The sequence below is a fragment of the Vicia villosa genome, linkage group LG1 (assembly GCF_029867415.1).
Source record: "Vicia villosa cultivar HV-30 ecotype Madison, WI linkage group LG1, Vvil1.0, whole genome shotgun sequence".
Lineage (NCBI taxonomy): Eukaryota > Viridiplantae > Streptophyta > Magnoliopsida > Fabales > Fabaceae > Vicia > Vicia villosa.
The window spans coordinates 11873262-11945350 of NC_081180.1; the positions used below are offsets into that span (position 1 = coordinate 11873262).

At 34.6% G+C, this 72089-nt stretch overlaps 4 protein-coding genes across 4 annotated transcripts; 2 read left to right on the forward strand and 2 right to left on the reverse strand.

Moving 5' to 3' along the window:
* The first annotated feature begins 36278 nt into the window (after positions 1 to 36278).
* Positions 36279 to 42010, forward strand: LOC131628608 (VIN3-like protein 2). The gene is made up of 5 exons (XM_058899448.1): positions 36279 to 36461; positions 36550 to 36639; positions 38441 to 39113; positions 39790 to 40109; positions 40523 to 42010. Exons 2-5 carry the CDS (start codon positions 36615 to 36617, stop codon positions 41698 to 41700), a joined length of 2196 nt encoding a protein of 731 aa, XP_058755431.1. The 5' UTR covers positions 36279 to 36461; positions 36550 to 36614; the 3' UTR covers positions 41701 to 42010.
* A 990-nt stretch (positions 42011 to 43000) lies between these two features.
* On the forward strand, positions 43001 to 44027 carry LOC131628620 (ribulose bisphosphate carboxylase small subunit, chloroplastic 3-like). Its single transcript, XM_058899455.1, has 3 exons — positions 43001 to 43241; positions 43319 to 43450; positions 43655 to 44027. Exons 1-3 carry the CDS (start codon positions 43095 to 43097, stop codon positions 43886 to 43888), a joined length of 513 nt encoding a protein of 170 aa, XP_058755438.1. The 5' UTR covers positions 43001 to 43094; the 3' UTR covers positions 43889 to 44027.
* A 2039-nt stretch (positions 44028 to 46066) lies between these two features.
* Positions 46067 to 53258, reverse strand: LOC131648725 (uncharacterized). The gene is made up of 5 exons (XM_058918476.1): positions 53171 to 53258; positions 50201 to 50316; positions 46940 to 49342; positions 46270 to 46822; positions 46067 to 46155 (listed from the first exon to the last, which is right to left on the reverse strand). Exons 1-5 carry the CDS (start codon positions 53256 to 53258, stop codon positions 46067 to 46069), a joined length of 3249 nt encoding a protein of 1082 aa, XP_058774459.1.
* A 1942-nt stretch (positions 53259 to 55200) lies between these two features.
* On the reverse strand, positions 55201 to 60181 carry LOC131628630 (uncharacterized). The gene is made up of 2 exons (XM_058899462.1): positions 59467 to 60181; positions 55201 to 55663 (listed from the first exon to the last, which is right to left on the reverse strand). Exon 1 carries the CDS (start codon positions 60082 to 60084, stop codon positions 59491 to 59493), a length of 594 nt encoding a protein of 197 aa, XP_058755445.1. The 5' UTR covers positions 60085 to 60181; the 3' UTR covers positions 55201 to 55663; positions 59467 to 59490.
* Positions 60182 to 72089: the final 11908 nt, after the last annotated feature.

The following is a 72089-nucleotide window of genomic DNA, read 5'->3' on the forward strand; positions in this document are numbered from 1 at the left end:
TTTCCAAAGATTATAGGATTAAGTTATGGAAGGGGTAAAAAGGTATACCAAAAAGTACGGTTTCAAAGCGCCTGATGTGGGAAAACTGATAGAATTAGCATCTTCTGTACAAGATCCTTCTAATTTTAGGAAAAGTTATGGAAAGCTTTTGCCTATCCTGAACACTCATGTTGATGAAGGACTTCTCAAGACTCTGGTTCAGTTCTATGATCCCGTCTACCGGTGTTTTACCTTTCCAGACTACCAGTTGGTACCGACCTTGGAAGAATATGCCAATCTTTTGGGTATTCCTGTGTCTGACAAAATACCCTTCAATGGTTTGGAAGCCATTCCTAAGTCACACGTCATTGCAGCAAGTATCCACTTGAAGAAATCTGAAGTAGAGAGTAATTGGACTACCAAAGGAAACCTCCCGGGTTTAACTTCACACTTCCTAATAAAGAAAGCCTTTGATTTCATCGAAACTGGTAGCATGATAGCTTTTGAAGCTATACTAGCCTTGCTCATCTATGGGTTGGTTCTGTTTCCCAACGTCAACGATTTTGTTGATATCAACGCCATAAAGATCTTTCTGATTGGAAATCCTGTTCCGACTTTGCTTGGTGACATGTATTTCTCTGTTCATCATAGGAATCGCCAAGGCGGTGGAGTCATTGTATGTTGTGCACCATTGTTGTTCAAATGGATTGTTTCACACTTACCTGAGTCTCCTATTTTCACGGAAAACTGAGAAGGCTTACGTTGGCCTCGAAGACTTATGTCCCTTACTAATAATGATATTCGTTGGTATACCTTGGCTCGCTGTGGTACAGAAACCATTGAAAGTTGTGGAGAGTTCGCCAACGTACCCCTCATTGGTACACAAGGAGGAATTAACTACAATCCGGTCCTAGCCCGACGACAACTCGGGTATGCAAATTCAGCTAAACCCATTGGTCTCGCAGTGGAATGCTACTTTTACCGAGAAGGGGATGATCCTCAAAGGTTGAAAACAAGAATGGTGAGAGCTTGGTACGACGTCCGATGGAAAGAAAAAGGTGAGGCAAGAAATTGCATTGCCGTTGACACCTACACCTGCTGGGTAAAGAAAAGAGCAAAGGAGTTTCAAATGCCTTATGTTTATGAAGAACCCATGTTTCCTGCAGTATCTCAACTGCCCAACATTCCCACTATGGAAGAATACCAAGACACTTTAGCCAAGATGAGGATAGAGAAGGATGCTTGGGAAGATAAGTTTCGTAAGACTGATGTGGAAAATAGAAAGTTGAAGAAAAGAGTGAAAGATCACGAAGAAACTCTCTATTATCAAGATGGATGGCTCATGAGTAAAGATGAGAAGATCCGTCAGAAAGACGCTACAATCAAGAGGTACATCAAAGAAAGCAAGAAAAAGCTTGAAGGCTCAACAAGCAACGCTCCAACTCCTGACGATTGGAAGAATGTTGTTAACAAGCTGAAGACCGAAAAGGCCGAATTGAAAGCTCACTATGGGAAAGAAATCTTGAAGCTCAAGCTGCACAACGCGTTTGGTTCTTCGTCTGATGAAGATGCTTAGGATTGTTTAGCTTTTTACTTATCATTTGCTTTTGTAAGGAGCCATGCTCCAATGTTGTAACATTTCCCATTATTTCAATAAAAGAATAGTTTATGTTCAAATGTTTGCGAGAAAATAATCTTAAAATGTTTGGAAAAATCATAAACTTCTTTTTGCATACATCATTCTGCATATCGAGTATGTTGTATAAAGTCTCATCTTTTGGATCTTTCTCCATTAGATCGTCAAGCTGTCGCGTCTCAAAGTTTCCCGACCGCGTTCGCAATCAGATCACAGATACAATACTCGTTCAAGCAGAAGAAGAGTAATGGAACACTCTGAACAAGAGAATATTGAGCTCCGTGGTACAGTGACCACCCTTCAAGAAAAGTTGGAAAGTCTCACTACTCTGGTTGACTCCTTAATGGCCGCACAGAATCAGCCGCCGCCACCCAACAGTCAAGCAACAATGACATCTGAAGTCACTACTCCAGTCTCTACAGTTGCATTCAACATTCCATCTTTCTCCATGCCAGAAGGTTGGGGCACGCCTTTCAGCTTCGGTATAGGATTCCGCCATAATGTTTCTGGGATTCAAACATCCGCAACTGAAGCGCCTGCTGCTCAAAGTTCACAGTTCACTCCAAATCAGGGGGTAACGTTTTCTCAAATCACTATGGCACTCTCTCAACCCACTATGACAGTTCCGACCCCTACGGTTCATACTGTTCCTTATGATGGCAATGAGATTTATCATGATCAAGGTGATAGCACAAATCAGCGTAATCTTGTGGAAGATCTCCAAGAACAGTTCAACAAGATTCAGCTGGAAGTCAAAGCTATTCGTGGCAAAGATTTGCTTGGAAAGAATGCCCAGGAACTATGTTTGGTTCCCAGTGTACAAATACCTGCTAAATTCAAGGTCCCAGACTTTGAGAAGTACAAAGGTAGTTCTTGTCCACAAAGTCATCTTGTGATGTATGCTAGGAAGATGTCTACTTATGCAGATAATCATCAGTTGCTCATCCATTACTTTCAAGACAGTTTGACTGGTGCCGCACTGAAGTGGTACACAGGATTGGATAACACCAACATTCGGACTTTCAACGACCTAGGTGAGGCCTTTGTCCGACAATACAAATACAACTCGGATATGGCTCCAGACAGAGATCAGCTCCGATCCATGGCTCAGAAAGATCATGAAGCTTTCAAAGAATATGCCCAACGATGGAGAGAAACTGCTGCTCAAATTAATCCACCGTTAAAAGAGAAAGAGATGACAAAGATCTTCTTGAATACTCTTGGCCCGTTTTATTATGAACGCATGATTGCTAGTGCTCCAAGTGATTTCACCGAAATGGTAAACATGGGGATGCGTCTAGAAGAAGGAGTCCGAACCGGACGTCTAACTAAAGAAGGTGGATCTTCAAGCGGAACCAAAAAGTTTGGAAGTTGTTTCCCAAAGAAGAAAGAACAAAGTGTTGACATGGTATCCCAAGGAAAGCCAAAAGGAAATGTCAATCGTCAACAACAGGTAGCTGCTATCGCACCAGTCGTTAACACAGCACCAAATCCGGGATTTACCCCGCAGTTTCAACAACAACAGCCTCGACAACAGGCTCAACAGTTTAACAACAATCAGAATCGTGTACAAAGAGCTCCACAGTTTGATCCGATTCCAATGACCTACACAGAGTTGTATCCTGCTTTGATTGAAAGAGGTCTTGTTCAAACTAAAGCACCACCACCAGTACCTGAGAAACTCCCATGGTGGTACAAAGCTGAGGTCTCATGCCCTTATCATCAAGGAGCACCTGGCCATGATCTTGAGCATTGCATAGCTTTGAAATATGAAGTTCAGAGGTTGGTTAGATCTAATCTCCTCTCTTTCAGAAATTTGAATCCAAATGTGCAAGCAAATCCGCTGCCCAATCATGGAGGGCATGTTGTAAACATGGTGTATGGATGTCCTGGTCCATATCGAGTCTATAATATCAATTTCTCAAGAGCAGATTTGGTACAAATGCACGCTACTCTCTGTCAAGGGCAGGATTTTCGCCAGCATCACTACGGTTCCTGTAGCATATGTTGTGTAGATCCTCATGGATGTTCTATTGTGAGAAGAGATCTGCAAGTCTTGCTAGATAATGGTACTATTCAGATCTACAGAAATAGGAATGAAGATGAAGTTAACATGATAGGATGTTATCCACATGAGCTTTTAGTCTCAGACATCAACTCGGAAATGCCTAAAGTTAACGTCATCGTTCCTCATTTCAACATGCCTAAGCGCATAGAAGTTACTTACAACAAGCCAAAGGTTCCTATTGCTCCTTTGATCATTTGTCTACCTGGACCTGTTCCCTATGACTCTGACAAGGCAGTTCCATACAACTATAATGCAACAATGATAAAGAATGGACAAGAAGTTCCTTTACCTACTCTTTCATCTGTCGTGAATATCGCTGATGTGAGTCGAGTAACAAGAAGTGGACGTGTGTACACTCCACTACCTCCAAAGCAGCCTATTGCTCCTGCAACCAGGCAAAATCCTGTTGAAACACCAGTGGGGAATCCTGTGGAAATTCCTATCAGTAATACAAGCACTGATGTTGGTCAATCCAGTGGAACCAATGTCAATCCTGACTTTGATGAAATTTTGAAGCTTATCAAAAGAAGTGAATACAAGATTGTGGATCAGCTTATGCAGACTCCTTCAAAGATCTCAATACTTTCATTGCTGTTGAATTCAGAAGCCCATAGGGAAGCCCTGATGAGAGTATTAGATCAAGCTTTTATGGATCATGATGTGACTGTTGACCACTTTGATGGGATAATAGCCAACATAACAGCTTGCAACAATTTAAGCTTCTGTGACGAAGAACTCCCAGAGGAGGGCAGAAATCACAATCTTGCTTTGCACATTTCTATGAACTGTCAGTCAGACTCTTTGTCCAATGTGTTGGTAGACACCGGATCTTCCTTGAATGTGATGCCAAAAATGACTCTTGCTCGTTTATCTTACCAAGGAATGCCTATGAAGTTCAGTGGTGTAGTAGTCAAAGCATTTGATGGATCGCGAAAATCTGTTATCGGCAAAGTCAACCTTCCCATGACAATTGGTCCACATACATTTCAAATCACCTTCCAGGTCATGGACATTCAAGCTGCTTATAGCTGTCTGTTAGGACGACCATGGATCCACGAAGCAGGGGCAGTAACTTCTACGCTCCATCAAAAGTTAAAATTTGTAACAAATGGAAAATTGGTAACGATAAGTGGAGAACAAGCCTTAATGGTGAGTCATTTATCCAATTTCTCTTTCAATGGTGCTGATGATGTGGAAGGAACTCAGTTCCAAGGTCTCTCTTTAGAAGACGAATCTTCCAAAAAGAAAGCGTCAATCTCTTCTTACAAAGAGGCAGTAAAAGTAGTGAAAGATGGAACTACCACACTAGCTGGGGGCAAGTTGTGATCCCGACCAAGAATGAAACTAGAGCAGGTCTCGGATGTTCACCGATGTTCTCAAACTGCACCAAGAAGGATGAAACACTTCATCCGATCAAAGAAACGTTCCATAGTTGAGGGTTCCTTAACCCAATTCCTCAAGAGGTTAATGTCCTTATCGAAGAATGCATCGAAGAAGGTCTGCCCGATCCTGAAGAAGAATGGAAATGTTATCTCAATGACTCGGGATATATATCTCAGGAAGAACCGTATGAGAAACCCAAAGGCAAGGTCAAAACAAGTGCTAAAGAAATTCCGCCTATTCCTGCAGAGGTTTGGGACACCTTGGGACAACCAAGTGGAAAGTTTGATTATATGGTGAAATACACTGCACCTGAAAGTTCAAAGATTGAGATTGAAGACATCCAACCAACTGGATGGGGAGATTCCTTTGAATATAATAGTCAACCAGAAGAGGCCTACAAATGCTCTCAATTTTCACAGCAACCTGAAATTACTGGAGATTTCAGCTTCAACGCATCTACCAAGATTTATAATCCTGAAGATGGTTATTATCACATAAATGCCATTTTTGAAGATGAAGGGGAAGATGGCCCCGCAGTTGACTCGGTAAGTGTCTCTGACAATGAGTCTCTTCATCCTGAAGATTGGGAATTACATCCTGAAAATTCTGAAGATTGTGATTCATCATATGCTCTTCAAGAAGTAGAAGAAGACCGTTTCAACTATACAAAGAACAAGGGTGACAAACCAAGACCTTCAAATCCTGCTCGACCAGCGGTCAATGTCAATACTGAAGATAATTCTGAGGGGAATTTTCCTGAATACATAATACACAGAGGAGTTCGTTGCTACTGGAAAGCTGTCGACGTTCCAAATGTTGTTCGCCGCTCAAAGTAATCACCTCGCTGTTATTTTGACCTCCTGCCTTGCCCAAAGCAGAGAGATGTTTTATAGGGCTGTGCTTTTAAATGTTCCGCCCAAATAACTTTGTGTATGGGGCTTTGTTTTAAAAGTTTCCCTCTTTGTCCTGCCTAAGACAAATGAGTTTGTGTTTAGGGCTTTGTTTCAAAAATGAATCATAAATAAAGCATCATTTTGAATTCCCTACATTATGAGTTTTTATTTTTGCCTTTTTCTGGAAATGGTAATCCTAAAAAACCAAAAAAACTTTTTCAATAATCTGCATACACTCTTGCATTCATAAATTTTCTGAAATAAATATAAATCATATGTGCAGATTTACTATTGATAAACCCATTGAATGCAATAACCCTATGTCCTCTCCCAACTTTGAGTTTCCTGTGTTCCAAGCTGAAGAAGAGGAAGAAGAGGAGATCCCGGACGAGATCTCTCGATTACTTAAGCACGAGGAAAGAGCCATTCTGCCTCACAAAGAGCCTTTAGAAAAGATCAACTTGGGTTCTGAAGAAGACAAAAAAGAAGTGACCATTGGATTGCTGCTTGATGCTGATATCAAGAGTAAGTTGACAGACCTTCTCAAAGAATATGTTGACGTGTTTGCCTGGTCCTACCAAGACATGCCTGGGTTGGATACCAATATTGTTCAGCATTTCTTGCCATTGAAGCCAGAATGTCCTCCGGTTAAGCAGAAATTGCGAAGGACTCACCCTGATATGGCTAACAAGATCAAAACAGAAGTTCAAAAGCAACTCGACGCAGGTTTTCTTGTCACCTCCGAGTATCCTCAATGGTTGGCCAACATAGTGCCAGTTCCGAAGAAAGATGGCAAAGTCAGAATGTGTGTTGACTACCGTGACTTGAACAAGGCCAGTCCGAAAGATGACTTTCCATTACCGCATATCGACATGCTAGTTGATAACACTGCTAAGTTCAACGTCTTTTCTTTCATGGACGGGTTCTCTGGTTATAATCAGATCAAGATGGATCCCGAAGATATGGAGAAGACATCTTTCATCACCCCATGGGGTACCTTTTGCTACAAAGTGATGCCATTTGGATTAAAGAATGCAGGCGCAACTTACCAAAGGGCGATGACTACTCTCTTTCATGACATGATGCATAAAGAAATTGAAGTTTATGTGGACGACATGATAGCCAAGTCCAGCACAGAAGAAGAACATATTGAATACCTTCTAAAGTTGTTTCAACGACTGAGGAAATATCAGCTTCGCTTGAATCCTAACAAATGTACTTTTGGGGTTAGATCTGGAAAACTCTTGGGTTTCATTGTCAGCCAAAGAGGTATTGAAGTAGATCCCGACAAAGTCAGAGCAATTCAAGAGATGCTTGCACCAAAAACTAAAAAGCAAGTAAGAGGATTTCTCGGACGATTGAACTATATCTCCAGATTCATCTCTCAAATGACTGCTACTTGTGGGCCAATTTTCAAGCTTCTCCGCAAAGATCAAGGGGTTGTATGGACTGAAGATTGCCAGAAAGCGTTTGACAGTATCAAGGAATACCTGTTAGAACCACCAATATTGATTCCTCCAGTTGAAGGAAGACCACTAATCATGTACCTTACCGTGTTAGAAGAATCCATGGGTTGTATGCTTGGACAACAAGATGAAACCGGTAAGAAGGAGCATGCCATCTATTACCTGAGTAAGAAATTCACAGATTGTCATACCCCAATTTTTGACCTAAGATACCACCTCATATCATTTGCATATGCATCATTTGCATCTCTAACAAATTGCATAGTTTGTGTTTGCTACTTGTGACTCAGCAGGGTTTAATCAAGAAATCACTCATCAGTACAAGTAACAATCAATTAGGGTTTTGTTCTCCATTCATCTCAAAAGAATTATCTTCATCAACAGTCAACATTTGGTCCTCAAAGATTCATTTTAACCAGCTCAGGGACTTTGAATCAACCAGATTAGGGTTTTGACTGAAGACAGTATACTCCTGACTTTTGCTCAGGATTTGACCTAATGACTTGGGACATGACCTCAAGACCCCAAGTACATAATTTTGACCTAATCCATTGGCTCAGGACATCTCCTACACCAGGATTGATCAACAGTGAAATTTCAAATCATCAGATTAGGGTTTTGAACTATCAGGGACTGAAATCAGGGATCACATTTGGGAAACACTAAAAATCCCCAGGAAGTCACTCAAAGGTTTCAATCATCTTCAAATAATACCTATGGCAATATCCAATGGAAATTACATCTTAATTCAAGATCCACAGTCATCAATTTCATCAGGTCGACAATTAGGGTTTTTGACCTAATTCACCTGAACCATTGACTTTTTAATCAGAACATGGTGCCACAACTTAAACAATGGCTCAAGGTCCTCCAATACCTCAATATTATCCATTCATACCATTCATTTGGTGAGGATAGCCTGGTTCATTTGAAATCTCCAGAAACGCGATCCGTTTGAAAAAGTCAACTGTACAAGATCACCATTGACTTTTTGGAATTTTGGTCAACCATGACTTTTGAAGTTTCAAATCATCAATATATGATATATGAAGTCATTTGATCAAGAAAAATCAAGAAAATCAATCAAGAATCAAAAAGTCAAAGGTTTGACTTTCCATACTTAGAAAATTTTCTAAGTGTTTTTCAATGGTTTTTTCCAAACTTTGGAAGGGAATTTCTCAAAATTTCACCTACAAACTAAAAAAAACTTCCAACATGAAAGTTGTAGATTTTGATCCAATGAACAACTTTGTCACATATGATGATTTTCCAAAAGATCAACCATTTAAGAGATATGGAGCTTCAAAGTTGGTATCTTTTGAAAATTTCACTTAAAATCTCACTTTCTTCAAAGTTCATGGATCTTTTTCACCCATTTCCTTAAAGGTCTTGAAGAAACTTCCAACTAGGGTTTTGAAGTACATAACATAAGCTTTCCAAAATGTCCAAGAGCATGAAAAAATATGGAGTGTAGCCATGGTTTTGAATTTTGTCATTAGAGGTCATTATGCATGAAATTTCAAACCATTTTCACTAAGTTTCAATACTATATGGCCTATAACACAAGTGATGACACACCAATGCAATAATTGAGAGATATTTACTGGTTTAAGATCAGATAGGAAAGAGATAAGAAGCTTGGCAAAATAACCATGGTTAAGTCACTTTTAACCATTTGCATTAAATGTAAAGATTCCATTTTATCTCCAAATGCCAAATCACCATTCCTTGATCAACTTGCAAAGCTCTGAGTTCAGAACTCTTGGCCTATAAATAGAGGTCCAAACTCCATTCAAAATCACACCAAAACCTCACAAATTATAGGTTTTCTCTTTCTTTCTTAGAATGCAAGTTTCTTAAGTTTCAAGGAGGTAGAAATTCCAACCTCCAAATCCTTGAAGTTCTAGCCAAAGTGATGATTCCAACAACTTCTAAACAACAATTAGGAAGTGTTTGAACCACTCACACACCTCAAATTACCCCAAAACTCAGAATTGCATTTCAACCTCCATATGAACACATAATGAGCCTTATCATGCCAATTTTCATTCTAGCTCATTTCTGTCCAAGTTAAACATCCAAACACATTCCATATACCATATATGAACTATCCCAACCATCACCAACAATCTGAAACACCTCCATCATCAAATTCGATCCTCACTTGAGCCATACTGCAGATCGGGTACCATAGACTGATCAAGAGGTTTCCAGTTCATTCCAAGACTTCAAACATGTTCCCTAAGGTCCATTGAAGCTGTCCAGATTGAGCAACAACATCTGTAACACCTCCAGGCACGATTTCAATTTCCAGTTTTGCCATTTTTAAGGTGAGTGCTCATGAACTTCAAACTCATACATACATGCATCATAAATGAAATATTGATATACCATCTTGTTTCTGCACCTATGAGGATCATTAACCCTCAATCAATTGCATCATATCATGATCATACACGATTTCACAATGATTTGTCATATTAGGGTTCTTCGTGTTCATCAGAAAATTGATAGCCCTAGGGTAAAAATAAATGAAATTAAAGATCACCATCATGATCCTTGTGAAAAACCGAGCAAGATAGACCCTTTACTTGATCAATTTGGTCCAGTTTCAAAGATTTTTGAAAATCAAATTAGGGTGTGTTCTTGGCGCCATTTTTGTTCAGGAAATTCAAATATTTCATTTTAAAATATAATTAAATGGAGGCATACATATAACAAGCTGCGCGCGCAGCTCAGTTGGTCATTGTTTTGGTTGGCAAGCGTGGGTGCGTGGGTTCAAGCCCTAGTGAAGACAAAACCAAATTTTTTACAACTATTTTTCTTCATTTTCTTAACAACTTTATTAATTAATTTAACCAATCAAATCAATTCATTTTTGCTTCATTTTTTACACACTCTTTATTTAACACATATATTTTATGAATATAAAAAAAAATCACAAAAAAATATATTTATTTAATACATTTTTAATTAGGTTTAAAATGACATGTTTTTAAGTGTTTTTAAAATACCTTAAATATTGTTTTTCATTTGATTTTTCAAACTTAATCATTTGTAAATATTTTGTGATCAAACCCTAATCATTTAGGTGTTAATTAAGTATAATCTTTGTGTTTATCTTAATTAATTTGCATTTCTGTCAAAATTTCAAACTGTTTTAAAACAAACGATCACAGTTTTTCAAAACGATAAACCATTTCTTTTTGGGTTTTTCTTTTCAAAAGAAACTATTGATTAAATCTTTTTGGATTGATCAATTGATTTTAAAAATACCATGGGCCTCCATGTAGGTATAAGTCCCGAGCCCCTTTTGTACATACCCATTCCTTTTTCTTTGTACAATTTTCCTTTAAACATAAAACTTCTTTCAAAACAAAACTTTCAAACTGTTTTCAAAAGACGAAACCTTGCGTCTGTTAATAAAACAATCAACCATGTTTTATAAAATAAAACATGGGCCTCCACATAGGTATAAGTCCCATTCCCTTACATGAAATTAGGTATTTCATTGTACATACACCTTTTTGTACATACCTCGATCAATTTGATTTTTAACCTCGAACAACAAATCAAAAAATGAAGGTTTTCTTTAAATCTTCCCAAAAAATACCATGGGCCTCCATGTAGGTATAAGTCCCGAACCCTTTTGTAAATACTTGTTTACATAGCTTTTGAATAAACTCAAGTGGGCCTCTCCCCGAGTATAAGTCCCGAGCCCCCGTGTTTACAAATGGATCATGCTTACAGGTATATTTCCTTCATAAACTCCATTGTATACACACACCTTGTCATATATAACTATTCATACTTGTTCATATTTGTTCATGTACTTGTTCATATTTGTTCGTACTTGTTCATATTTGTGATTGTATTATATATATGCTTGTTCCACTTAGTACAACACTAGGTTCCCCATAGCCTCCTATTGGGCTTCGTGCAAAGAATATCCCTTAGTTTAGGTTAGGACATAGAGTATGGTTTCCCGGTGAAATCGCTCTAAGAGCTCAAACCAACTATACCACGCCTCCTCTTGGGCTTCGTACAAACGACTTGTCCCTCCCATAGCCTCCTCTTGGGCGTACAATGCAAGGACCCTCGATAGTCCCTCCCATAGCCTCCTCCTGGGCTTACAATGCAAGGACCCTCGGATAGCCTCCTCTTGGGCTTCGTACAAGGACCCACGGGCTTCTTATAAGCATCCCCATAATCCAAAACAAATACCCTAGGAGATTAGACATTTATCATCTCTATGATAGGAGTATCTCATCTATATCATCACAAACAATCAATCAGTCAAATTTCTCTTTTGCCACAAGGCTGGCTAATCAATCAAACCTTTTTGCCACCATACTGGCTGATTAATCAAAGTTTTTGTCACAAGGCTGACTTCATTGAAACTTTTGCCACAAGGCTAGCTGATTAATCAAAACTTTTTGTCACAAGGCTGACTTCATTGAAAGTTTTTGCCACAAGGCTGGCTAAAAAAACATCTTTATGATTCTGAGCACCATAAGTGGCATGGCCCAGGGCTTATAATGAAAATATTTTCAAACAAAATCAAACAGATGTATGTGATGATATAGATTAGATACATCGAACATTGAGATGACATTTGTCTCTTATCCTTTGCTTCCACTAGCATAAGTGGGAACTATGATTGCTCTGACTTTCTCAACATCCCTTTGAGAATACGTAGGCACAAGGTCGTATCCTTGGCGAGCAAAACTTCTCCCTCAAACCATTCAAACCTTAGCACCCGTAGACCCGAGCTACAAATGCTCTGATTCCCTCTAAGGGATATGTATGCAGAGGATCGCGATGATCTTTGCGAGCATAATTAAACAAACACCTTAGTTTCCCACCTATACCACAACAGAACCCCAATAGCATAGAATGAAAAACATAACAAAGAAACCTATAGAGTACTATAGATACGTTGGGTGCTAATACCTTCCCTTCGTATAACCAACCCTATTACCTAAAGATCTCTCCCCCACTTTTAAGGTTATTGCAGCTTTTTTTCTTTTTCTACTTTGGAAACAATAAAAAGTTTGGTCGAAACAAAAGAAAAATCTTTTTTTTTAGCACTCGAGCCCAAAGAAGGCATCAGGTGTCTCATCCCGAAAAAAGATACGATTTTTCCCGCGACAGTGTGTTCTTGCATTTTGTTTTGAAAAGAAATTGATTTTAAACCTTAAAACCCAATTCAACCCCCCTTCTTGTATTTCACGCGCCTTCAAAAGTGTAAGCTTAACAAGTGGAACAACGAAACCTTTGGTAATGTGCAGGACAATGTGAGACTGGCTGAGGAAAAGCTCCATAAAATCCAAAGTGACATTAGCTCTAATAGATACCATGACTTTCTTGGTGGGAGAATATAGTTGGCTCCTAATTAGGAAAAACAAGCTCAAAGTGCTCTAAAGGATGATGATGCAGCGGAAGAATATAGTCCTCTTAGGCGTATGATACCATATTTAATGAATATGCATGTATGAAGAAGAGAAGAGAAGAGAAGAGAGAATGAGAGAGCAAGATCTCCTTCCTTTTGAAATATTAAATTCATCATCACTTAGTGAAGCTAGTTTACACTCAAGGTAGTTACACACTCTACCTTGAAATTAGTAACATTCCATAACTAACTCTCAGCTACTTTTCTATTACTAATCTCTAATACTCACACATTCTACCTTGAAGTTAATAACATTCCATAAATACCATAACTAACTCTTAGTTATTTTTCTGTCACTAATCTCTAATACTGACTTTGATATGTACAAAATCTACTTGTAGTAAATGTGTTCGGGGACTATATTAAAAATAAATAAAAAGTATAGAATTGGGGGAATAGTACACCGACTTGTATCCAAAATATTTAATCTTATCTTAATGTTAATTTCATATTACTCTTCAATGTTAGTAAGTTGTTTGTGGTTATGAAAATTTGACATTTTAGCAACTTTGCACTTTTGTGTTAGTTAATTTTCAATAAAATTTTCTTATAAATAATAAAGACAATAAGAAAAGACAACAATCACCTTCAACTAGAACGGATTAAGATCCAACACATAGATACTTGTTCTTACAAGTTTTGTGGCTATTATGCAAAAAAATTGAGTATAGTGAGACTATAGACAATCTCAATAAACTAATGCCCACAATTAAACCATTAAACTTGTGAGTTTATACTATCAAGTAAAAGTATTTCTAATATGCAGAAATGGAAACAAATTACTTTAAAAGAAAATATAGAAAATATATCATGTTAAATTCAAACTAATAAAACACGAGAAAATGAAAAAGTCAATTCTACTTCGATGAATAATACTAGTAATATAGTCTCTAACACATTTTTTACTATATTCTTTTTTATGAATAAAATTCACATAAGTTCCTTCAAATTTATATGAGACCCACATGATTTAATAAAACTTATGTATAAGACCCACATAATTTATGTCATCATTATTGAGAACAAGAATGAACACCCAAAAATAAGAGTGAAACAAGGACCACCTAGATTATAATAATTCTTGCTGAATAATATCCACTAATAAAAGTTCTTTATAAGAAAAGTAAACCCAATAATAGCGATGATTAATTAAAATATCATTAATAATGATTCCTAATTTTACCAATAGCTATATACAAGATAGTCAACTCCATTCATTTCTTGAGAGAGATGCATAAATGTTATATGCTCCCACCGTTTTTTAATATTTATGGAATTTTACCATTTTACAAGAATCCACGAGATTCCCCAAGGATAGATATATGACACACCTAGTTTAAAGTAGGATACCTAGCTACTCATCCAATCCACACACTGTAGATTCATTTTATCATAATATTTGCTCATCACTTATATACATAATCCCTACGTGAATTTGTTCTAACACGACTACAATTCTAAAATTCTCAAACAATCCTACAAAATCAGTTGCTGAAGAAGCTCAAATTAATGCAATTTTAGATGGTCTTCATGAGAAATACAATCTATTCATTATGCAAATATACAGCAAGCCAAAATCTCTTAGAGTGTGTTTGGATGAAGCATTTTAATGAGGTAATGTAATGTTTTGAGGGAATTCAACATGATTTGCACAAAATTTATTGTTTGGATACAAAAATGAAGAATTGTTAAAATGATAGAAATTTATGGAGTATTTTATCTAAATTAAATTTAATCATTTTGAAATGACACCAAAAACCAAAGAATTTGAAATATCTTCATACTTCATAAAATGTATTTGTTACTATTATTTTTTCAAATTTTGCAAATTGGTCCTCATATTTTCTAAAATTACAAAATTGACCCTAAAATTTTTTAAAAATTACAAATTGGTCCTTAATAATTTTTAAAATTTACAATTTGGTCCTTCAAATTTTTAAAAATTACAATTTGGTCCCTACTTTTCATTTTTTTTAATTCGGTAAAAAAATTATATTTTATAAAAAATGACCCCAAAAATCTAAAAATGAATTACCTTAATACTCCATCCAAACAAAATAATTTAAAATGAATGGATTTCAATTGAATCATTTGAATTGCTTTGAATTTTAAATTTCTTTAAAATTTTCAATTACCTCATCCAAACACACTCTTACTCTTTATGATGTAAAAGCATTGTTGTATGTTCAAGAAGCTTGATTGGATACGTTTAGATACGAATTATACTTATCAATTGTATCTATGAATCTTTCCCTTTCAAATTCGAAACAAGTAGACTCTGCTAATAGGGATGGATACTCACACGCAAGAGGTCGAGGCAGGGGTCATGGTAGCTCATTTGACCCTGGAAACATACCTACATCTCAGCTATATGGCAAGTATGGTTATGTTATCCTTGATTGTTGGCATCGGTTTGATGAAGAATTTCTTTCAAATGGCTCTAGCCCTTAAGCGTCTTAAATGGAAATTAGTGACCAATGTGCTTTAACTTCTACAAAGCCTTAAAACAATACCTCAACTATGCGAGATGTCATATTGCTCTTGTAGCCATTCATTATTTATATAGCTTCACTCAAGAATTGTGTGCGCCTTCAGAGTTTGACTCTCAGGCGTGGTTCGCTAATTTAGGTGTTTTGCATCATCTCACTTTCTATTATGCGCATTTATAAATTAGTCATTCTTTAACTGGTTCAAATAAAGTATGTGTAGAAAATGGACAGACTCTAGATATACACTATATTGGTTCTTCTTATTTTTATTCCACAACTCTGCCACACACTACACTGACACTTAAGGATATTTTTCTTGTTCCTCAAATAACAAGAAATTTCCTACCCCCAAATGTGATGGAGTTTTTCATTATTCATATATGCAGGAGGCCACAATATTTATTTTAATTGGATTTTATTGTGTTTAATCTTTTATTTGTGTTAATTGTACGAAAGCATGAAAAAGATAAAGGCATTTTGTTTCATTTTGAGCACAACCACCCTAACCAAATAGTCAATTTACCCTGTGAGTGTGTGAGCATTTGTTAACCCTTTTGAGTCTTTTTGTCAATATCCATGTTGCATTTGAACTTGATTCTTGTCTATGAGTATTTAGTTCTCTCTTTTCCCATGGATTTTGATCTTTGTTTTCTTGAACCCCCAACCATGATTTTGGTTTGAATTTTTACCTTGCTTTAGAACGTAGGGAGGATTCAAATTTTGATGTTGGTTGAATTCAAGTTGGGGAGAAAAATGTTGTTTCCTCATTGGTTGGTTGCTATAAGGTTGAGAAAACAGAAAAGAAAAGAAAAAGTGTGAAAAAAAAGAAAAGAAAATGAAAGAAAAAAGAGAAAAGTTTTGAAAAAGGAAAAAGTATCAAATAATTGTGCTAAATAAGTATTGTGTTTGGTGTGAGAATGTAGAAAAAATTTGATTGAGATTTTGCTGTTTGAAACTTTGTGGATTGATCACTCCTTTAGGTTTAGGCAAGTTTTTTTTTCAATTAGCTTTAGAAATTTCCACTTGTTTGTTAATCAAGCCACATTACAACCTTGAAAAGCCCTTGTGATTCTTGCTTTTGTACTTTCAATATGATTTTTGGATGAATGCATAATTTAGTCTATTGTTTGCAATATTGTTGGATGAGTGTCAAAGTCCATCACTTTTGTATGTTCTTCATCTCTTGATAAATTTTTGCTAGGTGTGATTCATGATTGAGCTTATTTTGTTTTAGATAGTTTGGTATGATTTTTGTACTTAGGATTCGTTTTGTTTACATGTTGTCCTTGTAGGATTGTGGTAAGTGTTACTTTGTTTTTGAGTTTTTGTGTGACTGTACATTTGTTTTTGTTTTTTCAAAACTTGTTGATTCATGATTCTTTGATTGTTACTTTTGTTTCTTCAAGTTGTTTGACTTTGTTTGAGGACAAACAATGTTTTAAGTTGGGGAGAGTTGATAAGTGCAAAATTTTGGTGTTTTTGAGTGTGAATAATTGGCACTTATTGACTTGATTCTTTAGTTTTTCTTGCAATAAACCACAACTTGTTTGTAAATACGTTTATATCGTGTATAATCGTGTTTTTGTGTAAACATCATTTGTTTGATTGTTTTTGTCTTATTTTTTGTAGGTATTAAAGCAATGATATTATGTCATTGTTAAAAAGAGCATTGAATAAGCTTTCCAACGCTTCAAATCGTGTGTAAATCAGAGTTATGGTTCAAAATTCATGGCAAAAACAAGTGCTGAATTTTTTTTGGGACCACAGGTTTCGCACTTAGCGCCCACAGAGCGGGCTAAGCATGCACTGCGGATTTAAAATTTCTATAAATAGGTTAAAAGCAAATTTTTAGGTTATGGGTTGGGTATTTTTTTTAGGCCCAACTCCATCACCTCCATTCTTTTGATGTTAGAGCTTAGAAAACAACATTTGGAGGTTGTAATCAGATGATCTGGAGTCGATGCTTCTTTGCTCGTGATTAACACCGTGAAAGTTTGGTTTTCTTCACCATTCTTCTATTTGTAAGATTCATTTGTTAAGATTCATTTGCTGGAAAGCTAAGAGAAAGAGCTACAACTTTCATGTTGGAATCAAATGCATTTTCGGAGTGCATCATTTCGAGAATTTCGTGTGAAGTTTCAGCATTGGATATATTTTTGTTTTGGGTCATTTGCTATGGGTCTGGGTTATGTTTTCGACCCGGTTCGGATTTTTAGTGAAAAACTTATTTTGTTTTATAAGGGCTGACAGCCGCTACAGTAATTTTACCTACTATTCACGATTTTGTTTCCAAACTTTTGCTTTTGCTCTATACGCTTGAATGGAGAACTAAACATCCAGAGTCGATCTACTGTAATCGAATTCCAAAAGCTTTGAGGTTTTTATTTTATCAATTCAATTTCGTTTCTTTTTCAATTATATTCTATGAATTTGCATTTGCTTAATCTGTTATTTCGTGGAATATTTTGATTAATTTCGTATGATTGTATTCCTAACTGTTAATCGTTGTTTACGTCGCTTCGTCGTTAAATTGCGTTTCTATATCGTGTTTGCTTAATTTGCGATTGTATTAATCTGATTGCTTAATTCAGAATAGGAATCCAATCTGTTTAATATCTTTTGCGCTTGTCAATTGGTATTGATATCGAATAGAGATCGAAGCCGCTTAGGGAAATGGTAAGGTAGAAACCTATGATAAGCCGGAACCGAAAACAGTAGATTGGCTTAATTTTATAATCACTTTTTCAAAATAGCTTATTTCATTAATCGCTTTTGAAAATCACTTTTTTTATAAATCGAACCTGAACCAACCCCTCCCATCGATTTTGATTAGTTGATAATAAACAAGAATTCTTGAGAGACGATATTCGAGTTAAATTGTCGCTGTACAACGTTTTTGCAAAACTACTCGTATTTTATCCGCGCGCGACAGCGGATCAAATTGGCGCCGTTGCCGGAGATTCTTGTCGTTATTAACTGATATTAGAGTCATAGGTTTAGTGTTCTCGCGTTTAGGCCGTAGTTTCCTCACGGTTTTGGCCAATCCGCGTTTAGAGTCGAAAATTTCAGTTTTTGGAAAAATTATGTTCGATTGTAAAACGTTTTTGCCTACTGGAAGTAAAAAAATCGTGCAAGCAATACTCTCATACTCTAGAAGAGTAAGGGAATTGGACCCAAAATTTCCAAATTCCTCTTTTTTCTATTTTTAAATAATTGTTTATTGTTTTTTCAAAAAAATCCAAAAAAATCCCCAAAATTCTTATTTGTCTTAATTAGATGAAATTATGTGTTTTTATATTTTTATGAATTTAATTTAATCGTTTTCCTTCTTTCTATTTGTTTCTGCCTGTTTGGGACATAATTGGTATTTATGTATTTGTTGAAACCATGGCTGAACAAAGAACTTTGACGCAGTTGGCTGTCCCCAATGTGAACTATAATGGTTTATGTATTGACGATCCTGAGGCTGATGCATCTTTTGAATTGGAATATGGTTTAACATATTTGTTGCCTAGGTTTAATGGTTTTGCAGGTGAGGATCCGCATATGCATCTGAATGAATTTCAGGTTGTGTGCTCTGCACCTCCCGAACCTTCACTAGAGGATATTGTCAAACAAATGGCCGCAAATAATCTCCAGTATCAACAACAAATAGATTCTACTCTTCAGACTTTGCAAACACAAATTGGACAACTTGCCTCTTTGATGAATGCCATGCAGCAAGCTCAAGGATCAAACCAATAACCCTTGGAAGAGCAATCTGTTTTTCAAATAGAGTTGCTTTCTGAAACCGTTGATGATACTTGTACTGATTTGTTTGCAGATGATTTTGCATCATTGTCTGGTTTTGATGATGTTTACTCTTGTGATGTTTGTACTGACACTAAAATTTGCTCTATTTGTGCTGAAATTGAGCTTGCCTTGCAAGTTGATATTCTTTCTACAGATGAGGTTGCAAATGAAGTTGTTCATGTAGATGAAGCTCTCGATACCCCGGCTTCCCGGAACAAACCATCCATTGAACAACCACCTTCCCGAGAGCTGAAACTAATTCCTAAAAATCTTAAATATCCTTATTTAGAGATGAATGAAAAACTTCCGGTTATAATTTCTTCTAAACTTTATTTTGATCAAGAAAGTAAGTTTTTGCAGGTTTTGAAGAAGCATAAGAAAGGAATTGGATGGACCTTGGATGACATTTATGATATTAGTTCGTCCATGTGTGTGCATAGGATCTCACTTGAAGATGTAGCAAAAGTAGTGAGGCAGCCCCATAACCTTTGGTTCCTTGATGTTGTGAAAGATGAGAGCATCTTCACGTGCCTATTCGACACTTTTACTTTTAGAAGAACATTCGTTGATCCTGGAATAAAAGGCGAAGGAGCTAAACCACTTTTTAAGGACGATGAGCATTACCCAAAGCTACTCCATGAGAGCCCCACTTTGGAAGAAGAGAATGTAGAAGATCTCTCTTTGGGAAATGCTGCTTATGTGATCACTTATCCTCCTTGATTCCTCGAGTGTGTTCTTTCCTTTCTCTCACTCTTATTTTATATTTATGTTCTTTCATTGAGGACAATGTATGTATTAAGTGTGGGGGGGGGGGGGGGGGGGGGGGGGGGGGGGGGGAAATCATTTATTTGTTTTGTTTTCTTTCAATTTTTTGTTTTTGTTTTCAGTTCTTAAAAAAAGTATATTTTTGAAAGTTTTAGGCTATAGATTAATTTGTGGTTAGTTGTGGAGACTTGGGAAAAGTTCACAAGATCGGTATCGTCTTAACACCGTAAGTCTCCTGCATATGGAAGTTAATTTGAATACTTATTATGACATAGCCTTTAATTATCATTCTCTAATAGCTCTTGAGTAGTTTATCTTTGCAGTCGGCACCATCTCACACATGCTCTACGTAAGGAGGCCGATGAAAATAAGTGAGTGATCCAAGTTTTTAAAAAATAAAAAAATAAAAAGGAATGCACCTTCTAAGTTTGGTGACCCTCACCCGGTCACTTAACCCAACGGTTGTAGAATCTATAAAAAAAAGATTTCAAGTCCCGTTGTTAGTTGGTTCAGAGGTTTCTGGTGCTGAATTTGGTAGGAAGGATTACGATCTGATCCCCCGCAATTACAATTGGGGAATAAAAGGGGTATACCACTTAGGTACCAGAACCCCATGCAAAAAAGGATCAGAGTCACTAACCGGTAGCCTTACTATGAGTGTATGGAGATAACGGGCTTAATGTGATTGCGCCATAATGAAAAAGAGTAAAAATGAGGATGATTAAATTAGGTTTTGGCATAATAACATGATTCGAAGTGGTTTATGCGTTCAGGAGGCTTATGACCGCACAATTGCAGAATTGTGTTCCTACGATTTCCTTAATGTGCAAGATTAGTACCTATTGATGCAACCTTAACCGAAGAAGCGTTTGTAGCCTAGAATGAGTAAATGATGTTGTGTGTTTTTTTATTTTATTTTGCTCGGAGTGCAAAAGTTTAAGTGTGGGGGAATTTGATCAGTGCATTTTGATGCACATTCCTCTATGTTTATACTTATGCATTTCCATACTTTACCTTGGTTATTTTCTATTTTAATGTGTTTTTATAAATCAGTTTATTTTTGCACTTATTTGATTTTCGCACTTTATTTTCAGCATTAGCAGTCTGCACTAAAATGATCATAACTAGAGCTACGAGAATCGAATCGACGCGTTCTAATAATCGCCGGAAAGCTAAGAGAAAGAGCTATAACTTTCATGTTGGAGTCAAAGGCATTTTCGGAGTGCATCATTTCCAGAATTTCGTGTGAAGTTTCAGCGTTGGATATATTTTTGTTTTGGGTCATTTGCTATGGGTCTGGGTTATGTTTTCGACCCGGTTCGGATTTTTAGTGAAAACCTTATTTTGTTTTATAAGGGCAGGCAGCCGCTACAGTAATTTTACCTACTATTCACGATTTTGTTTCCAAACTTTTGCTTTTGCTCTGTACGCTTGAATGGAGAACTAAACATCCAGAGTCGATCTACTGTAATCGAATTCTAAAAGCTTTGAGGTTTTTATTTTATCAATTCAACTTCGTTTCTCTTTCAATTATATTCTATGAATTTGCATTTGCTTAATCTGTTATTTCGTGGAATATTTCGATTAATTTCGTATGATTGTATTCCTAACTGTTAATCGTTGTTTACGTCGCTTCGTCGTTAAATTGCGTATCTATGCCGTGTTTGCTTAATTCGCGATTGTATTAATCCGTTTGCTTAATTCGGAATAGGAATCCAATCAGTTTAATATCCTTTGCGCTTGTCAATTGGTATTGAAATCGAATAGAGATCGAAGCCGCTTAGGGAATTGGTAAGGTAGATACCTATGATAAGCCGGAACCGAAAACAGTAGATTGGCTTAATTTTATAATCACTTTTTCAAAACAACTTATTTCATTAATCGCTTTTGATAATCACTTTTTCTATAAATCGAACCTGAACTAACCCCTCCCATCGATTTTGATTAGTTGATAATAAACAAGAATCCTTGAGAGACGATATTCGAGTTAAATTGTCGTTGTACTACGTTTTTGCAAAACTACTCGTTTTTGATCCGCGCGCGATAGCGGATCAGTGATACATGACAATATTGACAAGTAATTTAGGTTGAGTACAACTGAGTGTTGATGCCGTAAAGCGGCAAGCAACAAAAGTTTTGAAAGTATTTTTCCAAGAATTTATCGTATCCATAGGGATCAGTGACATTGAACTCTCATTCAACAGTTTTCAAAGTTATGAGTTTGGATTAAACAGTTAAAGCATAAAAACATAATAGTAAATATTAACACAAAAAGAATTCATTCTTTAGAGAGAAGAAACTTATCAAGCATTGCATATAATATATTTCTCACAAACTTAACTTATCGACCAGTTATACTCAACCTACAATATTCGTAAGTATCATCCAACATTGCTCAAACCCTAAGTCATTTCTAACTCAAAGTAGAGAGAACTGCTATATCATCTCGGCGACGATCTCTCTGCCAACATCATAGCATACATTCATATCATTTGTATCGACAATCTCTCAACCGATACAACTAACATAGAAGCATTAAGCTTCGACACTCATAAAGATTGTTAGGTCTAAATATATCTCTAGAATCCAAAAGCTAACAGATAATCATCCTAGATAAGTATTCGAGCAGTATATGTCTATAACAACCCAAACCTCGAGCACAGAGCAAAAATCTAAGACGACAATCAACACATATTTGTAAAGAAAATTTTATATAACGCCATGGGCGAGAATTATACATGAGTTTATAATAATTACATATACAAAATCCAACCAAGAGAAATACATAGAGAGAAAGAGAGGCAAAACCACAACTCTCCTAGTTTGTCAATGCCGGTCGATGAGCAATCCACCTCCGAATCACCAAATGCAAGACCCAAAGTTGTTATCTAAGCTAATCCTAATTAAAAATGGGTGGAATTTGCATGGGAGCACAAAAATCTCCAAAACCAACCACCACCAACCTAAAATGAACTAAAAGAAAGCATATACAAAATTATGTCCCGACACGTTCGCCCGGCGAACGCCTTTATTTTGACCACACAGCCTGTACCACGTCCATAAGCTGGCAAAAATATCTTAATTCGCCCGACGAAGGAAAGCTTTTCCCGATGAATACTGATTCACTCACCTGGCGACACTGAGCATATCAAGTCAGTAGCCAAAGGAGAAAATTATCTCCACACTCGCCCAACGAAGGAGAACTTCACCCTGCGAATCACACCAGAAGAAACATATTTGCCCAACAAATCACACCAGTCTGCATTTCTTTCTTTCAATTACTCTCTTTCTTTGCCTTACTTCTTTATTGGTCAAAAATGCATCTTTGAAGCTTTATTACTCAATGCGTCATACATACTCAAATACCTACAAAATGAATGGAAAACTATTAGTAGGTACAATAATGAATCAAAACACGAGTATAAACATACTAAACGTATTTATACACTAAGTTGAGATTATTCAACGGAAATACAGCAAATCCAAGAATTCTTCTAATCTTTTGCTTGCATCTTTGCCGCTTCAAGAACTACAATTGTGTATCTAATAAGTAAGTTATCCACCAAGGGACTGACAAAATTCACATATTCATTTCACGCTCTACACAAGACCTTATATATTATAAGTCCATTAAAACTTTTGGATGTGCCTATTATCCCTCTCTCGGGCATTATAATCAAAATAAGCTTCAAATCAAAAGCTATGAATATGTGTCTGTGGGGATTTCTCCTCAACCTAAAGGGTTCAAGTATCTAAGAACTCAAGGAAAAATATTCATTTATAAGGATGTGATCTTTAATAAGAATAGGTTTCCCTTTCTTGTGTTATTTCCATCCTAGTCAAACTCACATGGTTATACATTATAGTCAAACGAAAGGCTAGTAGACATTATACTTGGCACATAAGATATCACTAGTAATGAGGACAACTCATCTAATTTACCTAATTCTGAGGTAGTTCAACCTGAAACACCTGGTTCTAGCATGTCTGGCCTTCTCCTAGTTCTTAATATAGAGCTGATATATTTATTTTACTTAGTGATAATGGAATCTTTATACCTGAAAGCAATCTTAACTCTCTTTTATTGGATCTACTATTGTACCCACAATTGCTTCAGCTCAATACCAGTTGGATATTAATAAATGTACTCTCAGCTCATCTATTATACCTTAGTATAATAACCTTATACCTAACTCGTCTCGGTGAATTTCCCTTCACATTCTTAAACCTTATAACTCAGTTGTGAAAAATGCACATCCAATGATGACTAGAGGAAAGGCATTTCCTTCTTGCCCTAAGGACTTTCTTGTCCATATTGAACCCTATTTTTTTAAAGATGCCTTATCTCATCCCCAATGGTTAGAAGCAATGGAGGCTGAATACAAAACTCTTGTCTCCAACATATAGACTCTCACTTCCCTACCACTATATAGAAAAGGTGTAGCTTATAAATGGGTCTTCAAAGTCAAATAAAACCTATATGGAAACATCAATAAATATAAGGCAAGGTTGATTGCTAAGGGTTACTTAAAACCACCAGGCTTTGACTTTAATGAGATCTTCTCACCAATTGTTAAACCTATAACTATTAGAGTTTTTCTCAAATTAGCCATCACATACAAATTCCTCTTTGAATGGCATCTTACAAGAGGAGGTCTTCATGCAACAACCTCTAGGGTTTCTTTCCAAAGACAAAAGCTTGGCTTACAAACTCAATAAAGCTTTATATAGGTTAAAACAGGCCCCCAGAGCATAATATGACAAACTAGCTCAAGTTGTCATTCAGTTTGCTTTCACTCACAGTAGACGTGACCACTCTCTCTTTATTTACTTACTCCTCTTAAGGCATAACCATGTATGCCTTATTAAATGTAAATGGCATTCGAGTCACTAGTTATCCGTCCAAACTAGTTCATGTTCTCATCCATAAGATTCATGCCAAATTTGCTTTAAAGAAGTTAGCTAGACAAGCTTGCTTATTGTCTAGATATTGAAGTTATCAATTAGGCCAAAGGCTCCCTATTACTTACTGAGTCTAAATATGTGAAGGATTTGTTGACAAGAGTTAACATAAACGAGGCAACGTGCTGTTACGCCCATGCTAAGCCATTGCAAGTTGAGTAAAAATGGTATTGACATTTTTCACGATCCTCTTCTGTATTAGTCCATTATATGGGCTCTTCAATATGTCACATTAACAAGATTGTGTGAGACCTTCTCTATCAACAAAGCTTACCAATTTATGTCTACCCCTCTTGAAAGCCACTAGTTAGCTGTCAAGCGTATTTTGAGGTACTTAAGTAGGCTTTACATAATCTTCTTCTCAGGCCAACTCTTCTTGATCATAATTTTTCTCTTCGTGCATACAATGATTTATATTGGACAATTAAATTTGTTTGACTCAAAGAAGTAACCTCTCATGACATGGCCAAGTGTTAAGAGTTAGCTACAAGAAAGACATATGGTCTGTTTGGTAAAAATACCGATTGATTGATAAGCTAGCTCATAGCTTATAACTAATAGCTGATGACTGATGGCTGGTGACTGATAGCTTATAGCTTATGACTGATGATTGAGACTGATAACTGATAAGTTAATTGAAGTGTTTGGTAAAATTAGCGGTTCAAGTAACTTATAAATGTAAAATGACATAAAGATATTTAATACATAATTATTTAATTTAAAATTAAAATAAATTGTAAAGGATAAAAACAAGTTTATGCTAAAATAATAAGGATAAAAAAGGAAGAAAAAATGATAAGCTATAAGCTAAAATGCTATTTGAAATAGCATCTGAAAAATAAGTTATAAGTTAGTAAAATAAACTATAAACTATTGATGAAAAGACCGTTACCAAACATATCTAAATTGTCATATGAACTTATAAGCTATAAACTATAAGACATAAACTCAAAATTATGCTTTACCGAACATAACCATAATCTATAACTAACTTTTTGTAATATCCACCCACTTATTATCACTATATAATAAGTGAGATGACTTTTATATAATGTATGAAAAATAGGATAATACATAAATCAACATTTCAATAAAGAATATCAAAACTATTTAAAATTAAAATAGAGAAATTAATTTCATAGATAAATTATAACAAATGACAATTATGATGTAACCTTGTAATTAATATCACTTGAATAAGATGAAAAAAAAGAAAATAAATTGACTAATTCAATCTGTTGGGCTCATGATCAATTTGTCAATTAATTTTATCTTGATTGTACTGTAGTCTAATTGAAATAGAGTCGAATCCATTAAATTAAGTTGCTTCAAACACTTCTATTTTTTGTAATTACTTTCATATTTATTTATCATTTAATATAAATGTGGTTGAACTAATTAAATTAGGTTGCTTCAAACACTTTGAGAGGAGAGTTTTGTTATTTATTGGGATCAACTTCCCTCATTAATTTCTTGTGCAAAGAAAATACTTGATTTATTTTTAAAAATATATACAAATATCTTGTATGGTTTATGCATGACATTAATTTATTTGGAAAAGTAGGAGAACCTAACTCTTAATAAGATTTTATTAGTAAGTCACATTCAATTGAAAAAAGGCCCACTATCACATGCAAACAAGCCTCCAACACATCATTTCCATATTTTTCATTTCGTCGGCGGTATATGCTTCACCTCCTTATCTCTTGCATTGTTTAATTTACTCAAATGTCGTTTTCATTTCAACTATAATGCATTTTATCCTATCATTTCTTTGGACCATTCAAAGCTTCTTGATAATAATATATTGTAATGCATATAGCTAGTCATATAATCAATAGGAATCTACCACGTTATCAACTTCACAAAAAAAAATTATTGGTGAAATGTTTATAGGTTCACAATCATCATCAATTGTGTTATTTGAATAGTAAAGTACATTTGAATAGTAAAGTACATTTGAATATATATGCATATGATATTGTATGTTTTTATTTGTTTTTGTTTTTGTTTTATCTTTTATTTTCTATAATTTACATATATTTTTAAAATATACAAACTAAATATATTGTATTTAATGTATGTTCTAATGAAAAAATTTAATTTATAATTATAATGTTGATGGTGAATTGGTGAATAATTGCATGGTTGTAAGTATTTTGATGTTTTGGTCTGGGGTTGGGGTATTAAGTTTGAATATGTCCACAGTCTAGATCGGAAGAGTAGTCTTTAAACTTTAGTTAACAAAGTCAGGTAATGGTTTGAGTTCGACTTTTGTTGAAGCCATAAATTGTAGATGGAGTTAGATGACGAGTTGAATTTGACGTTTGTTGATTAGGGAATCCCTTATTAGGGCTATTGTTGATCAAATATGTTGTATTGATGATTAGTTTGATGACGGAGTTGACTTGTGAACATAGTCTTTTTTTTTCTTTAATACATTTTGTCTATATGTTGGCATCGTTGGCGATGCATGACTCTTCAAGGTTGGGTTTGATCATGGTTTTTCTTTTTGTATGAATGGTCTTATTGACATTATATCATCTCTAAGAACAAGTCGTCAACCACAACGTAAATGCTATATTCCCCAACCCGAGGAGTAGTTCTAGGATCGAGGCAAAGGTGTCATGGCCTGAGGACACATTGGCTAGATAAGAAGTAGGCACACCATAGAGTGTTGCGTTTCTCACTTAACCAAACATGGCAACTTAAAAAGAGATCTGGTATGTTGTGACAAATAGTAACGAATTTCACTCTACTAAACGTATGAGCATGGAGGGGAATCCAACTTGCTATCTGCATAGTAAAAATATGTATCAGTTCCACATAAAAAATCATTAGTCTACGGGTCTATAAATTAATTGGAAGAAATGAAGTTAAATGGTCTTAGATGTTTGATTGATTATCTTGATTGGATGTGAATTCGTCTTGGTGACATATGTAGCTCTTTGTTTTCGTCTAGTGACCTTGAAGGATGATTTTCTCGTCATCTCCTGTGGCAATAAAAAATCGAGTGTTAGTATTTTAGAGAGCTATAAACTTATTTAACCAAGTTAGATTACTCGATCCATTTTTCAGGAAAATGGGAATTCTTAAGACCCTCCTCAACAAAATTAAAAAGTCAAGTAATGGACGTTAGTTTGTTGGGTTATCTGGTCCCTCCTCGTCCCAACTAAAGGGATAAACAAGGCAGTTGATTTTGTTGACGTTGAGACTATTGTTAATCCCCTTTTTCCTACAAATTCTTTTGCTATGAATCATACTGAATGTTGCATATAAAATCAGAAATCATTAACTAGTCAATGATAAGAGTCTCATAATTTAACATATGTTTTTATTATTATCATCACTATATAGAATTTATGAGAAAATTCTTGGGCTAGGTTTTGGCCTTGGTGCTCTCATGGTGAACATAGATTATTTCTTGATAATGCTAGCATTGCCCTAGGGGCGACAAGGATTCCCGCATGAGGATCCAACATGTGTGGTCATCTCGAGGGGCGACAAATATTCCTTCGTGAGCATTCAACATGTATTATTGCCTTAAAGGGAGACAAGGATTCTTGTATGAGGATCCATCAAATATGCCACCTCGTGGGGTGATTTCGATGAAATCTTGTTTTGCTCATTAATTCCATGCAAATAAAGCAACAATAATCCCAATTCATCGACAAAGATTGTAATTCACCTAAGTAAATCACAATAGAAAATGAAACTAAACTAAATATGGCTTAATGCATAAACAATTATCATTATTTGACAGAGGATATTTTCCTGAAACCTTTGTGTCTACCTATCCTAGAGTGGTCAAGTTCTTGTCCCTGAGCCTCCATTAATGGCTTGGCCTCCAACTTCATGCCAACGACGTTTATGCCCACGGTCCCAACCTTCCTCAGATTCAGGCTCTATATGTAGCATTTCCCGAAGATCTCTTGGTCTCCCTAGATAACCCCGACTCGCCCATTTAGGGGCGAGTACTTGATGCACATGTATAATGTGGATAGGACGACACCCATCTTGTTAAAAGTAACATCCTTATGATAATATTATATGATAAAGGTACATCTATGATAATATACCTTACCTTAATCTTTCTAGCATTTTTTCCCTAAAGAAAGTCTTCAATGTTACATAACCCTTCACATGATCGCTTGGGAAAATCTCACCAATGATCCTTGGAAGGCCTTGAGGTCATATAAGTACAAGAGAAGCCTCTCAAATGCACCCTAGTGGAGGATGTCTACAGAACTTCCTTGATCAATCAACACCCTCTTAATCTCCCAATATCACATCTCACGAGATGAGTGTAACACCATAAACCTCGAAACTTATGGATTAAGCTTTACTCGACAATCTAAGGTATCACCAACAACAATTCTTTGACAACGCATACATTTAATAAACACGCAACGAAAATATTAATGATCATACAACACATGTCATCTCACGCTCACCTTCACTTAGGGTATCATTTCGGCGGTATCAATTTTAATTCAAATAATAAAACATTGCAAACTTACACTTTTAATCTTAAACTTCAATTTAAAATAAAACTGTTTTCAAATAATGAGTTATCATGTACAACTCTTAACAACTTCAACAAAACACTAAATAATCCAAATAACACTTAGTAAGCAATCAATTGTTCCCAACCCTGGTGTTACAGGATAAGAGCAACTTTTAAACAAAATTAACTAAAGATTTAACTCCATCAGCTAACTCCCACTTACAGCATCAATCTACTCTTGAGTATCTGTAAGATGGCCATGGTGGACAACATTCAGCAAAAGGGTGAGAAACAACATTCAATGTAAGTAGTGTAAAGAATGCTAAGATAAAGAAATATACAACAAGCATACATTCATTACACGATAAAAAACACCATATTTTCACACCCATTCATAATAAACTACACATTTATTCAACCAAACAACATCATGAATAATCAACAACATATGCAAGCATGTATGCAATGCACTCCACAAATGTCCCATTATGCATGCTATACCAAATATGGACACTCAGGTTCATATCACTCCATGATCCCCACCATAGGACCAGATTCCCTCTTGAAACTAGAGTACACCAAAAACGATATCATCACCATAGGTAATGCTTCACTGATTCCCATCGAAACTAGACACTCGCACTCTATCTCCACCTTAGGATCAAGGCTCACCAAAACTAGACCGAAGTTTGTACACCATGATGCATGACAAGCAATAGGCATTATTACAAAAAAATGCACCAATAAATCACCATACATATATCATCATCATGTATAATATCATCCACCATTTGCAACCATAATTCAAAGTTACAACAATCAACAAACAAAACCAATAGCACCAACTCAAAATTTTCATAATTATAGACATTCATCATGTTAATTCATTATAACATCAATATTTCATAATGATAACTCAATGGTTTTCTAATCGATCATAAAAACCATCATAAACATCCCTAGATTAGACACCTGACTATCACTCAATTAGTTCTATAAGCCCTACCATGATGTAGATCTGAGCGTTTGCTTTCTAACGCTTCAAATGGAGCATCATTTGGACTTACGAATCAAAAGTTATGGCCAAAATCGTCGGACAATGTAACAAGAGTATAGCATATTTTTTTCTCAAAAATTACACATTGTCAATCAATTACACTGGAATGTCAATTGATTGACATCCAGCCAATTTCTCTAGTGCCAGTTCAAAAATCACATTTAGACTACATTCAACCGATTGCACCGACTCTAGAATTCAAAAATTCTAGTTTTTAGCACGTTCATCTTCTAGCTTCCATACCCCAAGCTTGTGCCTATTTCATTGATCAAAATTCAACAAATTCACATTATATCATGACTAACATGTAAATTATTCACCAATTAACACAAATCCATTTATTTCATCATGAATTAATCAATTATATTCCGATCCTAAAACATCCAATTTCAACACAATTCATTATACAATCATAGATTTATAAGAAAACACAACAATCATCACTCAATCATCCTAAGGACATAACCCTAAGGAGATTAAGGTCATCTTTTCTCTACCCCCCATCATGCAATTTACACATAATGAAAGCCCTTTCCCCGTTACCTGATATCCAGCAAAAGCACATTTGATTCCTAGAGTTCTTCCTCAACCTCAAGCCCTTGTTCTCCCTCCTTACCTCTTTTTCTCCAACTCTCAAAAATACGTACTGACACTCTCAAGTTCTCCAAAATCCTTCTTTTATCCCAAAACCTAATTACTTTTGGTTAGGCTCTTCCCTTTTTACCCCTAACTTATCCTTATATTTCCCATAATACCCTTACTCCTCTTGCTAACTCTATTTTTTATTTAATAATAATTCTCATTATTTTCTATTATTTTAAATAGACTAATTATATAGTTATTAAATTAAATAATTAAGCTCTATTCTACTACCTCTTTTTTTTTTTAATCTTAATATTTATTCTAATAAATCAATCTTCCACAAAATTCTATTATTTTTCTTATTTTAATTATTTAAAATAAACTAAAATCTAAATAATATCTACATTATCTATACTCCTACCAACATCCACTAATAACACATAATACACATATGTTTATCAATTATAATTAAAAACATACAAGACACTTAATAATTAAAATAAAACTCAATTAAGTTTAAATAAATAAATTAATTGAATTCAGGGTGTTACAATGAGCATGGTATCATCTTTATGTGAGTGGGTTTCTACAACATCCTTCTCAGAAAAGGAGATCTCAACTTCTAGGGCTTCTAGCTCGCCCATATCACAGCTGGTAGGCAAACCCTCTATGGTTAGGATTTGGCGAGCGTATCTTCTACGGAAAAAATTGGTCACTCTGCCTATTGTGAATGCTCTTGCAATGGCAATAAGAGTGTGGTGTGCTGCTCTGGTGTTGCCTCTCTTGTTAGGTTTCTTTCCATTCTTGGATCCAGGATTCCCCAAGGCATCTCTCCTTTGAGAGTTAAATATGCATGGCCCTTGAGTAGAGTCCCCTTTGACATACTTCTCTAGGTGGCCCTTTTTTAATATATGCTCTGTCTCATTCTTAAGTTGATAGTAGTCGCCAGTATGACGCCCCTTGACTTTATGGAATATTCACCATATGCTGGGTTCGGCCCCTATGACCTCTGAATTTAGAGATGACGATTGAGGGATGTCATGCATGTGAAGGACTTCTCGCCATATCTATTCACGATGAGTATTTAGAGATGTGAAGCTCTTGGATGATTTTCGACTTCACTTGAACGTCGCCTTATCTCTTATGGTTGTGGTGTAATGACTCTTTCATAACTAATGTGAGCTGTCAGTAAAATAGGTGTGCTTTTTTACACCTTTAACCTTCTTTTCAGCATTGCTTTCCTCACCCGATATAATATTTGACACGTGTCACCACCTCATCCAAGGAGGATGCAAGCCTCTGTTATGAAATGTTCCCATGAACATCTCCTTGTTGGGTGGATGACTTTGATGGTCGCTTCATTAAAGTAGGCGAGATACTCCCTCAGAGAGGCCTTGACCAATGTTGAAGAGGATGGTGGCAACCATCTTTTAGTGTTTTCTGGCTGCAAACTGGTGGACTAGTTTCTTCACTAAATCCTGATAGTTGGGGAAGACCCATATACCACCTCAAGGTTGCGTCTCTAAAGGTGTCAGAGAGGAGATTGCATTTCAAGGTAAGGACAATAATCTGGTTGAATGTTGTTATGGTGGCCCAAGCCAATTTTATAGGAGCCCTATGTTGGGGCACCAATTGTACTTGCTAAAAGTACAATACATGTTAACCTCTAGTGATTAAGGATTGTCAGAGGCTTTAGGGTTTGTCGTAGGGCTTAAAGCTCGCTCACGTAAGGTGAGAAGCTTTAGATATCTAGTATTCATGTGAATATGAGATTTTCTCTATCAACCTTCAGGTTTAGGTATTTATAGGAGTTTTTGGGCATGGATCCCAAACGCTTGGGAAGTAGTAACCACTTGTTATAATACATGGGAGCCCCCCACGTCTCCCTACTTTGGGCGAGTTATTCCAAAAATTGATGACACATTTGAGGAAAAGTCGTCGCATGTAATAAATGAGTGATCGATCTAAAATACAAACGACTAGAAAGAAGTTATGTGCGAGGTGTTGCATTTTCCTTCCACCCCTTGTGGATTCTTCCCAGATATATCAATACAACTATCAAACACAATAAAATATAAAAAGTTGTTGGGTACTATTTTATATCGTCTAATACTATTATGTCTAATATTTAGTATTTTTCAAATCAATTGCATCCTAAAATTTAATTTGTATTTCAAGAAAACTTTTATCCATAATATTTATTTTAAATAAATATTAGTATGAATTTTTCTAAATTTATTGGTGTCTTCCATGATATAGAAATTGTGATAAAGTTATTACATAATTTAATTTGGTTTGGTTTGAGTTTTAATTTGTGGCCCCAGTTTTAGTACTTGGTTTTTATATTTCTACTATGTTGTTTTGTTGATTTTTTATTTGAAAACCATACCTTTTAAATAATCCTATGTGCATTACTATAATAATAATAATTATTATTATTATTATTATTATTATTATTATTATTATTATTATTATTATTATGATTTTAAAAATCATTAATTTATAAGTATTAGTTTTACCAACATCTCACACTTTATTATTTTTTTATTATTATTATTATTATTATTATTATTATTATTATTATTATTATTATTATTATTATTATTATTATTATTAGAGAAAATGGGTGATGCACTGACAGTGTAAAAAAGTTTTACACTGTCAACCAATCACGACCATGAATCAGGACAAGTCATACTGTAATTTAAAAAAAACTTATATGACATGGCAAAACGATTTGTTTTTATTGGATGACAGTGTAAAACTATTTTACACTGTCAGTGCACTACCTTTAACCTCTTATTATTATTATTATTATTATTATTATTATAAAACTTGTATTTATATAAATCAGTTTTATTTATTTATTTATTTATTTCGTTGTAAACACTCTACAACGTGTCATTTATTCAATTTTAAGAAGTGAAATTATAATCTCAAAATTATTATTTATGTTTTGATGATAATAAAACAATAACATAATGAAAGAGCAATTTCTCTACTGATTTTTTAAATGTGTAGAAAAAGTTCTACAAAAGCACAACTTATGCCTCAAATCTTTATCATATTTGAAGAAAGCAAGCATTATTTAATATTTTTTATTACATGGTGTGTGCAATATAAGCTAGACCAACAATTATAAACATATGTAAATGAGTTGCATGAAACAGAAAAGCATCAAGTCATATGTGCATACCGTTTCTGGTTTTTAAAATTAAAAAAAAAAAAAAAAAAACACTTAATTTCTTCTAATGTATGTGTATACGCAGTAATTTGTGGCATGTGGAGCAGCTATTTAAAATCGACTATGTTGTCCCCACCACCGTTGATTCGGATCTCACATGCGTGCCCCTGCCTTATTACCCATGCCATAGGGGATAGGGCCATATCAACAAACTTTTAACAGACTCTATTATCCAATCGATACTTATATGTACATGGACAAATATGCCCCTCCACCCCCATTATTAACCTTTTATATATGTGAACATTTTATATACGTGAACTCTTGCAAAATTTTGTTAATGTATGGATGTGTGATATGCTCTTAGAAAATAAAAGAATCCTGTTTTAAAAATCGACTGGGTCATGATAAAGTCACTTAGTTGAAAAATGCTTCAACCGTACAACTCACTTGAATGAAATTGAATAATTCAATCATATAAATCGATATAATAATAAAATTATATAAATATTAAGTCGAGTTTAATAGGATGATTCAATCTTTAAAAAAGTTTGAAAAAAGTATGATACATTAAAAAAAAGTCAAAAATATCATAAATTAAATTAATTTTCAATATTTATTATTTTTGTTTTTTTCTTAACATAGATAAAAACTTAAAAATTTGTTTTTTATTACTTTTTAAATTTTTATAATAAAATTTTATTTTTTATATTAAATTTTATTACTTTTTAAAAAAAATTATTAAACAGTTGGTTTGACTTTTAAGAAAGAAGGAACAAAAGAACAAACAAAAGTTTTTTTGATTTGCAAAACTCTTGACTAATCGATTTTTTTAGATTTTGGCTAGTTTACGGTAGTTTTTATTATTGATCCAATAGATAAATCAGAATGATAATCCTTCAATTTTCAATTCAATCGATCGGTCCATATCGTTTTTTCAATAAAATCTAATTGATTTATATTAATATAAAATGTTGGCTTAATTGCAATTTTGGTCCCCTATTTTGTATTTTTCTCGATTTTAGTCCTCCATTTTTAAAACCACGATTTTGGTCCCCTTTTGAGTTTTTTATTGAAAAAAAGACAGGAATAGGGACTAATTTTGCAGAAAAAAGCAAAATAGAGGGACGAAAATTGCACAGAAAACTTAAAAGGGGACTAAAATAGCGATTTTTAAAATAGAGGGATCAAAATCAAGAAAAAGACAAAATAGGGGACTAAAGTTGCAATTAACCCTAAAATGTTTTATATTTTTATTGTCAATAAATTATAACTATTAAATTTTTATAATTATTTAGTTTTTATTTTAATCATATTTAAAATATTATTTATGAATAATTGTGATGTATCATATAAAAATGTTATACTTACAAAAGTATATTAATAAATCTGTTTTAAAATAGTGAAAAAGATATTTATAAAGAAAAGAATGGGAAAATAACCTGACATACTTTTAATGAAAACCTTATCATGCAATGAGCTACATCACCAAAACCAATTCAGATTTTTTATGATGTAGTATTGATTTATTATGGCCCAGGTTATTGAATGGACGTGATAAGATATGGTGTTATTTGGACGGCTAATAGATAACGATAAGAACCAAAGGCCATTTCGGTAAATTAACATATCATACCATACCATTCCATGATTATAAGAACCAAAGTGCCATGATTATATTAATAAAAATCTTTGATTAGTAACGTTATTTTAACTTTTAATTTGTAATTTTTTTTCTAGTTTTTAATTTTTTTTTCAAAATTATTTTAAGTAATTTTTGAGTTTGTAACTTAACTTTTAATTTGTGACTTTTTTCTCATTTATATACCCTTATTATTTTAACAAAATATTATTATTCTTATTAATTAAATAAATTTTCATATTATTTTGTATTCATCGGCTAATGAAACAATTAATTTACCAAACACCCATGATAGCTGATAAACGAGTTTATTATAGATGGTTTATTGTAATTCTCTTTGACTCAATATTAGTCTCTGCATTTACGAGCAAATAGAATATTCAATTTAAAAAAAAAAACCAATATTTTGTTAATTTTAATAATTTATTAAAGCTCTCTCTCACTCACTCCAACTACGACGCTTTCTCTCTCTAGAAGTAAAGCACCTCAACTCAACTTCTCCTCGAATCTCCCTCTTTCAGAGAGAGTGTGTGCGCGCGTCGTCACCAATTTTCGGTTAACGGATTCGTTCTTTTCTTCACCAATTCAAAGCATCTTTTTCTCGGTATTTGTCATTTCAATCTTTCTCTATCTCTCTCTTTTTCCGTATACGGTTACTCATCATGACGTAGATTGATTTGTTGTTTCTTTAGGTTCGGTGAATTTTTCACGCTTTTCTTCATAATGTGATGTGATCGGTGACTGATTTGTTCTCGTTATGGCTGCGAATTCATCGTTCGAAGGTATCGCCTCCATTCATCACTTTGTGTAATTTGTTGTGGATTGTGAAAGTTTCGTTGAAATTGAGATGATTTGATTCTGTGTAAGATTCGTTATATCTGTGTTTTGCGTTATTATTATCTTACGTGATTTAACGATCTATGTGTTGGTTAATCTGTTTGATTTGATTTTAGCATTGCGACGTATCTGTTTTAGCATTGATCGTTGATTATTATGTTTTATATTACGTTAGATTTGTTGAAATCACAGTGAAGCAGCTTGATTTTGTAGAAAAGCTTATTTCACTGTAGATTTGCCGAAATCACGTTGTATCTAAGCTTTTATGAAAGTACGGTGGTGGTTTAATGTGATTTTGGAAAATCTACTTTGATACTGAACTGTGTTTGAACTTTACCTCTGTTGATTTTCATGGATTATATTGTCACTTCCTTGTTCTGTTGAAATTGAGATGATTGAATTCTCTGAGGCTGCTTCATGCTTTATATTATCTCACGTGATTACATGTTGTACTGCTTAATTTATTTAATGATCCACCTGTTGATTAATCACTGTGATATGATATTTTAGCATTGTGATTTGTGACTTATCTGATTTTTTGGTGGATTGATTTATTTGCTGTGGTTTCTTCCTCAAGCTTTTCTTAGGCCTGACACTTCAATGTTATTAAAAAAAGGTCGAGGTCGTATTAAAGCTTTTGCGATTTCGGTCGGTACTCGGTATAGGTGTCGCGACACTGACTCCAGTTGTTGTGGTCTGAATTAACCATAATTTATTCTTTAACATATAAAATGGTGATAACGGTATCGGTATCGGCAGATTCCATTTTGTCGCAGCCGTTTTTCTGGTCGCGGACCCTTTTTTTAAACCCTGTGTTTACGCGTCCACACTTGCGTTAGTTGTGGTTGCATCAGTTGTATTTAACGACAACTTTCTGCAACATCGGGGACCACAACACGACAATGATTTAAAACTTACAATTTTCCGCAATATCAAGGATCATGACACAGCAACGGTTTAAAACTTAATTCTTCAAGTGTTTCTTTTCTGAGTTTTGCGTACTGATTGGCGTTGATTTTATTCTTTTGGAAAAAATAATTAACTTTCATGGAAGATGTGCTTCCCTTTTTATTTGATTTGATTCAAGTTTATTTTTCTTTATCTTTTGTGATACTGGCTTTTGGTTTAAATCTGTGCTATTGCCTTTGATTGTCTAGCTTAGTAGGAGCTGCATTTGGGGGCCATAGAGTTTATGTTTCAGTTTTATTGATGCCTTTTGAAGGAGGAAGGAGTTTTGATTGAAATAAGCATATAATACTTTTTTGGAAGTAAATAAGCATATAATTTGATATGCGATGTGCCAGCAACTCAAATAGTTGGTATACGGAGGTGCCTATAAAAGTCAAAGGAAGTTAAGCCCAGCTGCCTAATTAGCTGACTTGATTAGTCTTCATTACACTTAACTCTCCTATATTTAATTTATCATTAGGCTTCAAGTGGTTGGGATGTCCTTCTATATTTTATGTAGTCAATATTTTAGACCATAAAAAATTGGGCCATTTACTTGTCAAACGTGCATGCATTTAGAAAGATAAATTCATAACAGTTTCTAGTATAAAGTCCATTATTTATGCTTATAGGTGCACAAACTTTTCCATTTCTTGAAATTGACATGTCTATTAAAATGCAAGTTGCAGCAGAAGTCTTTGTTGAAAAAGTCTTGTTTCCTTCATCACTTGGAAGTTTTGAAGTTGGAATGCTTTCGTGTATATAATAATGTACTAATATCTTTTTTCTTGATCCTAGGTATTGCTCTTGATCCTTCTAAATGTAGTAAATTGAGTATGGAGGAAAAAAGAGCGCTTGTATATGAAATATCTAATGATGGTGCATCCGAGGTGCTGCAGTCGTGGAGCCGTCAAGAGATTTTGCAAATCTTGTGTGCTGAGATGGGAAAAGAAAGGAAGTATACTGGGCTGACAAAGTTGAAAATTATCGAAAATCTTCTGAAAATTGTTTCTGAAAAGAAATCAGGCGGCCATGATATTGCCACAGACCCTGAATCACATTCTTTTCCAGCAACTGGCCAGAAACCTGCTAAAAGGCAGAGAAAAACTGAGAATCCATCTCGATTGGCTGCTCCTGAAAACAATGTTATAGTCAATAATGGTGGTGATGTGAGTAACAATACAACTTACTGCAAAAACTCCGCATGCAAGGCTACCCTAAATCAAGGAGATGCATTTTGTAAAAGATGTTCATGTTGTATTTGTCATCAATATGATGACAACAAAGACCCTAGCCTGTGGCTAATATGCAGTTCTGAAGCTCCATTTCCTGGTGTTTCCTGCGGCTTGTCATGTCACCTTGAGTGTGCTTTAAAACATGATGGTTCTGGAATTGGCAAAGACGGTGAACGCACCAAACTTGATGGAAACTTCTACTGTGTCTCTTGTGGGAAAGTAAATGACTTACTCGGGTAAATTCTATACTGATTGTTTTCATTTCCTTATAGATGAAATAGCTTATCCATTTAAAAGTTTTTTTTTAATTCGTTTTCCCTGTTTTTCTCTGTCTTGGTCTTATTGTTTCATACACTTAGAATTTTCTTCATGCTAAAGAAATAAGTTTAGTCAACCGAGTCATTTGTTATTTGTCAAAAGACTTTCAGAATAGACAATAAGTACAGAAATAAATTCACAGGATCTAACAATTCTTTTCATGCTTAAAGTCTATTTAAAGTTCTTGTGACCAATTGGATATCTATCTTTCCGTTTTTAATCATTTCCACCCTTTCCTTTTGGGACTTCAGGCTCTATATAGTAGGAAATATAATCATGGCACTTTTCCGTTCATAATTTTCTTTAAACATGCACAAGACTGCCATTTTAAGATTAATATTAGGTATGATCAGCATTGTGAAAGAGAAAGATTTGTAATCTTGAATGTTCTTTCAAATTGCTTTGCTATAGTGGTTAGTGAAATCTACTCAGCACAGTGGAGAATGTTCTTTTGAATTGCTTTGCTGTTGTTAATTAAAAGATCGTAAACTTGTTGCTTCATTTCAATATGTGTGTGATGCGCTATAGACCTTTTAAGATGATTTTTGGAAAATGTGTTGGGTACAATCTCATCTAATTTTTTAAATGTATTAGATGCTGGCGAAAACAAGTGATGGTAGCAAAGGATGCTAGACGTGTGGACATACTCTGTTATCGTGTCTCCTTAAGCCAAAAACTTTTGAAAGGGACAGAAAAGCATGTAGAACTTTATAAAATTGTTGATGAAGCAGTGAAGAAACTTGAACCTGAAGTGGGTCCACTGACTGGCTCACCATTGAAGATTGGTAGGGGGATTGTGAACAGGCTTTCTTCAGGACCCGAGGTTCAGAGACTCTGCGGTGTTGCTCTTGAATCACTTGATTCAATACTTTCTAGAAGGTTCTTGCCTCCATCACCCAATCAAACTATTCAAGGTGATCAATCACTTTTCTTTTATAAAAGACCTTGCCTTTTTTTCACTGATTTTAAAATTAGATGATGATCCATGTGACTAGCATTGTAATATGGAACCAACTACTCAACTTCTCCCATTTATGGTAAGTGATACAATGGTATAGAATAATTGTAATAATGAGAAATAATTTTGAATGAATATGTTTTATATTTAAGAATGTTTATGCATAAGTAATTTTGAGTAAGTCAATGAATATGTTTTGTATTTAAGAATGTTTAAGCATAAGTAATTTTGAGTAATTCAATGTAACTTCTGGTAATTGGTGGAGGTACAAAAATTAAAACTCTTGACCATGTGTGACAGTGTTAACGAACTTATTTGTGTTTACACTCTCACATAAGGTAACTGACCAGTCTTTGTTTACATTTTCAGATGCAAGTTTACTAACTCCAAATATAAATATGGTAAAGTTCGAAGATGTCACCGCAACATCCCTCACTGTTCTTTTGTGTTTGGAAGATTCTTCTGGAGAAAATAATGCCGGTTACGCCGTGTGGCATCGTAAAGCCGGTGATGTGAACTATCCATTGGACCCGACTTGCACAACTCTCCTACCAAATAGAAAGCTGAGCATCAGGGATCTACTTCCAGCTACAGAATACAGTTTGAAATTTGTTTCCAATGATTTGAGGAAGTCACGTATGTGCGAAGTTCAAGTCTCAACAGAGCATGGTGAGGATGACGTCCCAAATTGCTCAGCAACGGAAAGAAGTCAGAGCCCAGTAACCAACTGTAGCAGCCTTTCCAATCCCTCATCTGTGGAAGATGAAACTAATCATAGCGACCAGACTGATAATCGATCAGATAATTATCCTTCTTATCACAAGGATAGTGACCAGCTTGCTTCTGGTAATCAATCAAATGATGTTATTAATTGTTCCAAATTGGGTGGAGTGGGACTTCCCACCGATACAGATTCCTTGTCAGACAAGCAAGCTGCTGTGGGAATGACTAGCAACACAATACCTAGTTCAGATGTACTAAAGCTTGAAAACAAGCATTCACAAGAGGAACAAGTAACTGAGGACATAAGCACTGATGATGGGTCAGTTCCAACGGGAAGGGAGTGTGTGCCGTTAGTAGGTTGCTCAGAAGGGAGCTTGCCTAATACTCCCAGCAGGTTGGAAATACTTAAAGATGGTCTAGGAAAAAGAGGTAGATCCAAATTCAGTAGCAAAGATCTAGAAAAAGGACCTGGGAAAAGGAGTGGCCCTCGAGATGGAAGCAAACCCAAGAAGAGAAGTGGTGAAAGGAAAAACGAGGGCTGCGAGGCTAATGGTTTTCCAGAGCGGGATCTTGAGTATTATGTGAAGGTGATTAGATGGTTAGAGTGTGAAGGACACATTGAGAAGAACTTCAGGCAGAAATTTCTGACATGGTACAGCTTAAGAGCAACCCCTGAAGAAATAAGGATTGTGAAAATATATGTAGATACATTTCTTGAAGATCCAGCTTCTCTTGCAGAGCAACTTGTGGACACCTTCTCCGAATGCATGTCAAACAAGAGATCATCAGTACCCGCAGGGTTCTGCATGAAGCTTTGGCATTGACCAGATTTGAAGCTCTCCTGGGTTGTGCTGAAATAATTATTTAGATTGATGACATTCTTCATTTAGAGAGTCATCAAATATATTTATTTCAACATTATCATTCATATTGTTGTTTTAAGGATTTTAGATTTACTTAAATTATACAATTATTACTATTTCAAACTGATAAATTTTCAGTGAATAACATTGAAGGGTTTATGCTGAAATGACTAGCATGTAGTTGTGGTCGAAGTAGACAATAATGTTCTTTTAGATTTACATAAGTTATACAATTATTACTATTTCAAATTGATATATTTTTAGTGAATAACATTGAAGGGTTTATGGGAAGTTTATGCTGAAATAAAATGCGTGTGGTTTTGGTCAAAGTAGACGATAATGTTCTTTTAATATTAACGGATTTATCCATAAATCAGAATTCTGCAAGTGAAATATAGATTTTCAACCACAAGTCAAATCTTGAATTTCGGTTGTATGTGATGAAAAATGGTTTTATTATGAACTTTTTATTTTGGTCCGGCTAATACTTGGAATTCTGTGATCGTTTGGAAATTAGACCCGATTTAAAATTAGATCATCCACAACTCCAAAACTTCAGCTTGGTGATGCAAATGCAAGTACTGTTTGATTTAAATTAATCCTCTATACTGTAGATATAGAGAATCTAGGTTCCGTTTCTTGGATTCCCCCTATAGATGAAAGAATCTTACTGCAGATATAGAGAATCTAGATTGCAGATATAGAGAATATAGGTTTCAATATTTTGGATTTAGGCACTAGATGAAAGAATCTAACATCCTTTTAAAATGATAAAGGTCTCAAATCAAATGTAGTGAATTCTCTAACTAGTTCTGGCTGCATGTAATGTGTAATCACACAAATCTATTGATCAAAGTTTTGTATTTGTTTTAAGGTATAGATAAAATATATACGCCGAAGATGTTTGAAAGATCATGGATAGAACCTTGTGTGATAATGGATAGTTGTTTGGAGTTTCTTTAGAAATTGATCATAATTGTAGTTTGTTGATACTGAGGAGAAGCCTACAAGTGTTATAGTGGATTGTAAGAAGGTTATTGGGACTTGAATCATGCACCCACAGTGTAACCAATCCAACCAAGCTTGTAGTATTCAATGCAGCAGAAAGGCCAAAAGAAAAACCGTGGGAGGAATCAAGAGGTATTATAGATGGTATTAGTTACATGGACCACATTAATAAAATAATCTTGCATGGTAATTATTGTACTACTTTTTACAATTCATTAATTAATATCCATTTTCTTGTTCCCACTATCTTCTTATATTACTCAACACATCACACTCATTATCACCTAACTCTATTCCTTTCTTCATTTCATCTTAACTACTCTCTCCTTCCTTCAAAGATCATTCAAATGTCTGCTGGAACATTTACAACTTCAGTTACTGGGCCTAGCTTCGTGGGCTTGAAATCCAACTCATCAAATCTTTGGCCCAATGCTTCTTCCATTGATTGGAAAAAGAAGACCGTTTCCAATGGTTCTAGAGTCCACTGCATGAAGGTCAAGTAATCTCAAGCAATGATCTTTTTTTCACTTCTCTAATATGCTGATATAATTTTTTTTTAAACTTGAAACAGACATGGAATCCCATCAATAATAGGAAATTTGAAACACTTTCCTACCTACCTCCACTTACTGATGAATCCATTGCAAAAGAGATTGACTACATGCTCAAGAAAGGATGGACCCCTTGCCTTGAATTTGATGAGGTTAGTTCAATCCAATACACATATACCTCGTTCAACTAATATGTGTTAGTTGAGTTAAATAGATGTAAACTGTTGATTCAGAGTTTAGTCTCCCACAACATTATTTATTTAGATTTATGTATTAATGGAAATAAATTGTTAATATTTATCAATCTACGATAATATTATTAGTAACATGGAATTTTTGTTGTTTGGAAATGGAAGGTGGGATGTATTCATAGAGCAAATAGCCAGATGCCAGGATATTATGATGGAAGATATTGGACACTATGGAAGCTACCTATGTTTGGGTGTGTGGATTCTTCACAAGTGATTAATGAGATTCATGAATGCAAAAAGACATTTCCAAATGCATATATAAGATGCTTAGCATTTGACAACAAACGTCACATGCAATCCATGGCTTTTCTTGCTCACAAACCGACTACTACTACTTAAGCTATTTTGTTCTTACTGTTTCGTTTCAAATCCTTGTTTGTTGAAATTCTCAAACTTTTCTTCTATGTACTTGTTTTCTCTGTTTTGATCTTGTTCTGATGTTATGAGACTCATTTATTGGTTAAAATGGATTTGGTTACATCCGTTTGGCATGTCCAATAAACAATAAAGTGCCACCTCACACCACCCTAATAAATATATTCTGTCACAAAACCAGCCCATAGATTTAGATTTTGGCATGCATTCCTTGACACTGTAAACCAACCTTCAAAAAGGAGAGTTACATTAGATTAATAAATTAATAAAATAAAAAAATTTAACAATCTTTCATTTGGTTTAGATTACAACTTGACTTGATGATTTAATATTTAAGATTAATTGTCAGTGTAAACAAATTTATTTACAACATGAATGTATTATCACCATTCAAATGAATTAATTTAATAGAAAATGAAATAAAAGTTATATAATTTTAATAAATTAAGGGTTGAAATTTATTAAAAGTGTAAAAATTTTCAACACCCTGAAATATTTCAATTAAATTATTAATGTACTATTTATTATAAATGTAAGATAGAATAATTTAATAATCTTTCATTTGGTTCAGATCACGACTTGACGTGATGGTTTAATATTTACCATAATTATACACTATTTATTAAAAATGTAAGATAGAATAATAGATTATTAATTAATAAAATAAAAATAATTTCACAATCTTTATTAAAAATGTAAGATAGAATTGGATATGCAATTGACTTGCTCTCCAAAAACTCAAACATTAAATGGTCTACGATTATCTATTCGTAGTTATATTAAATTTTTGTTGGGTCATTTTATTTACATTGGATCAAAAGTAACATACAAATAAGGGAAACTAAATATTCACCCAAAATTGTAAGACAATAAATATATGAGTCTTCTCACTTATAAAGTATTTAACTTTTATTTTTCTAAGCAATGTAGAATCTTGAACTCATACTTGTGCACAAATATATGAGTCCTCTCACTTATAAAATATTCAACTTTTGCAATGTAGAATCTTGAACTCATACTTGTGCACAACACTTTTGATATACAGTCTCGAATATGAAATTTAGTTATTATTTTCAAAAATATTAATTTAGTTGTTATAATTTTCAAAAATATTAATCATAAGTTATTGAATTTGCCTTTAATAAAATTTATGCATAAATAAATATACATATAATTATTTTCAGTGACGGATCCAAAATTATTTGAGTGGGGCAAAAAATTTAATAATTAATAATAAAATTGATGATCAAGAAAGTATTTTATAATATTCACTTTTTATAGATGACATAAATATTGTACATTTAAAAAAAATTGTATTTTTGTACACTTAAAATAAAAAATAAATAAATTATTTAATACCTATGCTTAAATATAATTTTTTTATGTAATCTTAATCAAATTATTTAGCATGTAATACATTTGAAAAAAAATCAATAAGAAATATTTTAGAATAAAAATCACATATTAAAAATTATTTGTTTTATATATTAAACGTTACCAATTTATTGAAATGCTTATATAATTTGAAAAAATCAATAACTTTTTACATGTTAATTTTTTTAGTAGAAGAAACAAGAGAGACTCGGAAAGAAATATAGGATATGATTAAAAAGTCATAAAAGAAACTATTTTTTTAATGGGATTAAACAATCAAATTACTATACATACATAAAACTTCTTAAAACAAGAAAATTATTGTGGGGGCAAGTGCCCCCATCTCCACTACTTGCATCCGCCATTGATTATTTTCATATGTTTTTGTACTAATGTAATTTGATTTATTTTTAACATGAAAATATAATTTTCTTTTTTTATTACATTTATTTAAGTGTGAAGACTTAATGTTCAATTTTATGTCATTTAAGATCTAATCCAATTATAATGGTTGATAATTGTATAATAAATTTTAAGTGTATGCATGTATGTATGTATGCTATATAAATGATAATAATTGTTGTAGAAGAATTAAAATTAATTATACAAATTTAGATTTAATTTTAATGTGTTTATGTTTAACATGATTGAACCATCAAGAATTTTAAATATGATAAATTTATGATCTTGATTGTTTCGAGTATTTAAATTTGGTAATACATGTTTCTTGTTGTTTTACATGTTTCTGTTTTTTCGACAGAAACAAATTTAACTGCTTTCATTAATCAAATAAGGAGTAATACAAGGAGGAATTACATCAAACATATAGTGTCGAGACCAAGAATTGGCCGCCTTAGCTAAGGTATGGGCAACCATATTCGCTTGACGCTTAATAAACTTAACCTCAAAGTAGGGGAAATCTAATAGCAACAGCTTAATAGAATTAATAATAGAAAAAAACTCAGAGCTACCCGGCTTATTAGATGAAAGGGCTTGGACCACCTGTTGGGAATCACTTTCAAAAATTGTCGGAGCATTATGAAACATAATAACAGAATGAATTGCTTCCTTAAGAGCTAAGGCCTCCGCTTCCAACACCGAAAAGTTACTACTATCCCATGCCGTACCCGCGGCAACAAAGTTACCATGATCATTACGCATACACCACCCTCGATTCGTAGTCCCTACACGCTTGTTGAAAGCGGCATCCACATTACATTTGAAGCTACCACTAGGAGGCGGGTACCACGAAGCCACTTCTCCGTTATCTAACTGCGACGCCCGAATATTTTGGGCCATAAACCAATCTTGCCACTTATGGAATGCTAACCAACCAAGTTTAGAAGCATCTTCCTTTTCATTATGCCACACAAAGTCATTCCTATTCTTCCAAAACCCTTCCAACATAACCGCCACTCTTCCTGCGGTAAACCTATCCTCCTTCATGCAAATATCGAATATCAAGGACCGGAGATCCTGGAAAGAATGGAGACGAGGAGAGATGATATTAGTAAGACCGGCCGACTGCCAACAGGAGAAAGTTTCCGAACAACCAACAAAAACATGTCAGTCGTCCTCATAATTATGACCACAAAGCTGATAGATGGGATTACATGGTACATGATGTCGAGTAAGACGCACCTTAGATGGGAGACAATCACTACAAATCCTCCAAAGAAGATGTTTCACTCGAGACGGAGCTGTTATATTCCAGAGATCACTCCAATTTACACCTTCCTCAGCCAAACCCACACTTTCTTGATGCTTCCTCCAACTTCTATACCCCGATCGGACACTATAGTTACCACTTACATCATCCTTCCAGATCATACGGTCTTCGACCACTTCTTCTGACAACGGAACTTGTAAAATATCACGAACCACTGAGTAATCAAACAAATCACGTAAAACTCCCATATTCCATTGTTTGACATTAGGTAGCAAAAGATCATTAATAGTTAACGTATACACACCTTGAATTTGAGGGCCCATCAAACAGCCTCCGCTAGTCCCTCTTAGCCATGGTTCATTCATAATTCTTATGCTTCTACCATCACCAATCCACCATATACATCCAAGGGTAAGGACTTCTCTAGCCTTCCAAATACTCCGCCAAACGAAACTAGGATTGTAACCCACCTTCGCATAAAAAAAACTTGATCTCGGGAAGTACCTTGCTTTGAAGATTCTGGACACTAAAGCATTCGGATTAGACATGAGGAACCAGCCTTGCTTAGCCACCATAGCCAAGTTAAACGCCTTAAAATCCCGAAAACCCAAACCTCCCTCAGCTTTTGGACAAGTCAATCTATCCCAAGACTTCCATCTTATCCCCTTGTTATTAGAACCTCCGCCCCACCAAAACGAATTTAGCATTCTCTCAATCTCATTAACAACCACATCCGGGAGAATGAAGATGCTCATGATGTACGTTGGGATAGCTTGCAGAACTGACTTGATCATAACTTCTTTACCTGCTCTAGATAAGGACCGCCCTTTCCAAGAGTTGATACGCTTCCAAATGCGATCCTTAATAAAAGAAAAAATAGACCTCTTGCTCCTTCCAATCATAGATGGCAATCCCAAATATTTTCCTGTTCCTAGCACATGACGAACTCCCATAATATTTGCAAGATCCTGTTGCGCCGGCACACTTAAATTGCGACTAAAGAACACTTCTGATTTTGACAAATTAATCTCCTGGCCAGCTGCAACTGCATAAATATCGAGTAAATTCATCAGGTGACTAACTTCAGTAAGATTTGCCCTGCAAAATAGAAAACAATCGTCAGCAAAAAGTAGATGAGACACAATAGGTGCCCCTCTACAAATTTGAATCCCGTGAATATTTCCGCTAGCCACCGAATTATTAATCAGGGAAGATAGCCCTTCAAATATCAGAATGAAAAGGTAGGGTGACAAAGGGTCCCCTTGTCTCAATCCTCTTCCTGGTTCAATAGGTCCAATGGCTTCCGAGTTAACAAGAACAGAATAGTGAACTGAAGTAACACACATCATCATCCAATGTATCCATTTCTCCGCAAACCCCATCCTGTTTAGAACTCCTTTTAGAAAACCCCAATCCACCCGATCATAAGCTTTACTGATATCAATTTTAAGTGCCAGATGCGCTTTATTGCCTTTCGTCCTTCTTTTGAGGGTATGTATAATTTCTGTAGCAATCATAGCATTATTAAGAATGGATCTACCCTCCACGAACGCGGATTGCTCCTCTGACACACATTTATCCAGAAGCACTTTCAGTCTATTAGCGAGAGCTTTCGAAACAATTTTATAAACCACATTGCACAATGAAATGGGTCTAAAATCCTTCATAGACACAGGATTGACCCCTTTAGGGATCAGGCATATATTAGTATCGTTGATGGAGGGAGGAAAAAAACCACACTCCAACCACGACGTCGCCGCGTCAAAAATGTCGTTCCCACAAACATCCCAAAAGTTCTGGAAGAACGCCGGATTAAATCCATCTGGCCCCGGAGATTTATCTGGGTGCATAGCAGACAGGGCAACATGGATTTCCTCTCTAGTCAGCGGCTGAATTAACTGATTATTGTCACTATCATCGATTCTGGGAGAAATAAGATTAAGCACCGGTTCGTAATCACCACTTCCAGCTTGAAACAAATTCTCAAAGTAGTTTTTTGCAATATCTTTAAGCTCTTTAGGGTCATTACTGTTACTACCATCCTCCTTCTGCAACATCTCAATTTTCTTGAATTTATTTCTCGCCGTCGCGGATTGGTGAAAGAACTTCGTATTTAAATCACCGTCCCGTAACCAGTGCATTTTAGCTTGTTGCTTCCAATACAAATCATCTTTAATGAGGGCTTTATTATATTCAGTTTGAGCTTCAAAGAACCTCTCCGACGAATACCCATTGTTTCCTTCCCGAAACATTTCCATAACTTGTAAGTTCTTGCCCAGTTCTCTCTGCCTACTGTTGCGCTTGCCTCTATTCCAGACCTCAAGGCTGCCGGCGCAAGAAGCGATGCGTTCTTCAACAGAACTGACAGCATCCCTCTTACATGTTTCTTGTGTTAAGTAAATTATGATATGTGTTCGTTGAAAAAAAATGAAACTTTAGATCGTATTGTTTGTTATTGAATGGTTTAAGAATAAATGTTAAATGATTTAAAATGTTAGTATGAGATACAAAGTAGTAATTCAATGATTACATTGTCATGATTGCGTGATAGTTGGTTAAACTATCAAAATTAAATAAAAGTTAAAGTTATGTGTGTTTGAATATTCAAAATTAATACAATAGAAATATCTTGCAATCATTTGATGAAATAACTGACAAGGATATGATATTAAAGACATCGTGTTGGCATATGATAGAAGCACATATCTAGTTAATCACCATAGTCTTGCACAAACAATCTTCTCCTTAATCTGGTCCAAAATAGTGCCCTTAACATATTTCAACAAATATGTGACATGTTTTCTTGATCCTTCAACATAGTCTTGCACATTTCCAAAGCCTATGCAACATTGTTCTCTTTTCCGAATTCCAAAAATGCAAAACTGACTCAAAAAGTCATCTCCGTAGAAGTAACACCAACAATTTCTATGAGTAGAAGTCTATACTTGTTTGTTTTGTATGTTGAATCAATTATGAGCATGGTGGGAAGTGTGTTGAACAACTTGATAAAAATCGGATGACTCCAAAATATATCTCAAACGGTGACTTTATCCTCACAAACTCTACACATAGAAATATAGTCTTCATTCTCCAAAAGCTTTAACAGTTGTTGCATCTCAGATCTTGGTCCTTTTACCTCCTTGTTGTCTCGAGCATACACGTTGTATATTTTCTTGATATTTGAAACATTTAGAGGTCATCATTCACTTTATCCGATTTAACATCATCTTCACCTCATCCAATTTAACATTATCATTCACCTCCTCTGGTTTAACATCATTTTTCACTTCGTCCGGTTTAACATCCACACTCGCATTATCTTTGGAAAACATATTCGGGTGCACAATATCTAATAGCACCAATAACAAAAAAAAATGTTAAAACTCAAAATAGGCATATCCAAACCACACTAAACTTCGTCCGGAGATGCATATATGGATTCAACATTCATTTTTTAGCTTAAAAACCAAATTAATGCAAGGAATGGGGGATGAAATGAATGAACTTTACCGGCAATTCCAGCTAATATTTTTCTCCTTTTGATGTGATGAAATACAAGAAAGATGTTTTGGTGATGAAAAGTTGATTAAGAATGAAAGAAACTTTTTTAAAGGTTTTGAAAATGAAGTGTTGTTTGACCATAAAGAGGAAGATAATGCAAGGTGGTGTTTTATTCAATTTTCCGCTTGATTTTTTTGGATATGCATATTCGAAAATATAATTAAATCACCTCAATAAATAAAAACATCATAAATGAGTACATGGGGTAATTCGAAGATGCATCTCAAGAGACACCAAAATATTATACAGAGATGCATCTCCGGACCATTTTTCTTCAAAATATGATGGATCTTAGAAAAGCAAAGTTTGGTATGATTTTGGGTGCGTCCGAAGATCATTTACGAACAAATAAAGGGAATTCCTGGGTTTCCAGAGGTGTGGGGTGCATCCCTAATGGTGGAAAGAGCATTCTCCCTCATGCTTACTTATTTGCTATGACGAAAAATTCAAAATACCCTTAAAATATGGAAATTGAAATTCTGAAGCACTCTAACCACGCCAAATATAAGAAACAAATATGTCTGGATATTGAAATCTTAATTCACCCTTTCTTATGTAGATAGAGCATGGAACAAACAAGCAATTTGGTCCAATAGTATGTCCGGATATTGAAATATGAATTCACCCCTATTAACACAAACAACAATTTGGTTCAGGAATTTGTTCAAATATCAAAATCTGAATTCAACTCTATTATCACATACGCAAAACACAAGCAATATCAAACAAGGAATGTGAAATAACATAACTTAACATAAATCTTTGTTATCAAATTCACATACTGCATAACATAACACAAATATTTGTTATCATAAATCTAACATGACTTCTCATCACCAATAAATGATTTAGGATATTTCATCATCTTTAAAATATTTGTGGTTGATCTTGCAAGCGCCGCATCATCCTTGATTGGACACTTAGTTGTGTGAAGATAAAATGTACACTACATAACACTTACATATACATCAATTTTCATATCAAACTTACTGAACTTAATCTTCCCTTCATTATTAATCGTTGGTGAACGATACTCGATATTAATCACTCTTTGATTGTCAATGTAGCGTAAAAGATTCTCCAGTTTGGATTTCCTATCTACAAGAAAGGTGTTCTATGTGACCCTAAATTCAAAAGGAGACTTTATGCTTTTGAAGTAAACAAATACAATATACCAATATTAGTTCATTTTGGAGTGTTTGTGTTAACAACAGATTATACATATAAGTTTTTTTATCATTATAGACCATATAAATGCAATCATGTCTCAGGAGTTAGTCTGAATATTGAAATATGAATTTTTCCTTTTTTTTTATCATGTACAAAGAATACACATGGAAATTATCTAGATATTGAAATTAAAATTTCACCCATGTTAGCATCACATATACACGGAATATAGGGTTTTTCTGAATATTAAAATTTGAATTTTCCTCTTTTAGCATCACACTAGACCTGTTAACAGTAATTATTTTGACAGTAATTATTTTATAGCCTGGTGCATGATATCTTATGTGCCTTCAATACTTTTATAATATGTTGGCGCACAAGTGTATGATTCTCTTCTCTCTTATCCCCCAAAGTTAAAACATCGTCATAACTGCATATTCCATTACATTTAACATCTACAATCTAATCAATGTGTCTGCATAAAAATGGGCATCTCTTCAATGTGTATCATTTTTTGTAAAGGTGGTGAAGATGTTGATTTGTTGATGCAATCACCTTGAATAGATTTTTTATTTGGATTGTAAAATTAGAGATTCTGGATAAAGTGAGTCAAAATGTTCAAATAGGATGGAGCCCTCTTGGTTTAATTGCACTCGGTACTAGATTGACCTTCTAAGGAGCATGCATAGATTTTATCATCTCTGCTAGTGTTTCATATATGTGGTTTTGGGATATACTATCTTTAGCAACCGCTCTTTGATGTGAATTTTCATGTTATAATCAACTTTTAAAAATCTTTCTTGAATCACCTCTCATTCTATTATAATAGGATATAGTTAATGAACTCTCCTTGATCACACCATCAAACTAGAGTCTTTTCCTGTGTGTGTGGGCGCGTGTGCACGCGCCTCATCCATACGTATGGGTCGATGAAGTTGCATTTTCTTCTAAATTAAACAAGCACACATAAAGTTGTATGTTCTTCTAAGAGTAGAACCACACTTGAGCTCTTTGAACCTGTTTTCTGTACTCATATAATTTTGTGATAAATAAAGTTCAATCTCGCTCGAGATATATTGCCAACCAATTGTGAATACATATTATGATTTTTGAGTGTATGTTCTAATATTGTGATGTTGCAACCAAATGATATTTATATTCTCGCTACGCTGATTTCCAATCATCTAATTCAATGGTTCCCAACCCTAGCACAAATCCCTTTTTCTATTTGCCAACCAGTTCTTAAATGTAGCAAGTAGATTCAACTCTATTAGCTATAGTATTTTCAAAGTTTATAGTCTGACCATCCCATACACAAATAATTTTCTCTTTAACCTATTTTAATATAATTCTTTCAACGTATTGCAAAAAACATGGATATTTTGCACAAGCCCTTCTGAATTATATAACTGATTCGACATATAACTTCTTTGTAGAAGAATTTATTATAACATTCCAGACATCCATTATACTTTCCAAAATCTTACTAGATTTAGCCATTTTCTCGTCTTCACCCTTGATTAGTTTGCTCCCTACAGCAGGCTTGAGCATACCTCTCATATTTTTGTTATATGATACCTACCTAGTAAAGTATATAATGTAGAAAACACCTTGCAACCAAATTCATCTATACGATATCGCGATCGGTGACAATCACCTGTGGTATATTTTCTTGATTTTCCAATAATTTTTTACACACTTCCAAAGTCCGTGCAAAATTATCTTCTTTTTCACATTCTAAAAGCACAAAGTCAACTAAAAAAATCATCTCTGTAAAAATAACACTAACAATTTTCGAAAGAAGAACCATGTATTTATTGGTCTTATGTGTTCAATCAATTATTAGTATAATAAAAAAATGTGTTGAACAATTTCATCAAATCAAGACGAGCCTAAAATAAATCTCAAACCGTTTTTTCATCTTTACATACATTGTATGTAGATACATAATGATTGTCTTCCAAAAATTTCAACAATTGTTGCATTTTAAATCTTGGACCATTTATTGCTTGTTTAGGTTACAAACATTGTATACTTGTCTATTATTTGAGACACTTTCAAGTATTTTCCTTTTCAAAGTGGGTAGTATGTTTTTAAGTTGAACCATGTTCAATGTCATTTCAAAAACAAGTTTCTTCTCTTCAACATTCAAACGACATGCAATCGAATGACCAGCTAACTTGTGATTCAAACCATGATTATGTAAACCACAAATCACATTAAATGTACATGTATTTTTTATCTTGTGGTACCCGCACAACTTAAAAAGACATCCACATTTCCTTGTCTTGGTGTCATCGCGTGTCAACTTTTGGTAGGTTCTTTTTACTAGTTGTTTGTTTTGCATCTCATCATAACAAATATCTCTTATATCAAAATTAGAATTCGATCTCCCGATAACAATGTCAAACCCTAATTTGATAGCTGTCGTGTGGATCCATACAAGCATATATTCATGTAACTTAAACTCGTGTTTATTAATCAATTCTTTTCAAACATCTAGGTGGACACCAACTTGTTGGGATAATTCTTGATCACCATCCTTAGATTTATCGGCTTTAATCACAACATCAAAGTCTTCAATCACAACAGTAGAGTATTTTATCGTGCACCATAAGTACATCCAATAAAAAAAAGACAATTTCAATCAACATCAAGCATCTCCGAATTTCAATATTCGAACCAATCATAAACAAATCCATATTTCAATCTCTAGATCATCCGTTCATGGTAGAGAAATAAAATGTAAATTATTTTACATGATGATCGATGATATAAATGTGCATTAACTGTAATTTCAGAAGATATTGTCCCTTTTGATGTAGAATTAAAGTTAAATGTTGTTAGCAAGTGAAAATCTTGATTAAGCATGCAAAGAAATTTTGGAAGAATTTGAGTTCTTTTATGTTATGATCTTAAAGTATACCATGCAAGGTAATTTTTTATGTTATGATCTTAAAGTGTACTATGCAAGGTAATGCAACATTCATTTTCCCACCTAATATTTTCGAATTCCAAAATTCAAATGTTGTATCCAAAATCCAAACTAGTTTTAAGTTGGATGATGGTGCATTTTTAAAGAGATTTGTTATAAAATTAGTGCATTCAGATATTAAGATTTTAATCTTTAGACTGTGCGTAGGGCAATTTTGAATTTCCAAAGGATTACTAATCACAACATGGGATGAAGTTAACATTAAATCAATAAATTTTATAAAAGGTGAGGTAAGAAAAACTATGGCCCATAAAAAAGAAGCTATTTAATGGCAAATAAATATCATTCCTCCAATAATGTTAACTAACAAACTCCCAAATCCATTGATTAAAATTGAAATGGAGAATTATGAGTTCCTAATTAAATCATGAGCACCTCAAAGGAACTAAATGAATTTCAAAAAGATGAAGTTAAATTTACATGCTACATCAAAACTTTGCAAATTATTTGACTGCAAACTACTTTCAAAAACTCTCTTACCTTCAATTGACCAGTTTACTCTTAAAGTTTAAAATAATTGATAAGGTCAGTGCATTACTAACGAAATTATAACTTCAAAATTTGAAAACAACATACAAATCTGAATAATATTTTTAAGAAACCCACAATTAAAAAGGAACCTAGATTGTAGTATTAGATTAACAATCAAATCATGCTTGAAACCAATTACCCGGAACATTGGTCTCCAGCAGTCAGCTAGATTGAATAGTTGATGGACACCGAAAGATTACTAACCAGAAAATCCAACATTTAAACCCTGCAAAAAATAACATAATCTACAACCATTTGTCTACCCAATAAATTACACTGGACATTGAGCTCAAGGTAGCGATGGCCAGTAATTCAACAAAAATAACTAGTGTGTCAAAAGAAACAAGAAGAACCCGTACAATTTTTTTTCTTTAGTTCCATCAACTGTTTCTGGCTCCAAGCTTCCCTATGATTGAACCGCGCTGCCAAAACATATTACCTATATGCAGTGTACAATGGCAAAACTTGATTAAGCAAAGAAAGTGGTTTATTGTGCAGAAAATATTTTATAAAATAAAGACAATATCTGCATTTTGTATAAGAATTAAAAAGAGAAAGAAAAAAAAAAGACCCATCATTTCATTCATAAGCATCGCGTGATTGGTTATTTGAACATCTGTAAAAAATTCCTAGAAATCAATTCAGACTACTCTAGACTAAAACTAGCAGCCAAAAGACATATTCTTTTAGACTAACTTCTAGACCAAATACATCAATTTTCTTAACTTTTACTTATATTTGAGATTAAAGGTATAACTTTTTCTTAAGTTATAGCAAAAACGTGGATGAAAACAAGTAAAAATATCCACACCAGGAAATTAGCAAAATATCTTTCAAAATTAAGGATCGCTGAGAATGCATATGAAGAATATAGAGCAGAACATATCATCTCAAAGGGATTAATAATATAATTAGCACATGTTAAACAGGTACATCGTAGGAATTCTAATAAACAACTTCTCCCCTTGTTGCCAATCATGTTATTTCTAGGTTACTCCCCTTGTTGCCAATCATGTTATTTCTAGGTTACAGCACAGTACCTTTCTAAAGAGAACATACTACATAGCATCGCTCCCGAATAGAAAACCTCGGAAATCAAATAAATGCATTCTAGCAGTGAGCCTAATAAATGATTAATATACTGTAGCAGAAAAATATACAGTTATTTTTGTCATTACACTCTGACAACTCACATATTTTGTTCTGACAGACTAACTGCTTGCAATTTCTCTAGTCTCCAATTTTAAACAAAGCTTCCTGGAAAGACATGTTTATTCTACAGTCATAAATAACAGTGGTGCTTCGAATTCCCTACCCTAATGTTTACAACACACAAATTCCCTCCAACAAACATTAACGGTCCACTACATTGCACTTCCTAGTACGAGGTAGACAAGAATATTTCACCTGCCTCTGCATCCTATGGTGTTTGTCTCTAGAAGATGTAAATAAGCTCCAAAAACAATTGTTGGAATATAAGAAAATATCTTAGAATGTCCTGGTATTATACTAGAGTATCGTGTTAATCTCATAGGATTAGTTCTGACTTCAGAGTATCTTAGACTATCTCCTAGGATAGGATTAGTTTCTATGTTACAATTATTATTTAGACATGCTTCATGGTTTCCCTATTCATGTAGTATGTGTCATGTTTATCAACAAAGGGGGCTGCTAGTGTTAAGGATTTTATATCAAGTTACTATTGTATCAAGTTTACTTTACTGCATTACACCATAATCATATTTCTTATTTTATATAAAACCTGTAACTTCATGATATAGAACATGTTTTGATCCTCTATGACATGTCTAATCACTGTTCCTCAGTCGAGATTCAGAAAGTTTGGGAATTTAATTATAGAAGCATTAAAAATTCATTTAATTGAACCATCTTGTTTTTCTTCTTAGTTTCTAAGGGTTATTGGTTACTTCTTTTCCAGCATGAACAACACATTTGGCTTCTGCCCTATGTTGCTATGTTTGCTGCCCTCACCCTTTTTCCTAGCTGCAGTAACTTTAGGCCACCATCAGCGCAGCCAGCCACTAATCACCACCGCCAACAAGTTTCACAAAACAAAAACTCCAAAGTTTCAGCTCCCACCGGTCATTCACACACCGACAACAAATGTTGCACTTTTACAATGTCTGTGACTTGGAAGTTGGAACATAGAAGGAGCAAATAGACCACAATTCAATACTTTTAACAACTAGATAGGATTGGCTATATGAATCAAGTGACACCATAAAGTCCTGTCAAGAACCATTCTAATAATGATACATTCTGAATCCAAATTTCACTTACTGATTGATCTATGGTTGTTTAGCCACCACCTCCCTCTTACTATTACACTACTTATTGTCGATTTGGTTTACCTTCCTACCAAGTGCTTTTAAGCGCCTTTGAAAATGTGCCCAATTACTCAAGCTTGAGACTTTACAATCTTTGTTCTACCAAGTTTTTCTATCTATCACTTTCATTCTTAATCCTATATTGTCTTGTGCAACCACTAATTCATTCTTACATTGTCTTTTCTACAACACTGAGTTTACTTTGTTATTAGCTTCTTACAGCTACCACCTAGTCTCATACAATGATACAACATTCTAAATCTCATAGCTGCATAGTAAAATTTTCACTCAAAATGTAGTAGAGCGATTTACTGCCACAAATTACACATACAACAATACAAAGATCAAGCCTTATCCGACTACGTGGGGTCGGCTACATGGATCAACTTTCGCCACAATGTTCTATTCATGACCATACTTCTATCCAAATCGTTAATCTCAAGATCTTTCTTAATAACTTCTTTTATAGAAGAACAAAATAGAATGGTACTTGATCATTCGTTCAAACTTGAGTAGGGCACTTAACCATCACATATTACAGATAGAAGAACAAAGTAGAATGACATTTGAGATTCACTCCACAGTCCTCACCTCTCTCGTCTGAAAATAATGTAATATAAGGAAAAGTTTGATTAGAGATTTATAGGGGATTATTTTAAGGGAGTAAAATTTTACCCATTGTGTGTTGTGTTTGTAAGCCTGAGGAAGAAACAAGTAACTTATCACATAACTCTCCATTTTCAGAATAATATTAGTTAGTTACTAAAGTTAGGAGTAGGGAAAAAGATGATGAAAAAAAGAGGAATCCAAACAGTAACCCCAACCCATGGTAATTACAGAAAAGAATGAGATGAACTATGAGGGAGGAAGAACAATGATAGCCCTGCACTCAACACACTAGCTAAGTGTTACAATACCTACAGAGTGCCAGAGTGAACTTGTAACTTTGTAAGACATATCTCCCAGGAAAGTTTTTACATATAAAATACTAACCAAATCAATCATAAGTATAATACAAATCAATAACACTCAAGCATTACAAGATCGCTGATAACCAGAGTAGTCAATAAACGGCCAATAGCAGCACTATCCCGCTATAGGGGAGCGGTTTCTGACCCGCTATCCTTTCCCCACTAAAAAACTCAACCCTAACCTTCCTTCATAGTAATTTACGCTAGTGTTGTTAAATACCGGTTTTCTATCGCCGATATACCGGTTTTATATATAATTATTTATTTTAACCGCTTTGAGGTTTCCGCTATTTGCCCGCTACGATATCCGATATTTCTCATATCGGTTTTTTGGTGATCCGATATTTTCCGTGATCGGCTATTAACAACACTGATTTACGCACTACAAGATTCGTGTGTGTTTTGATTTATGAATATTTTATTTTATGAGTAGAGTTATTTGTTTAATTTAACATTAAATATATGTTTATAATTATTATATGTAATATATCCAAAAAATTAACAAATAGAGCAGTCATCCTACTATATCCCAATATCCCACTTTTGGGGTCGGCCATTCCGGGGCACTATCCAGGAATGACTACTCTGCTAAACAATATTGAGTTAATCCAAAGCTAAACAGGAATGCTAAACAACATAATAATACATAAAAAAGAATGAGACTTAAAAAACATATATAATAGCAATCAGCCTCTACAATTATAGCTCCAACACAAAAATGATAGGTTCCATATAACTCAATTGGAAATATTCAGTGTTAATTATATTCATAGTTTGCAGAAGTTAAAAATTCAACTTTCAATCTTATGCCAAATAAAGCTAAACCCTAACTTAAGTACCTAACAACAAGTAAAAAATTTCAAATTCGAAAGAAACCCTAATCTATCATAATTGGGGAGAATTGAGGGGAAAATGAAACAGACCTTTGTTGAAAAACAATGTGAAATCTAGCGATTCTTCTCGGCAGGCAATGGACGATTGAACCCACCACGACGATTCATGTACTGCCTCGGTTGCCGTTTTGTGACCGCTCTAATGCCGCTAACATCAGCACCAGGTACCGGCTTCCCCTTGGTGGAGTCAAAACCAACAGGAATTCCCATCATCTTCATCATCTCCAACTCATCCTCGTTCACCTCAACCTCTTCCCCATTCTCTGCCACCTTCTGCTGCTTCTGTTCCTTTGCAATCCCGTCTACAAAGTCAGACACCACTTTCTTCGTATCTTTGTGGTCTTTGTGATCTTCATCGACTGAATCCCTTCGGTGACGCTTCCTGGGAGGGTCAGGGGAGGGTGTTCGGTGGTGGCGTCGACGGTGGGAACGGTCGAGGGGAGATCGGGAGCGGGAATGGCGAGAGCGTACACGGTCAGGTGAGCGTGTGCGGGATCTCTTGCTGCGTGCTCTGTCGCGGTCTCGGTCACGGTCTCGGTCTCGGTCACGGTCGCGGTGGTCGTCTTTATCACGGTCGCGATCGCGGTGGTCGTCACGGTCGCGTCTGCGGTCTCTTTCTCTGTCGCGGTGGCGGTCACGGTCGCTCATGGTGGTGGAAGATGGGGTTTAGGGTTCATGGTTCAATTTGGCAAAACCCTATATTAAACATCTTTGCTCCCTTTGGTTTTTGGAGTAACTAGAAAGTTAATACTATTAGTATATCCATTATATTTATTTGTGTTTTTTTAAATGAGATCCGTCTAAATTTTTATATTATTTGATATTTTCTAATTATTTAAATAATTCACTTATAATTTTTAAATATCTATCTAACTTATCAAAAAGTTTAAAATAAGTCTCATTAAACCACACAATATATTATATAAAATATAATTAAAAAATTCATTCAAATATATCAAAATATAAATAAGACTAAAATAAATATATATTAAATAAAATAATACATAGCACAAATAGTTCATTAAAATTATATTTAAAAAATAGATAAATTCAAAAATACATCACTAACACGAAAAATTAAGAAAAAGATAAATTTAAGACAATTTTTAATTGTTGTTATTCTCATTCTCAAAACGTTGTCATATGTGTTCTATCAAGTCTTGTTGAAGGTGTCGATGAATTTGTTTATAACGAACACTAAATCTTCTGCATAGGAACTCTTGAAAGTCAATATTAGAATCATTCGGCAATCATGTTGTGTATTATGATATATGTATCCATAATACGTTGGAGTGCATCTAAGTGCCAAGATCAAGTCGGGTTGCGTATGATTGCAAATCAAGTTTGGAGAACCTCAAATGCATGTTCAATAGCATTTCTTACTCCTTGATGTTGGGCAAAAAAAATCTCTTATCCCCTTGCGACATTGGGATACTTTTCACAAACATGGCCCATTCAGGATAAACGCCACCTGATAAGTAATAGCCCATGTTGTATTCAGTATGATTGATTGTATAATGAACCTCGGGAGCTCTCCCTTGCAGAACATCGTTGAAGACATTTGATTCGTTCAACACATTAATATCATTATTTGAACATTCTACCCCAAAGAATGCATGTCAAATCCATAAGTCTTGTGAAGCTATTGCTTCAAGCATAACATTGGGTTTTCCATAATTGCCTCGAACATACTGTCCTTTCAATGCAACAAGACAATTTTTTCATTCCCAATGCATACAATCAGTGTTACCTAATATACCTGAAAAGCCTCGCACCTCCCCCGTTTGAAGTAAGTGTTCAATATCTTGAGTGTCTGGTCTTTGCAAATATTGTGCTCCGAATACGCTGATCGCGCCTCTTGTAAACTTATTAACATATTTTAGTGTTGTAGTTTCACCGATTCCTAAATAGGCATCCACAATATCAGCAGACATTCCATATGCCAACATACGAATAATAGCAGTGCATTTTTGTAGCGGTGAAAGACTTAATCTACCAGTTGCATCAACCCTTATTAGGAAATACTCATCATGTTGGCCCAGAGCTTCCACAATACGAAGGAATATATGTTTATGCATTCGGTATCTTCGATGAAATTGCTCATTTGTGTATAATGGAGTTTCTGAAAAATAATCATTGAACAATCGATCATGTCCCTCTTCACGATTCCTCTCTATATTTCTTCTTTGACGTCTTGGCCTTCTAGAGCTTGAGGCTTCTTCTTGATTTTGACATTCAAAAAAAGTCTCACGAGTTCTTCATCTATGCCATCATTCATATAATCCATGAACATTTTTGCAATGTGGGAAAGATTAGAAGGATCCATGAAACAAACTCATTTTAATGTGTCTGTAAGAAACAGACTCATCTATAACAAAACATTAAAAAACTGCATCAGTGAAACAAAATATTGATATTAATTAGAATAATTCACAGTATCAACATTACCTTATTTAAAAGTTCAATCATCTACTCTTTTGATCCATCACTCTATTCAAGAAGACTTTAGTATCATCATATTTGTCTGTTGATTGTTCCATGTTCTTAGCTATAAAGTATTAACCAAACAAGATTAAAAATAAACTCAGGGTAATAAACATATAACATATCAATAATCTTTCATACAAAATCAACCCCTTACATAGGCATCTATCATGAATCCATGCCATAATCATTTCACCATAGCTGTTTTTTATCTGCAAAATATCAAATATTACATGACAGATCTCATTTTCATAACTCAAAACATCAAAAACTAACCAAAAACTTGCAGTACCATGTAAAAGCAGAGTCACATAACAGAAAGTATAGATCTCAAACTTTTAACTCACAAAAGATGAAACTAACCAAAAACTTGTAGTACCATGTAAAAGCAGAGTCACATGACAGAAAGTATAGATCTCAAACTTTTAACTCACAAAAGATGAAACCAACCAAAAACTTGTAGTACCATGTAAAAGCAGAGTAACATAACAGAAAGCATAGATCTCAAACTTTTAACTCACAAAAGATGAGATTTTGCTTAAAATCGTGTACAGACAAAAAAGATCCTTTTCAAGGCCATGTAATCTCTTAAAACTTCATTCATCTTTCAAACTACAACATCAAAAGACAACATTATTAAATACTAAAATATTATAGTTCATCAAATCCAAATGTTACATATTGAAGAATCTTACCCCTATATCACTTTTAGAGATACACAAATCTTAGTTTACCAAAGACAAATCCTGTATCAAATTTCAAAAATCACATGATTATCTTACCGTTAACAAAACCCAAATGTTAAATATCTTTTTTAAAGACAAACAATACAGATCTGAAAACTGTCGGCTTAAATCACTTTCAAAATTACACAAAGCATAAATAATAACTCTATAAAGATAAAAATCAATAAATTGTAACCTTTTGAAATATAAGAAAAAACAGTGAATGAATATTGGTGATGAGATGATGATAAGTTAAGAGAGGGAGGCAAAGATGATATCAGAAGAGGGAGGCAAATGTGAGATGAGATGAGATGAGGGAGGCGATGATGGTACAATAGCGGTGGCGGATACATGAAAAAGAAAGACTAAGTGAGACAGAGAGGGGAATTGGGGTTTATAGATGTGACTCAAAATCTGACTACTAAATGATATTAATATTAGCATAAATAATAATTAATACCGGCCGGGTTTGGTCACCGATGGACCTAATATTTTTATCTGAACCGAAATAGTCCATTAGAAACCGAACCAACCATCTGTTTAACCTGATAATCTGATGTAAACCGACTCGGAGAGTGAAATTGAGTTTGGGTCGGTCGGACATACACGGATCAGTAATTTTTGTGCAGCCATATTATGCAGAAATCATTTGGTGCGCTTGATGTACTTGTATTGAAGCATGAAGTGAAACATGGAGGGATCAAATTTGACATGTAGATATTTGTAAAGCCTAGAGAAGAACTAAAAACGTTGAAGCATAAAGAAGAAAGGAACAAACTTAGTTTTTAGGAAAACTAAGTAGGAAATTTTCAAAATAATTTAGGACTTATGTATAAGTTGAATTGTATTTCAATAGTTTTTCCTATTTCAATGAAAGTAAGAGGATCAATTAATGATATAAAAGTAGTTTGTTTTGTTAATTTCATGTAAGAGTATTAATGAATAATCAATTTGATTCAATTGAATAAATAAATTTGTATTTAGTTTTCAATTGGATTGCTATAACTTATTGTTGCTAAATGTTACTGATAAAAGAACTACTGCTAAAATAACTTGATATTAAATGTTGCTAATTCAATTGAATAATCAATCTGTATTGTTAAATGCTATATAACTTGCTAAATCGTTGACAATACCATCAAATCATCTACAAATAATACCACATCTAATGATGCAACATCATCAGAAGAGGTTCACTACTACAAAAGTATATACAACAACGCCCACGTTACCACAGTCCTTTGAAGGACTGTTATGACATCTCTAAATTCAGGCGTCATTTTTTTATTTTTTAATTAAAAATTGTTAACATATTATCACAGTTGTTTAGAACAACTTTAGTGATATCTTTAACCTTTCATGGGTTCGAATCTCAGCACCGGCAAATTTGTAATTTCTTCAGTATTTTAGTTGTGCCTTTCATTTTATTTACTTTTAGATAAAAAAATAAAAGTGATATCACCACGGTTGTTTTATCCAACCGTTATGATATATTTTCAATTTTTAAAATTTTAAATGCTTAAAACCTGACATTTTTTTAGAAAATTACATTAACGTAAACCATATATTACCACGGTTTTTTAATCCAACCGTTGTGATATATGTTTCAATTTTTTTAATTTTTAAATGTTTAATATTTGATACTTTTTATAAATTTTCATTAAGTTAACCATATATCACTACGGTTAATTTATAAAACTGTGGTGGAAAGACTTATTTACTTGAAGGAAACCCAGCTAGTTAGCTTGTCTCCTTAGTTGTATTTTTTTTCTCATTTTCATTAGCAAAACAATGTCATTTTCAACCTTGACAAAACAACATCGTTTTCAACCCTAACGAAACAACATCATTTTCAACCAAGAACACCTTTTTCATCCAACTTCATCTTTCTAGGCTTACGTATCGTCGAGGTGGAAGATAGCACCAACTTCATTGTTCTTGGCTTACATACCTTCGAGGAGGAAGACAAAAATTCTGACAACATCTTTTTACTTATTAATCATGTTTCCGATATGTAAACGTTTTTCCCAATGCTTCTACAATAAACTTCATTTTCCGTTGTGTTTCTGTTTATGTTTTTGATGATGATATGCTTAATGAGTAGACTTTCTATACATTTTTATGATGATATGTGATCATAAATACAGCCACTACTACTGGTGTTATTGTTTATGTATTTGTCGTTGTTGATGTCATTGTGTTGATGTTGCCATTGTGTTGATGATGTCATTGTTGTTAATGATGCCATTGTTGTTGATGCCATTATTTTGATGATGCCATCGTTGTTGATGCCATTGTGTTGTTGATGCCTTTGTTGTTGATGATGTCATTGTTGTTGATGCTGTAACACGGTGAACTGACTTTTTATAATCGAAAAATGTTGCGGTTAAGCATGAGTCGCCACCGACTTTTATTTTATCCAAACTAAATCAGAAAGGCAAAAAGAAACAGAAAAAAACCTTTTAAAAGAAATCTAAGTTCGGGGGGTAATTTATGCAAAGGGAAGGTGTAAGGCACCCTTTGCATCCATGGTTTTCCATGGGCTCTTAATTGCTTTGCTTGCTCGTTTGTCTTTAGAAAAAGTAGATGAAAGAAAAAAGTGGACTTTAGCTCGTAAATGAGCGTAGCCAGTTTTTGAAGAATTGTGAAAAAGAATATGAAAATTGAGCATTGCAAGGCAATTAGGGGCAATTACCTTAAACTCAGATAATAGGTCTCTTTTTGCCTTTCAGAATGAAAGGGTCTATCCTTGCCATAAGAGGGCAGGAAGCCTTTCGTTTGGAGGTTGAAGGGTCATCGAAATATCCTTTGCCATAAGACTGTCCCATGCCATAGGAGGGCAGGTAGTCTAAGGTAAGGATCAGAATAAGCCTTATTCGTAGGCAGCCAGAAGATACCTCAGCCTTTTCGTAGGCAACGTCCGAGGGTCTAGGTCATTTGTGTATCGAAGGCAGCATCATTAGGGTCGTGACCTTTTTATCGAGGCAACATGGCTGAGGTATCCTCGAATTCGAGGGACGTGGCTTATTCTGCAAAACACAAAGGCAACAGGCAACAAGGCAACAGGCAACAAGGCAACAGAGAGGGTTACCCAAAAGCGTGCGTGTGTGCACCAATCACGTGATTATGTTCAGTTATGTTATCTTATAAAATTACGTGATGCTAATTCAATTAATAAGTTGCACTCCCTATAATTACTAACCACACAATAATATAACAATAATAATGGGGAAGGGAAATTGTAACCAGCGGAGGAGAGGGGAATTGAAACCAGCGGGATATAAAAATAAAAGAGCAAAAGGTTTAACACAAGTAATAATTTGTGAATAGGGTTTAGGGTTACCAATACTCGTAGCTTTGGCAGTTGACAAACCCTGAAAATTGGAAAAGAAAGAATAAACAGAGGGGTGAGTGCATTATCGGTTCGGAGGCAAATGAGGTTAACCTTAATAAAATAAAAGATAAATAAATTAATAATGAATGATAAATAATACTTAGCTTTGATTTGGATCTGATCTGATATGGTTGGTTAGAGTCGGAGGAAACTTCGGGGGTAACCCTGAAAAGACAAGGCAGAAAGAGAGGGAGTGAATGTATGCACAGTTCAGAAATATAAGGACAAACCCTAAAATTAAAAAGGAAACAGGATAGACATCGAATAAATAAAATACTTAGCTTTTGTATTTTGATCGGGCGTGTCATCGGAGTGAACCATGTTGATAACCCTGAAAAGGCACAAAAGAAATATTCAGTGTAGTGGGATGTTCGTCGTAAACCCTGATTAGGGTACGAATTTAAATAAGAAAATATAAATGATTTAATTAATTATTGGTCTCGCGACCTAATTAATTAAATCGGGATAAAAATAGAATCGAGTACAGAAATAATTTTTAGAAAAATTTTTTAGGATTAAAACAAAATAGATATGAATTTTTAAAGTAATATACATAATTAAATATATATAAAATATAATATATAAAGATAAAAAATAAACTAATGTAAATAAAATAAATAAATAAAACATATTATTTATATAAATAAATATATTATATATATATATAAAAAAAAATTAGAATAAAAGAAAATAAATAGTTTATTATTAATAAGAAAAAGAAATATTTAAAATGATATATATATATAAATAAAAACAAGTTACATAATTAAAAATAAAAAAAATTTGGAAAATTCTTAGCTTGGATCTGGTGCTACGCGCTCCTGAAGGATCATGATGGACATGCAGGTCGGGGTACGTTGGATGTGACGTTGGAATGATCTAACGGACGATGGTGTGAGGGTACACGCTAGTGCGTGTTTCATATCGCATGTAATCCATCCTGCTGCAACCAAAGACGCGCGCGAAGCACATTCAAATCAGCCAATCAGACTGCGCCACGCAGTCGTCTTCTACCTCAGACCATGGCTTTTAACACCGTTTATACTCAAGAGCGCTGTAATATATCTGAAGCTTCACACCTGAAAATAACGAACACAAGCAAACACACACAAAAATTTTTCGCGATAGGTCCATTATGATCGTATGGACATCACGAATTTGGTCATGGCATCAATTGAATCAACAAGAACCTGTGTCAAAAACCCCCAAATTGAAGGTCCGAACCCTAACATGGTGAGACGTTCATAACACCATAATAATGCACCAAACTTTCCAGAATTGATCAACACAATATGAGAAACACAAATATGCAATTAAATTCGCGAATGAATGCATGAATTTGTAGAATCGAAACGATTTACGAATCGGTTTAAAGCGACTTACAGTGCGTAATTCTTGAGGTTTCGTGACTCGAAAACGATTGGGAATCGTTTAATGGTGCTTGAGGAACAGTTTTGGATCAATTGCAATCCTTGAATCGACCTCGATCTCCAAATTGACACTTGAGTTTTTTTGTGATTTTTTGGCTCGGGATTGGTTCTTTGGAGGCAGCCAATTCGTGTCCTTTGCATCTGGCTTTGATCAGTATATATATGAGACTGATTAGGGTTGATAAAACTGAAGGAAATCCTTTTGAATCTTGAATTGAAAGTTTTGGAAATTTGATTGAAAATTATATACAATCTTTCTAATTATGGACAAGTTTTTGATCCAATTTTTCCATAAATTTCCACATAGAATATGCACGAAATTTGATTGGTTTTTTGAGTTAAATGTAAATTGGATTTGATTGGAATTGGATTTTTGGTTGAATATTTGATCTTTACTTAATTTTTATGAATTAAAATCACTTTTAAATGATTAAAAATGCATATAAAATTAAATAAATATTTCAAAATTCGTGGCATTCAGATTTAAGGCCATGGATATCTTGGAGATCAAGTTTGGGCCATGGGAAGTTGGGCTTCTTTGCAAAAAATCTCAATTTGAAGCCTTTTGTTTCACATTTCCTCTCACAAATTTGTCCAACTTTGACAAGGCGTATCTCCCTCAATTTTTGAGGTATGGAAGTGTTATAAGACTTTTTAGAAACCTTAGAGAGTCCTCTAACCAATGCCTTTGGTCCTATATCAAAATCTTTTTCCATTCTTATTTTATGACCTTTTGAAAAACATGTCTTTTTGTTGACTTTTGAAAAGGACCTGTAATGTATGAGGCCATAATTCTTAAACCATTGACCTGTGAGCTTTGATTCTTGGACCATTGGATAGAGGAATGAATTCTCTTCAAAATGAGCTTTGGTGGGAATTTTTCTGATGAAGTATGAATATTTGGTGAATTTTCAAAGTTTGGTTGACTTTTTTAGTTCATGCCCAAAATAGTAACTCTTGACTTTTGACTTCTCTGATCTTTCCTTGCATCATCATGATCAACCCTTGATCAAATGATGATTTTAGGGTTATGAGGATGTTGTTGACCAAATATCTTGAGTTTTGACTATATATTGACTTGAAATGACTGTTTTGCCCTTGAGAGTCGACTGTTGACCTAATCAGGATTTGAGGGACTAAATTTGCTCTGTTTGACTTGAAACTTTATATGGATATACTTTGGGATGTTGGTGAACCTATGGAACCACCTTGAGCCATTGATTCAATGATTTTCCATTGAATTAATCAAACCCTAGTTCAGAGCTTTTGTATAGGAGAGTGTGTTTTGGAGCTTTGTCTTTTGATTTGGTTTTATGTATGAAAAATAGCATGGGCAAATTTTGGGGTATGACAGCTGCCCCTGTTCAATTATCTTAAACCTGAAGATGTAGAGTGGTCTGTATGCCAGTCGGTATCTGAAGGTGGAAGATGATTGAACACCAGAATACCAAGAAATTTGCCCTATTTGAAGCAGGGACTTTTGTCGGGGATGGGCTTGTAGATGCCATCTGGTAGTTGTTGGAGTATGGACTGTTGCAAAATTTCTGTTTTTTTTTTTTTTTTTTGAATGTTGAGGAACCGTCAAAGGTATCGACTCAAATCTGTGTTGGGTTATTTAAGGAACCGTCAAAGGTATCGACTTAAATTTGAAGCATATTGTTGAGGCACCGTCAAAGGTATCGACTCAGATATGTTGGTAGGTTGTATAAGGAACCGTCAAAGGTGTCGACTTATATCTTAGGGGGTGTTGTTAAGGAACCGTCAAAGGTGTCGACTTAACTCTTGATGTGGGTTGTTAAGGAACCGTCAAAGGTGTCGACTTAACTTTGAAACATATCATTGAGGCACCGTCAAAGGTATCGACTCAGATATGCAGATAGATTGTATAAGGAACCGTCAAAGGTGTCGACTTATATCTGAAGTGTGTTGTTAAGGAACCGTCAAAGGTGTCGACTTAACTCTTTGATGTATTAAGGAACCGTCAAAGGTGTCGACTTAATGCTTGAGAGTAGATTGTTAAGGAACCGTCAAAGGTGTCGACTTAACTCTTTTGTAAATAGATAGTAATATCCTGAAAAGTAGAGGTTAGTTTTCTTATGTCATGATGCATGTGTTTATGTAATGAGTATCTCAAAATAAATGAGAAACTTTGCATGTTATGGATTTGTTATGCAGCGATGTATGCGATGTATGAATATGTTTGTGTCATATGGTATGCGAATATGATTTATGTTGTCGAGAAAATAAATCTTCAGATGCTAATCTTGATGTTTGATTTTGTCTTGAAAGGTGTTCAGCTGGAGATTTATGATTTCTGCTTGGGGGATGATCAGTAACTTGATATTCCCTGATTGGGATACAGAGAAAATAGGGATGTAAACCGTGTTGGGGAGCCATGCCTTTATTGTGGGAAGATATCTTCTTAGTGATTGTTCTGTGGGGATATGTCAATTGATTTGCGGGAGGACTTTTGATTACCTCGGACATTGTCTCTTTGCCTTTCCTACTAATAGACTATTACTACCTATTTCTATTGGAAAAAGAAAGTGGATGATAATCATGTTCATATGCATATGTTCATTCAAAATTATCATTGGACGTTTGCGTATTCGAAAAGAAGAAGAAATTTGAAAGAGAGAAGTAAATTGTATTGAGAAAAGCCATAAATAGGCAAGATGAAACATATTGTGTGTTTTTGAAAAGATAGAAAAACAAAAGAAACATAGCTATGTAAAAGTAATCCTATTGAGTTTCCACTCTGCTATTGCTATTATGTCTTCGGGCATCTCATCCCATGCTTGTCGGAGAAAAGTGATTGAGTTGATCTGAACCCTTTGAACTTGTTGTTGTAGATGTATCTGATTGATGAATGATAGGAACGAGACATAGTCGTACGCTTAATCCTTAACTTTTGCCTAGACCGCCCTTTCAGGTTTTCAGTCTAGCAGGATACCCTTTTTTGCCCAAGTCGCCCTTTCGGGTTTTCAACTTGACGGGTGTACATATTTTTTATATATATATCCCTAATTTTTGCCCAAACCCTTTTGGTTTGCCGGGATGCCCTTACTTTTGCCTAGGCGCGTCGACCTAGCGGGTCATATTTATGCGTAGTATTTTTTGACTATGTCTGCGTTCACAGGTTGCGGGAAGTCCTCTCCATCCATAGTAGTGAGTATCATTGCTCCTCCAGAGAAGATTTTCTTGATAACGAATGGTCCTTCATAGGTGGGAGTCCACTTGCCCCTAGGATCACCTTGTGGTAGAATTATTCTCTTTATGACCAAGTCACCAACTCGATAAACTTGTTGTTTGACTCTCTTGTTAAATGCCTTGATCATACGTTTCTGATACAGTTGTCCATGGCAAACAGCCGCGAGCCTCTTTTCGTCAATCAAGTTTATCTGATCTAGTCGAGTCTGGATCCATTCATCTTCATCTAGCTCTGCTTCTTTCATGATCCTTAATGACGGTATCTGAACTTCAATTGGTAATACCGCTTCCATACCATAGACTAATGAGAACGGGGTTGCCCCAGTTGATGTACGTGCGGAGGTACGGTAACCATGAAGAGCAAATGGTAACATTTCATGCCAATCCTTGTAAGTCACGGTCATTTTCTGCACGATCTTCTTAATGTTTTTGTTGGCGGCCTCCACAGCGCCATTCATCTTTGGTCTATAAGGCGAAGAATTGTGATGTTTGATATTGAATTGGGTGCAAAGCTCAGTAATCATCTTGTTGTTTAGATTGGTACCATTATCAGTGATGATCCTTTCGGGAATGCCATACCGACAGATGAGGTTATGTTTAATGAATCGAGCCACCACATTCTTGGTTACGGAGGCAAATGAAGCAGCTTCTACCCATTTAGTGAAATAATCGATGGCTACTAAAATGAAACGGTGTCCATTGGAAGCAGTGGGCTTAATTTCTCCAATCATATCAATGCCCCACATTGCAAAAGGCCAGGGAGCAGTTAGTACATTTAGAGGAACGGGAGGCACGTGTACTTTGTCGGCGTATATCTGGCACTTGTGACAAGTTCTTGAATGGTGGTGACAGTCAGTTTCCATAGTAGACCAGTAGTAACCTGCTCTTAGAATCTTCTTGGCCATAGTATGTCCACTAGAGTGGGTCCCAAAAGTACCATCATGCATGTCTTCCATGATCTTTTCAGCTTCTTTCTTGTTCACACAACGAAGCAGGGTTGAATCATGGTTGCGCTTGTATAAAGTCCCATTGCTCAGAAAGAATTTGGATGCGAATCTTCTTAAGAACTTCTTGTCATTAATGGATGCCCCTTCAGGGTATTCTTGCGTCTCGAGGTACCTTTTTACTTCGTAAAACCATGGTTTCTCTTCAGCCTCGTCGTCAACTATCTCATAACAATATGCGGGTTCGTCGTGTCTTTCAATGATAACTATAGGAGCCTCATTGTCCCAATTGACTTTGAACATAGATGACATAGTAGCTAACGCATCGGCCAGCTGATTCTCTTCTCGGGGAATATGTTCGAAGGTAATCTCTTCAAAATATGGAATTAGAGATAGTTCAAACTCCTTATAGGGTATGAGATTAGGATGTTTTGTATCCCATTCCCCTCTGATTTGACTGATTACT

What these genes read in the sequence shown, in the direction of transcription:
- LOC131628630 (XM_058899462.1), bottom strand. Translation starts at nt 60,084, where the DNA reads ATGAGCGACCGTGACCGCCACCGCGACAGAGAAAGAGACCGCAGACGC.
- LOC131628620 (XM_058899455.1), top strand. Translation starts at nt 43,095, where the DNA reads ATGTCTGCTGGAACATTTACAACTTCAGTTACTGGGCCTAGCTTCGTG. An exon ending in CTAGAGTCCACTGCATGAAG is followed by an intron (nt 43,242 to 43,318) that starts GTCAAGTAATCT and finishes AACTTGAAACAG; the next exon opens with ACATGGAATCCCATCAATAA. An exon ending in CTTGCCTTGAATTTGATGAG is followed by an intron (nt 43,451 to 43,654) that starts GTTAGTTCAATC and finishes TGGAAATGGAAG; the next exon opens with GTGGGATGTATTCATAGAGC.
- LOC131648725 (XM_058918476.1), bottom strand. Translation starts at nt 53,258, where the DNA reads ATGAGAGGTATGCTCAAGCCTGCTGTAGGGAGCAAACTAATCAAGGGT. An exon ending in ATCTAGTAAGATTTTGGAAA is followed by an intron (nt 50,317 to 53,170) that starts GTATAATGGATG and finishes TGGTGCTATTAG; the next exon opens with ATATTGTGCACCCGAATATG. An exon ending in CCTTTCATCTAATAAGCCGG is followed by an intron (nt 46,156 to 46,269) that starts GTAGCTCTGAGT and finishes CCCATACCTTAG; the next exon opens with CTAAGGCGGCCAATTCTTGG.
- LOC131628608 (XM_058899448.1), top strand. Translation starts at nt 36,615, where the DNA reads ATGGCTGCGAATTCATCGTTCGAAG. An exon ending in TGCGAATTCATCGTTCGAAG is followed by an intron (nt 36,640 to 38,440) that starts GTATCGCCTCCA and finishes TCTTGATCCTAG; the next exon opens with GTATTGCTCTTGATCCTTCT. An exon ending in AAAGTAAATGACTTACTCGG is followed by an intron (nt 39,114 to 39,789) that starts GTAAATTCTATA and finishes TAAATGTATTAG; the next exon opens with ATGCTGGCGAAAACAAGTGA.